Source organism: Ceratotherium simum, chromosome 2 (genome assembly GCF_057802395.1).
Source record: "Ceratotherium simum simum isolate JZ-2026a chromosome 2, ASM5780239v1, whole genome shotgun sequence".
Lineage (NCBI taxonomy): Eukaryota > Metazoa > Chordata > Mammalia > Perissodactyla > Rhinocerotidae > Ceratotherium > Ceratotherium simum.
Window position 1 is genome coordinate 64,289,059 of NC_141901.1, and position 72,089 is coordinate 64,361,147.

General features: G+C 41.0%; 1 protein-coding gene across 2 annotated transcripts; it reads right to left on the reverse strand.

The window, feature by feature from the left end:
* Window positions 1–41,330: 41,330 nt before the first annotated feature.
* Window positions 41,331–46,875, reverse strand: S1PR1 (sphingosine-1-phosphate receptor 1). Of its 2 annotated transcripts, none has more exons than XM_014780104.2 (2): window positions 46,772–46,875; window positions 41,331–44,010 (listed from the first exon to the last, which is right to left on the reverse strand). In XM_014780104.2, the coding sequence occupies exon 2, from the start codon at window positions 43,843–43,845 to the stop codon at window positions 42,697–42,699; it is 1,149 nt and encodes a 382-aa protein (XP_014635590.1). In that variant the 5' UTR covers window positions 43,846–44,010; window positions 46,772–46,875; the 3' UTR covers window positions 41,331–42,696. The 2 variants fall into 2 exon arrangements, with proteins under 2 accessions (XP_014635590.1, XP_004420825.1); XM_004420768.3 differs by lacking the exon at window positions 46,772–46,875 and adding an exon at window positions 45,606–46,423.
* Between the last annotated feature and the right edge of the window lie 25,214 nt (window positions 46,876–72,089).

The window sequence follows — 72,089 nt, forward strand, 5'->3', positions numbered from 1 at the left end:
GAGGAATTATATAGGCACCTACTTCTAGTTAAATCCTAAAGAGGACTACTCATATATGAAAGCAATTAGAGAGAGCTAAAGCTGAAGGTGGGGAACGTAATCAAGTTCAGGGGAAAAAAGAGGTTACCTTGGTGAGGAAACCAGGAAGAAAAGAGGAAAATGGTAGGGGGGAAGGGAGGGGGCGATGTGGAATCTAGGAGAAAGAGAGACAAGAGAATCTAATTTAGAGGCATGAAAACACCAAGACACATCAGATGCATGTGACAGGGCCATATCTGGCTTCTCCCCGGGACTTAGGACAGTGCCTCATATATGGTATTGAATAAATACCTGTGGATGATTGGTACTAAAAAACAACTAATCAGGTGTGTTTCTTTATAATCCTTGTACTTGTGAATCATACTTGTTCTCCTTGGAAAGCACAGCTTAAACTCTCTCTACTATCTCTGTTTAATTTCCCAGGTCATCTTAACATATACTAGGTCACCATATCATACTATGTCATTTAGGCTCTTCCCCTTGCAAATAGCCTGCATCTTAGGTTACTTGCAGTGTTTGATTTTAATATTGGAAATATGCAAAGGAACTCAAGAAAATATCTCAGCACTGCAGAGCCAGACTCTGTGAGGAACCCAAAAGTAAATCAATAAAGATTCTTTGCTGGCTTGGAATTCAAAAATAATCCCAGTGGGGGCCGGCTCCGTGGCTTAGCGGTTAAGTGCACGCGCTCTGATGCTGGCGGCCCGGGTTCGGATCCCGGGCGTGCCCCGAGGCACCACTTCTCCGTCCAACGCGAGGCCGAGTCCCACGTACAGCAACTAGAAGGATGTGAACCTATGACATACAACTATCTACTGGGGCTTTGGGGGGAAAAAAATGAATAAACAAAATCTTTAAAAAATAATAATAATAATAATCCCAGTGACCTGCTCGTGCATCTCTCCTTCAGAAGCGGGCAGCTCTGGTTCTCCCTCTAGTTGACTCTGCCATTTTCAGGAACAAGGTTCTCTCTCTTCCTCTGCTTCTTTTCCTCTGATGCTCCTGCCCCAACTCTCCCTCCCTTCTATCAAGCATCAGATTTCCACATAGAAGAGAGCATGAATGGGTTAGTAGCTACCCAATGCGGGCTACTCTCACTGGACAGAGTTCTTGCACCTGGGAGTCTCATAGGGGCTAATCCACAGGATCCCAATGGCTGGGTGCCCGTCCCCACTCCATTCTGTCCGTGCGGTATTGTATGTGAGGGAAACTCCCCAAGGCTGCCAAAGGGCTCAGAATTTGGCAAGCACTTAGGATTTCATGGATTTTCACCAAATTTACATGAATATAGGCAGACAAGTATCACAGAATTATCTAGAATTAGCAGAACATTGAAAACATCATATGTACAAATCTGAATTCCTGAAATTCCCACCCACCACCACCCACCCACCCTCTGCAAACCTGCTCTCCCCACAGATTCCCCCATCTCAGTTGAAGACAACTCCATCCTTCCAGTTACTCAATCCATAAAATTGGATTCATGCTTGGTTCTTTCTTTCTCTCACATCCCGCATCTTATCTGACTGGAAATCTAATTGACTCCACTTTCAAAATATATCCAGAAACTTACAGCTTCTCCCAGTCTCCACCATTATCACCATGGTCCAAATCACCATCACCTCCAGCCTGGATTTATTGCACAGGCTTCTAACCGGTCTTCATGCATCCACCTTTGCTTCTGGCCCACACTCACCACCACGTCTATTCTCAACACAGCAGCCAGAATGGTCCTTTTAAATATTAGTCAGATCATATCATTTATCTGTTCAAAACTCTCCTATAGGTTCCCATGTCTCTTGGAAGAAATCCAGAGTCTTCACAATGGCCTACTGGCCTGACATGACTTGGCCTCCCCACCTCCTGTCCACCACCTTCACTCTTGTTCACTCTGTGCCAGCTACACTGGCCTCTTTGGTGTTTCTGGAACATATTAAACATACTCTCATCTCTAGCCTTTGTACTGGCTTTTCCCTCATTCTGGAACACTCTTCCCTCAGAAATACTTGGAGCTAACTTCCTCAGCTCCTCCAAGTCTGTGCTCAGATGTCATCTTCTCACGCTAACAAACCACCCCACTTAAAATCCCCACAGCATTCCCAATCCTCATCCCTGCCCTATGTGGTATTTTATAATATACCATATAATTTACTTATTTGTTATGTTTTGGGGAGAGTGGTTTTGTTTTGTTTTGTTTTTCTTTTCGGTCTCTCGCCTTCTGGTAGAAAAAAAGCTCCATGAGGAAACCTAGATGAATCTATAACTTGTAGAGGCTCAATAAATATTGCTGGTGAATCCTGATTCACAGGACAACCTAAGCAGTACTCTGAGTTTATTAATTTAGAAGAGATCGAGTATTGTGAAAATTCAACTGCAGTTTGGGGTTTGGTGTGATGAGTTGAAAAACACTATGATTTGCACAGTGCACCCTCCCTTTTTCCCTAGTCTGTGCTGATGGCAATTTATACACAGATAGTGGTGTGCTGGTTCCCATAAATAGGTATAAGCCAGTGAGTCAGTCTGTCAACTTATAAACAGATCACTATGGTCCAGATGGGATGAAAAGGTGTGGTTCTAGTCCTCAGGAATTTACATGTAGCATGCAAGAAATGTCTCTAAAGCAAATTAAATCTGTTCCACTCTCTCTGAACCAAGCTTAGGCTGAGATCTTCTGCTATGGGCCTCAAGGCTATCACTCTTAGTGTTTGGCCACTGTGGCTTCCATATGTCCCCATCAGTGACCCATTAACTCCTGGGGTGCTGTGATGGAGTGTGGCACAAGTCCATGATACTCTCAGAATTTTCCACCACCAATCAAAATTTTGGGGAAGCATACCTTCCGTGGGGTCACCTCTTTTTTTAAACAGTGTCAACCTGTAGTGTCTCCCTCTCAATGATCCTGAACCCTAAAGACTGGTTGCTTCAGCATGACAGGTAGGGTGGGTTGAGGAGCTCTGTGGGACACAGGAATCAGATCTTAATTCATCTCTTTGCCTGATGTAATAAATCTGATAAGACAAAATAGCTTCGGAATGATTACAACAAGAAGAATTGTAAAATGAAGCTTTTAAATTGAGCATATAAATTCTCAGACAATATAAAATAAAGAATTGATCCAAATGGGATAGAATTTATCAGAGAAGTGTTCCTGGAAAAAGTGGATTTTGAATCATTCCTGGAACAGGTGGAGAGACATTGACAGTTTCCAATAAAGGAGGGATAATTCTCTTTTTGGTATACAACTGGGGAAGAAGGGAGAAGGTGCCAAGTCAGGAAATAGTGAGTCACGTATTGGGGAGAAAGGTTAGAGGGTCATGATGTAGGATACCACAGTCATCAGGGATTCTTCACCATGGCAGAACAGCAAGTCCATGGTGTGGCAGATGGCTGGAAATATGAGCACACCAAGCATGATTCAAGACCAATTTAGGTTCTGGGAAGAGAAAATAGGGCAATGAAAATGAGCTCATGAAGCATTAGTGAAAGATGACCCATAAAGAAGGAAAAGACCAAATACCACAATGAAAAATCCCAAGTGTGGCGTTGAGTACTCCATTCCAGTGGAAGCATAAAATTTCAACAGCATTGAATTTCCCAGAGCTACTTCAGTCACTAGGCTCATCAAATCCAGTTCCTTCTTTTGGTGGTCAAAAATGTGAAGCCACAGAGACTCATTAAAATAGGGAACCTTGGCGTTATCTGTCCTCATTTTCTGAGATGATGCTAGACTTTGTAACCCTTCTCTCTACCTCAGGAGCATTAAGGCTCTGTGCCTTAAAAAGACACAGAGCGTTAATGTCAGAGGGCACACGTCTAGCAAAAGGAAGGGCTTTTCACAAACAAGAGGAATGTTGTCCCCTTCAAAGTAGTTTCAAAGAAGTTTCATTGCTTCTTCGAAGTAGTGGTGGATACTTAGTTCCAGCTGCTGGTGCTCAGGCATATATCCTTTTATTATTCCTAAAATCTTTATCCTTTGAGGTAGATGACTGTGTGATAGCTAGAAGTCCTTTGGCTTTAGCTCTGGTGACGAGGGTATGTGATCAGACTGAGTGTAATGCCATTATTATTATAGTAAAGTAAATAGATTGATTTTCTCATGTGGTCCTTATGGAAGTTCTCTAGAGAGCTATGGATTCCTTGCTGTGTCAGGCACTGAAGGAGGAATGGATGGTTTCCATGGTTCCTGCCATCAGGAAGCTTACATTTTAAGGCAGTACTTACTCAAGTGACCATGTTTAATGCCAGCAAAAGTGAAATACCATAATATGTGAGAAGAGAGCAAGCCATTATTTTGATTTGAGGAAAATGGGGAAAGGCATCAAACGAAAAGGATCACTTTAGCTGCCACTGGGGGATAAATAGAATCAATAAGCAAAGAAAGGAATGAAAAGAACATTCCAAACTGAGTAAGAATAACAAAGCCACAGAGATGTGAAAGTGCAGGGTGAGTTCAAGAAATAACAAATAGTTCTGTGGTTGGAGCAATGGGCACTTGGGAGATGGCGGTGGAAGATGAAACCAGATGGTGGAGGAACATAAATATCAGACTCCAGATCGCAGTGGATCCAGAAGAGCACTTCCAGTCATAATCTGAACAATGACAGCCTTATTAGAGTAAATGGGTAGCTTCCTGAGATGAGTACTTTGAAGGACAACACTCATTGGAATGCTCAAGTTTCAGGACCGCTAAAATACCCCACTACTTGATGATCACATCTGATGCTATCATGTCTCAGTAGAAGAAAATTAAGCACCAATTAGGTAAGAAATCAGGCTTCAGAACACAAAATGAGTCATAGGCAGATCCACAATAGAGGAAGAGAGTCAGCCCTGCTGGGCAGTCTGTCATATGAGGTCGCAGAGCATAAAGATAAACTCTTCCAGGAAGCCCCCTTGAGAAAATCTGTTTCTGCCTCTAGGGAATTAGAGAGGTCTCTCATAGGGTCAAGAGTCACAGGGGATGAGGTGGACTGAGTTTGGGAAGAGCCCAGCATAGTGGAATGCTGAGGTACAAGGCAGAGAAATGGAGAAAGAAGCCCAGTTTATTTCCTAGCCCTAAGACAGAATGGAAGCGACAGGGGTATCAGAGGAAGACTGAATCTTGCTCAGCCTGTGGGCACCCAAGACACACACCAACAGCTCAAGATGGAGCACCTATAGCAGCACAATTAATTCTGAATGCCACCAGCTGGTGGTCCAAGGCTACCAAGAGAATACCATGTCCCAGTTAGAATTGCCCCAGAACAGTTGCTCTCTAACTTAGGATACACCAGAAAGATCTGGAGGGCTTGTCAAAACACAGACTGCTTGGCCCCACCCCCAGAGTTCCTGATTCAGTGTGTCTGGGGTGGGTTGAAGAATCTGATTTTCTAAGGCCTTCCCAGATAGTACCAATGCTGCTGGTCTAAGAACCACTGACCTAGAACTTGATGGGCCAGAGCGCTCAGATGAAGTCTTCAGCAGCTGAATGAAAGAGCAACTGGAAAGGGTAGGAGTTGATCATTTCCAGCCTGGACTACCTGAAGGGGTTTTATATGCTCAGGAAACTGATAAGTATCACAAAAGACAACAACAATGCAATAGAAAGAGGGGAGGAAGGGAAGGCTAGTTTAAAGGAAGGAGTCTAAGAAGGAATCTGGCCATTTGCCGGGAACAACCACCTGTTGGAGGAGGAAGGAACTGCATCACTGGCCAGTCACTGATAATCTACAGCTCTGCGGTCACCTGGCTGCCTCTAGAATCATCTAGGGAGCTTTCCAAAAATACCAGGCTCTGGGCCCCCACACCTAGGCAAATTAAATCAGAATGCCTGCAGGTGGTGCCCTGAGTGTGGGAGTTTCTGAAAGCTCCTAGGTGATTCTAACATGCAATTAGGGCTGAGAGCTACTAGTCTAAGGAAAATCTGATGCTGTTTAAAGGAAGAAAAAGAATCTAATAGGGGATCTATGGATGGAGGATCCCATCTCCAGTTAACTTAAAACTTAAGAAGATTTCTAAACTGCACAGCCCTCATTCTTTTGCTCTGTCCTTCCCAGTCCTTCAGATTCCCTTTCCTGCTGCTGATATATATCCCCAGTGCCTAGGCAGTGTCTTCACCGTGCTCCCTTCAACACTTTGCTAACTGTGAATCAACTTAATGGTTTACTGCAGCCTAACAGCCTACAGCTGAGCACAGGGAACCAGGCATTTCTCCAGGAGCTTGCTTTCTTCCTGTCTCTCAAAGGGCTACCACCAAGAGCAAGTTCAGATGGTTTTTGTCTCTGTACAGCCACAAGTCTGTGAATCATTCATTTTATACCAAATCAAAATGGTAGGTTTAAAAGAGTCATGAAATCCCTAGTGAAAAAGATTTATAGATAAGCTAGTCAAATATTTTATGTAGATAGTCGCAGTGTAGTGAAATATAAGTGAAATTTTACATGAAATGCCAACATGTAAAATAGATAAAAAAGAGACTACAAAACAGTCTGTATGCTGTGTGGCTATTTGTGTTAATAAAAGAAAGGAGGTAATATGGGGGCAGGGGTATCACTGGAAAGATAGACAAGAGATGTGACACTGGTTTCCTCTAAGCTGGGGAACTGGGGACAGGTTAGTAAGGAAACTTTTCACTACAGACACTTTTTGTACCTCTTGAATTTTGAACCACGTGCATGGATCACCTATTCAAAAATAAATTTTTTTAATTAATTTTTTGTGGTGGAGCTGTTCTGATTGGAGCAGGCTGGACCTCACCTTATCACCTCTCCCCCTCACCCTAAACTCCCACCCCGCAGATGAAGACCCATTAGGATTGCTAATCCATGAAGTTCCTCGAGGATGCCCCCCATGGGATCGGGCTGGAGAACTGCTGTGAACCTTTTCAACTCTACACTGTTTAGCAGCCGGAATTGATGCCTAGAGAGGCCAAGTGATTTGCTCAAAGTCACAAAACTAACAAATAAACCTAAATCTCCTGATTCTTTCTTCAGTGTTTTTTCCCATGACCCTTCAAACACTTACTCCCTTCAACACAGCACCTCAGACACTTGTTGAGCTTCTACAGCTACGCCAAAGACATGCCGTTAATACAAGCACACATCAGTGGCAGAGAAAATTTATTGGCCAGACACCAAATAAGTAAGAACAAGCCTCAGTCTCACGGTATTGATTATATGACAATAACAACCCTCATCATTTGTGAAAATGTACGTTATTAACAACCACACGATATAAATATAAAGGATACGTAAAGGATATATAAAGGATACATATAAAGATATATAAAGGATTGTGTAGCCTATTTGGAGATTTTGTAGCATGAGTCACAAGACAAACACTTGCAAGATGAAAGTGTTTGTGTTATATAGAACACAACCCTGTGAAGTTTTCCTTGGCACTGGCCCAGCCCCAATCACCACTAGGTGGCAGTAGTGTCCTAACAACGATAAACCAACAGGCCTAGAGCTCTTCGCAAGTGAGACTGAATTAATATCACACAACTGACCCACCTGGCTACCCAGCTTTGAGGCCCAGAGAGAAGTATTAGAACGGATTCCAAATCATTCTTCATTCTCTTGATAAGCTATGTCTTCTATTGTAAAAGCCAAGAATGCTTTAGCTTATGTGTAAAAAGCAGGCTCAAACCAGCAGCCCTTGGGCTGACTCTGGTCAACAGTCTTGTGTTTGCTTAGGACAGTGTTTGGTTTTCTTGTGTTGTTTTAATTCAAAACGCCTTAGGTGGGAGCAGGCCCTCTCCAATTTGCCAGAACTCCCACCACTCTTTAGTCTTATTCTAGGCTTCTCCATACATTTGTATGGCCCTTGAAGGCATCTGAGATTGAGATCCCTACTAAAAGTTGCTTCTTAAATACACAATGACTCTGCAATTGCTGTCTAACTGGTTTACTCAACTATCTTGGGCTTTCCTACCTCCATCTATCTTTTCCCAAATCATTCCCCTATCTACAATGTTCTCCTCCATGCATGTCCATTTTTTTGCACTCCTTCTCATCCCTGAAGGCCCAGATTGAGTGTCACCTCCTCCTTCCTCAGTCATACCAGGCTGAAGTGCGTTTCCCTCTCCTCTGACCTCCACCCAGAGCCTACACTACTTAGTTGGTGCTTATTTTCTGCTCCATACCATTAGCTATCTTTCATATGCCTCAGCCATTTGTAAGTTCTCTGAGGGAAGCACTTCTTCGTGTGTGTGTAATGGTATCTGGTACAGTGCCCTGCCTTGCTTTTGATTTCTTCCAACTCAAAAACTATGCCAACACCTCCTTAATGGATACTAATTCGAGGTAGGGTGGTTTAGAAAAAAAGTATTTTTATAGAATATCATTAAAGAAATATAATTCATTGATACAAGTATACGAAAAATTAAAATTCCATTTGGGTTGCTCAATAAGTGACATTTTTGATGTCAAGGAGCTAAAAACTCCACCTCAGATCATGGTAAACCCACCATTTTGTGAACCTGCGTCCTGTGAAGAGCCATGAAGCTTGACTACACTTGTGCAGATCATCAGTCCTCACTTCCCCTTACCTGCAATCATCTACCTCCACACTTCAGACCACTCTGCCCTTCATCCCATAAATTGTGCCCCAAGCCCTGGATCAGGGACACAGATCTGAGAGCTTATGCCTCTGTCTCCTTGCAGATCCATCTCGCAAAATAAACCTACATTTCTTTTCCTAAAAGCTGATGCCATAATAATTGGCATTATGCGCATTAGGCAAGAGAACCCCAATTTTGTGCAATAACATTATCAAAACCAGGAAATTGACACTGGTACAATACTATTAACTAAATCTACAGACCTTGTTTGAATTTCACCAGTTTTCCCACTGATTTCTCTTTTCTGGCCCAGGATCCAATCCAGGATCCCAAACTGCATTTAGGTATCATGTCTTCTTCATCTCCTCTAATCTATGATACATTTGGAAAGCCTAGGCCAGTTATTTACAAAATGTCCCTCATGTTTTCTCATGAGTAAATTGAGGTTATACATTTTTGGCAAGGACACTACAGACATGATGTTGTGCCCTTTTCAGTGCATGATATCTGGGGGTACATGATGTTGATTTGTCTTATTATTGGTGAGGTTAACCTTGATCCCTTGGATAAGGTGGTATATGAGGCGGGGCTTCTCCACTATAAAGTTACTATTTTTCCCTTTGTGATTAATAAATATCTTGTGGGGGGATACTTTGAGACTATACAAATATCCTATTTCTCATCATACTTTTACCCGCTAATTGTAGTATCCATCAGTGGTTCTTATCTGCAACAATTATTACTACCGTGTTTGCCCAGTGGTAATCTTCTATTTCTCTCATTCCCTCTGTATTTGTTAATTGGAATTCTACTGTAAGAAAGAACCATTCCTTCTCCCCCATTTATTTATTTGGAGGAGTTTTATGAGGATGAAATGAAGTAAGACATTTATAACAGCGCATGGTGAGGCTCAGCGACTGTGAGCCATTTCTAATGCTATTATCGATGAGACAATATGAAAGTTTCTGATTAATATGGATATTTTCTGATTAAGAATGAGTACTTTTAAAATGTTTAAGGACGTTCTAAAATAGTCTACTATATTAGTTTGCTAGGACTGCTGTAACAAAATACCACATACTGGGGGGCTTAAACAACAGGAGTTTAGTTTCCCACAGTTCTGGAGGCTTAAAGTCCAAGATCAAGGTGTGGGCAGATTTGATTTCTTCTGAGGCCTCTCTTCTTGGCTTACAGACGGCTGCCTCCTCCATGAGGTCTTCTCTCACATGGTCTTCTCTGTGTGCAAGCCCCTGGTGTCTCTTTCTGTGTCCAAATTTCCTCTTCTTCTAAGGCTAATGGATCAAATTAGGACCCACCCTAGGCCTCATTTTAACTTAGTCACATTTTAAAGGCCCTCTCTCCAAATACAGTCATATTCTGAGGTAGCGGAGTTAGGGTTTCAACATGTAAATTTTGTGGGGAAACATAGTTTAGCCCATAATGTCTACCTACTTACTTCAAAGAACTATTGTGAGGAAATAACTGTACAGGTGAGAGTGCTTTCAGACTTGGAAAGCACCGTACAAGTATAAAGCGAGAGTATAAAAATCATTGCAACTCTTTGTAACCATTCACGCACATCCCATACGAATTGCTGAAGCATTCCCTTACAACATTGTTCGCACTCTTCATTTGACTATCGTTTCATGGCTGCCACAGAACTCTGGAAGGCACGCTTCAACCCAGCTGCTGTCTGCGTTACCACACATTCTCATTGATTGGTTTTTTGTTTGGTTTTTTTTGTCTCCCTGAGGCTCTGGGGGCTTCTAGCAGCTCTCTTCAGGCTGTGCCAGCTACCTCCACAGAGGCCCAAGGCCTCTCCTTCCCTCAGAAAGGAAGCCTGCCTCTGAGCAGAGGCCTGATTTCTCCACCCGACAGCTGCATAGCCTTGGGCTAGGCCCCTCAGTGCCCCGCTTTGTCTCAATTCCAGGGCTGAAAGAAACGGATAACAATCCTCAGGAGCAGGCACTGAGGATGAAGGAGTTAATCTTTATAGAGCGTTTGTAACATAAATGGGCAAACCCCTATTCATGTCTTTCTAGAACCAGCATCAGACTAAACACCTGCTAGGAAGCTAGTCCTTTTATACAATGTTTTCTTGACGGAGGCAATTTGCAGGTTTTAATAAATCTTAGTTTCCCGGAAGTGGGCAAAGGGCACACGCTTCACTATATCTGAGTAAGTAAAAGAGAGGAATGATCTCTTCCCATGGAAGGTTTTGCTTATCAGAGGCTAACAGAGGCCAGGGAGAAGCTGTGACCCTCGTCTGCCTTGTCTGTCCTGGATAAGGGGGAAGAACCAGAGGCTATCCCCCAGGGCTGTTGAATATTTCTTTAGCCTCTGACATCCTTGCTGTCCACAGCCTCCACTCTCGGAGTGTGTGGGAGGAGGGAATGGATAAAGTTAAACTGCTTCCTACACCAGCTTGCCAAGCCCATCACCATTCCCCCAGGCTAACAGTAGCGTTCCTTGCTTAAAAATGGTGCTTTAAAGCCCTTCAGAGGTATGAGTGCTTTGACAACCAAAGGAGAGAAGTCCTTCTTCCAAGCCGTTTGGCCACTTCCTGAGCTCCCCAAGGGAGTTTCTCTGTAGGGGCTGTCTTTGTTCACCATGTTGCATAAGCTCTTTGCAAAAATTAATCACTCTGCCTCTGATTTATCGCCAGTGGGCACCTCCATTGTTTTGTTGGAAACCCTATCTCCACACCATTTCCTTATCTTCCTTGCCCCACTCTTAGGTTCGGAAACAGCCTTCTAGAATCTTTCTCTAATCCATCCTACATACTCCCGGCGTAGTCTTCCCTGCTCCTCTCCACCTATTCCAACCTTAAAATTGAAACAAAATCTTTTCAGTCCCACCTCTATTGCCATCTCCTCTTTGAAGTTCCTTGTAGCTATCGTAGCTACTAGCCAGGCAAAGAGAGAGAATGTGTGCACGTGTGACAAGGTAAAGTGGGGGAGAGGAGGACAACGGGTACTGACAAAGCAACGTATACAAAATTGTGAAGTGAGCACAGGGCCTATTTGGGGAACTACACGTAATTCAGTAAAACTGGAACCTAAGGAGCAAGGGAGTGAAAGAAAGCGAGCTGGAGAGGGTCTGTGGAGTGAGGTCACAAAGAGCCTCTGGTCCCACATGGAGTTTGGACGTTATCAGGAGACCGTGGGAGCCATTGAAGGGTTTGAAGTAGTGGAATCTCACATAAATTTGTGTGTTAGAAAGATTTCTCCAGCAGAGAATATATTGGAAGAAAAGACTAGAAGCAGGAAGCCCATCTGAGAGGCTGTTGCAATAATCCAATGTTGACCGCAGCGAGGGAGAAGGAGATGTGATGTTAACTTAAGCAGTTACTCAAAGTGTTGTCCTTGGACCAGTGCCAATTTCTGGACCGATGTCAGTCTTCCAACTGTTTTTACTGATCCACTATGGGATAAGGAACGTGGGCCAGAAAGTAAACCCAAGGCAGTTCTTCCTTCATCAAGAAAGTCTTGCTTTAGGAAAATAAAAAAGTGTCCGTTGAACTACATAGGGTGCTTAGTGAGGTAGTTGATCTACGTTCTGGCCCAAGTGCGTTACCCTTCTGGACCCGTAACAAGCAGTGCACGGAACTGCTCTATGAGCAACTCTGACTCAGAGTACTTTCTGGACCGATGATGATTTGGATCAAAGTGAAATGTTTATAGTCATGGTGGCTTAGGAAAGGGAGGGAGACTGTATAAGCTCCCAAGGAACACCAGTAACGCAGGTGCAGAAGGGATGATACAAGTGAAAGTGATGCATGAACTAAATCCTTGAGGGCTCGAATTGAAAAGCTGGATCCTAGAACGGAATGACTGTGGGCTTTTGAGTGAAGCAGAACCGAGTTCAAGTCCCAGCTCCATAACATACTGTGTAAACTTACGTTAGTTAGCTAACCTCTCTGAGACTCGTTTCCCTGTCTGTAAGATGGAGGAAGCAATACCTACCTCACAGATACGACGCCATGACATAGCACATGGCAGGTGTCTGTTAAACATTGTCAAGATCTGACACACGATGAGCACTTATTGAAAATGTGTTGACTATCATAAAAAATAAGCAGAAAGATGATGACTGTTAAAAAGAAGTAGTATGAATAAAAACAGAGTTGTGAGTTTGTAGGAATCAGCTACTCTGGAATACCAAACTGTAAAAAGATAGCAAAACCGTGTCCCCAGCAGAGTTGTAAAGTTCACTTTTCTACTCCATATTCCTCTCCCAGACTCTTCTTCCTACGTCCAGCCTCAGCCCCACATTCCGTGGCCCAGCCTTTGAGTCGTCCTGGCTAAGGGTCCATCCCCCACCTTGGATCTTGGTTGATAACGGGGCTCTGCCTTGGGGCCTGTTTTGGTCCTGTTCATGTTGTAGGTAGCTACCCAATACCCCAGGTCCCTCTACTAGACCACCTGGGCTGCTCTTGCCAATCCCCTCCCACAGAGATTCCCAAACTCTCAGCCCCATGACTGTTGCCCTGATACCTACTTGCAGATAGATGCCCTTGAGAACACACCAGAAGCCCATTGCCACTTCGTTTGGACCTCTTTCCAATTTGCATGCAGGACTCTGATGTGGTATTGCCATCCTCCTTGGGCCCCAAACTTTGCAGTAAAATGGAAACTTATTCCAGTACCTGACGAGTCTGGAGTTTCCCCATGCCTCAGTTCCTGCCTTAACCCTGATGTGAAAATTCAGTTCTAGATCCAAGCCCTTTGCTACATGTACCTGGGGTAAAAAAAACAAATAGTACTTTATGTTTATATGTCAGTTTACAACTTACAAAGTTCTTTCACATTATCTCATTTGATCCTCACATCAAGCTCATGATATAAAAAAGAATCAATTTCCCAATTTTACAGACAAGTGCAAGTGACTTAGCCAGGATGATCACCTGTCCCAGTTTGCCCAGGATTAAGGGGTTTACTGGCATGCAGGACTTTCAGTGCTAACACCAGGACAGTCCTGGGCAAAATGAGATGGTTAGTCACCCTAGGTCACATAGCCAGTAAGTGATTGAGCTAGGATTTGAACCCAGGGCACCTGGCCCAGTACTGTAGTAGTTGCACTCAATAAATGTTTGTTAAGTGTCTGTCTTCTTTCCACTATATCATGTGCAGCTCATAAACAGCATCCCTTTCAGACTAATACACGAAGGTCTTGTTTGCCTTCTTTCTTCCTGAAATGGCAATCAGAGAAAAGCGTGGGGGAAACACTGCTTTGCATGAGAAAAGCATCCTTGCATTAACTCCCATGTAGCAATAAACACCAATAGTAACAATTTCAACAAAGGGATTAATTAAGCAGAGTCTGTGATTATCTTAATAAGAACTTGAAATCAGAAGTGATTGTGAATGGGCCACTAACTCATCAATATAAATCCTCTTCCCCACGATAATCAAAGCTGATTGCATACATGAATATTCAGTACATGTAAATGTTAAATCCTAGAATCACATAATAATAAAGGGTTAATGAAGTGGTCAGTATATCTCTTTAAAGTCAAACCTAGCCTCACTGAAACCATCTTGAGAAAGATGACAATCTGTGCTCCTTTTAAAGACCTCGAACTGGGAGCCGAAGAGTTTCTTCAGGTGAAGCTTTTAACATTTAACCATCAAGGAAGGATGAGAGAGAAGGGAATGTGTGGTGGGTGGCTATCTAGCTCAACATGGAAAATCTTTCCCTTTCTCTTCACCCACCAAGTGTGATCCCGTCCCTCAATAACAAAAAGAGAGAGAGATAAGCATTGCTATCCCAGCGGAATCTGTGGTCCCATACTGTTTCTAGTGGTGACAATTATGTGGAAGAGGGAAAAGGTTTCATTACAACATCAACATAAAAAGTATCAAAACGTGGCCCCTCCGGGGTCAACACCAGATGGGAATTTGTGCGAATCACAAAATCTCAGCTGCCCCAGGTCAGCCCCAATAACTTACCCTCTCATGCAGGGCACAGCCTCCAGTCACCCTCCCCCCAAGCCCCTGCCGGCTCAGGCTCCCCTCTGTCACCCAGGATGCAACTATCCTCTAAGACTATGTCCAGCCTTTCTTTTGACATATTTCCTTTATTAGCTTATATCAGCTTTTGGGATAATTAATTCCCAAGACCTCATTGTAGGACTGCGTTTGTATGCACCCAACATTTACCCTTTTCCTCTGTTTACAATCTCTATATGCATTAGGAAGCTTCTGAATATCCATCAGTCATTCAATAAGCATTTATGAGGTACCTATAATGTGTCAGGCACTGTGCTGGGTACCTAAGTTAGTGGTGGGACAGTTACAAGGGGCAGGAGTCCTCGAGGCCATTAAGAGAACAGGGAGAAGAAATTCCTGGAAGAGAGAGCAGCATCCCACAAAATGCTCAGATGACTACAAGTCAGTTCAGAAGGGCTGGAGGCAGGAAGCTTTTTAGGAGTTGGCAGACATGAGCTGGGATAATTGGGTACTTTTCCAGGAAGTCTTCTCCAGCTGATCCCTAGAGAAGCAATAGCTTCTGCCCTCTCACCTTGAATAAACATAAAGCAATCAAGGCTTCCTACCTTCCTCTCTTATTTTCCAATTTTCAATGCTTTTCCGCTGATGAAAATATTTTAACCCCTATTTGCATCTTCGTTTCATCTGACTTCTGTATATACCCTACATATTGATCCACATCAGTGTTTGCTGCCAGCAACCGCTGGGAAGGGTGGAGTAGTCAGGGTTTCCTGTGACCCACGAAGAAGAGAAAACAAGAGGTTATCAGTTCTGTGCTATGATTCAGCCACTATGTGTTTCCTTAGAAGGCTGGGTAACCTATCTTAACGCGACATCGAATACCTGTCTCTACTAAGCATACTCTGTTGATTGAGGGACAGAATCCCTTACACTCTCAAAGATGCTGTCCAGTGGCAGAAAGGGAGCTAAGCAAGGGGCTGGCTTAATTCAGCCAGTATCAAGAGCAATGCAAAGAGAGGGAAGGGACTGAGAGAAAGGCTGAGAAGAGCAAGAGAGAAAGGGAAAGAGGCTCTGTGTGAAGTGTTCCCAGCTTTGAGCACTGCCATGGATGTGACAGTCACGCCCCACCCACAGGCTCAGCTAGTTCTTCCCCCAGCCCTAACTGCCAAGTTGAGCTGGTTGGAGCAGGGATAGGGTCTGATCCATGGCTGTCAACCCACAGGCTGGACAGTGACCTGTGATGTAGCCTCAGAATGACGACAATGGGGTTGGTAATGATAAGAGCTGTGGTGCTTTGAAGGTTTACAATGTGCCTCGTAGATAGGTTATCTCGTTCAATCCGCACAACAACTCTATGAGGTGGACACTATTATTATTTCCCTTTTACAGATGACAAAGCATGTTTCAAGAGGTTTCACAAGTCTCCCGAGAGGATTAAGTCAAACCCTGGTCTATCTGATTCTAGAACCAAGCTCTTGATCACCTTTCAATATTGCCTTTCATTCATTTATGTATTTGTTCAACAAATGCTTCTGAGTACCCACTGTTAGCCAAGCACTGTGCTAAGCATGGAGGTACAATGGAGGCCAAGACTAAAAATGTCCCTGGCCCCATGGGGTTTGTATTCCACAGAGGATAGAGATAAACAGTAAGCAAATAATCAGTGAAAATAAGTAGAGGTTGCATTGAACGCTTTAAAGAAGACAAATGGAATGTTAGGATAGAGAAGCGTAGGGGAGACCTACTTAGATAGGTGCTCAGGGAAGGCCCCTCAAGGGAGGGACATTACACTGAGATCTGAAGGATGTGACCGAGCGAGCCATGAGGTGACCTGAGGAAGAGGCGAGGAAACAAGACTCTGAACAGGCCTATCAAAGAAGAGACAGGCAGCAGTGTGGCTGGGTGTCTATAGAGGGTTTGGCAAGGCCCAGATCATGAAGGCCCTTAACGCCTATCATTTTTTTTTTTTTGGTTATAGGAGAGATTTATTTAAAGAAATATTGCAACATATAAAAACTACATGAATTCTTAATTTCAACTCATAGAGTGGTAGATTTGATATAACACGTAGTAAAAAACTTTTGAAATTCAGGACTGCATAGTTTGATCACGAAGTCATTGGTTGATGAGCACACCTCACGGAACAGCTCCACATCAGCCAAGGCTGCAAACTCCACGTACAACACATTTCAACTGACAGATTTTGGTTTTACAATTGTCTTCTAAGTGCAAGGCAAGCCATTGGAGGTTGTTAAGCAGTAGAGTGATGGCTGATTTACTTTTTATTAAAAAGAGAGAGAGCATAATATAATAGAAGCATAGACTCTGGAGCCAGAATGCCTTGGGTTCAAATCTCTGACCTGCTGCTTGCTAGCTATATGACTGTGGGCAGTGTCTCTGTGCCTCAGTTTCCTTATCTTTAAAATATGGAAACTAACAGTACCTGCCTCAGAGGGTTATAAGGATTAAATTAGTTATTATATGAAAGCGCTTAAAATAGTGCTTGGTACACAGTAATATACACGCTTGTTAAATGAATAAACAAACAGATAAATTAATAGATGCCTTTACACATATATCCATACAAATATGTCTTTACATAAAGACAGAAATGTAATATCACAAGCATGCTTTTCTTTTACCGAAGTTTTTTGCTTTACTCTTAACTCGTTCTTCCTCTTTCTCCTCCTCCACTCACGTTAGTAACTGCTCCTCCCTAAGGTAACTCACGTCAGTTATTCAGTATGTCTCCTATCATATAATCCTAAATAGGCACATATTAGATTTATGGACATATACATAAATGTGGCATGCTTTTGTCTTTGTTTTGCAAAAATTAAATTATATTATACACACGTTTTTCTCACTCAACACTAACCTGTGGAAATCCCTTCAAGGCAACTGGTAAAACTCTAATTCATCATTTTAATGGCTGCATCATGGTCTATGAGGCAGATGTACCATAATTTCCTCAGCTGTTCCCTAATTGATGGACGTTCATTTGTTCACAGTCCTTTGCTATTAGTAACACTGCCTCAGTAAGCATTCTGATTCCAATGTCCTTACATTCTGGCACTTTCATCTCTGTGGTGTAGATTCCAGGAGTGGGATTGCTAGACTAGAGGACATAGTGTTCTTTTTTAATAGATATAGGTGACAGATTGCTTTTTGAAAAGATTGATCCTGTTTCCATTTCCTTTAGGAAGGTATGTGAGTGCTTGTTTGCCTACATCCTTGCCAAAAACAGGTCATTTTTGTCAGTTTGGATGGGTGCAAAAAAATTTATATTTAGTAAAAATATACTATATTAAAATACACATGTCATAATTGTACACTTTGATGAGTTTTGATAAACGTTTATACCAGGTCATCAATACCATAATCAAGATATAGAAAATTTCCATCACCCCAGAAAAATCTCCCTTCCAGCCAAACCCCACCCTCCATAAGCAACCAATGTTTTGATTTCTGTCACCATAGGTTAGTTTTGCATATGATTAAACTCCATATAAATAAATTCATACAAAATATCCTTTCTGGCTTCTCTTGCTGAACTTAATGTTCTTGAGATTCTTCCACCTTGTTACATGTATCGGTAAATAATACTTTTTTTAGTTATAATTTAAGTACAATAAAATGTACAGGTCTTACATGGTCAGTTTGATGTGTTTTGACAATGGTATATGCTCATATAATCGCCATGTAAATATTTCATAATCCAGAGGGTTCCCTCCTGGTCTTTTATAGTCAGTTCCCACCTCACTCCCTCCAGAGGCAACCATTTATCCAATTTCTACTACTATTTACTACTTTAGCCTGTTTTAGAGCTTCATACAAATGGAATCATAGAGTATTTACTCTTCGTATGTGGTTTCTGTCACTCAACGTAATGGTTTTTAAATTCATTTATGTTTTTCAGGTAAGAGTGGTTTTTTCCTTTTTATTACTGATTAGCATTTCCTACATCATGATTTGTTTGGTACATCACAATTTGTTTACCCATTTCCCTATTGCTGGATATTTGTGTTGATTCTCCTTTTTTAGATATTATATATAAGACTGCTATAAACATTGTACAATCTTTTTGTGGATACGAGTTTTTGTTTCTTTTGGATAAATACCCAGGATTGTAGTTGCTAGGTCATAGGGTAGATGTATGTTTAACTTTGTAAGAAACTGGCAAACAGTGTTCCAAAATGATCGTAATGTTTTGCACTCCTACCACAAATGTCTGAGAGTTCCAGTTGCTCCACACCCTTGTCAACATTTGGCATTGTCATTTTTTTTAGCCATTCTATTGCATGTAAAATGATATCTTTTTGTGGTTTTAATTTACATCTACCTGATCACCAGTGATGCTGAGTTCCTTAAACATATTTTTCATGTGCTTATCAGCCATACTTATAACATCCTTTGTGAAATTTGTATTCAAGTCTTTTGCTCTTTATTTTTAAATTGGGTTATTTGTCTTTTTTGTTATTGAATTGTGGAGTTCTTTATATATTCCAGAAATAAATCGTTTTTTCAGATGTATGTATTGTGAATATTCTCTCCTGGTTAGGGCTTACTTTTTAATTTTCTTAATCAAGTCTTTTAATGAACAGAAGTTTTTCCTTTTATGTTTAGTGCATTTTGCTCAAATATTTGCCTGCCCCAAAGTCAGAAAGACATGCTTATTTCTATGCTTACTATGTACCTCTGGAAGTATTATACTTTTAGTTTTACATTTAGGTCTTTGATTCACCCTGAATTAATGTTTGTGTATGGTGTGAGGTAGGGATCAAGGGTCATTCCACTTGTTTAGTTTTTCCCTCATGATTGTTGAAAAGACTTTTCTTTCCACCATTAAAATTGCCTTGGTGCCTTTTTTTGAAATTCAATTAAACAAATTCATATGGGAATATTTTTGGACTTTCTATTCTATTCCATTGTTCTGTTTGTCTACACTTATGCTGATACCACAGCGTGTTTAGTACCGTAAATGTGTAATAAGTGGAAATCGGGTAATATATTTGTTCTTTTTTTGTCAAGATTGTTTTGGTTATTCAATATGCATGTCCATATAAATTTTTAAAATCAATATGCCAATTTCTACAAAAAATCAATCTAGATTTTGACTGGAATTGCACTGTATCTATTAATCAATCTATATTTTGAAGAAGTTTGTGTTAGATTTGTGTTATTTCTACTTTAAATATTTGAGGGAGCTCATCATTGAGCTTTATTATTTGTGTTATTTCTACTTTAAATATTTGAGGGAGCTCCCTCCCTGGGTCACTTCTCCTTCCATACAATGTGGATGACTTGGTGTATTCCTAACAGCTCTTCCTATTGCAAAGACTTTTGCTCTCCACTATCTTTCAATTGTAGCTATAATGCAACTTCTGTTTTGTTTGTTTATTTATTGTGAGGAAGATCATCCCTGAGCTAACATCTGCCAATTCTTCTCTTTTTGCCGAGGAAGATTGGCCCTGGGCTAACATCTGTACCCATCTTCCTCTACTTTACATGGGATGCCACCACAGCATAGCTTGACAAGCGGTGCATCAGTGCACACCCAGGATCCGAACCTGTGAACCCCTGGCCGCCGAAGCAGAGTGCGTGCACTTAACCGCTACGCCACTGGGCCAGCCCCAACTTCTGTTTATTTTTAACTTGCACACACGTACCAAAACCAATTGTTGACAAATCAAGTTCAGGCTTTTTCATCCTCCCTCAGCTGATTGTAGGAGACCCGTCATGTGGTCGTAGGTGTGAGCTGGGGGAAGGGCACTAGTACAACTTTGGAGAGTGACATACAACATACTTATGCCCTCTGGTCATACTCCAGCTTGATCTCAAATGAACTATTTTGATGGACTGCTGCTGTAGCTGCCCTAATTTATGATTTGGTGAGTCCCACCATTGATACTTCCAACACAATTAGGTGTCAGCCATTTGGTGCAAATGACAGGGCTGCTTGCACCACAGCCTTGATCTACAGCAGAGCTCTTTCCTGCTCTGGGCCCACCTGAAGATAGTGGTATTCCTAGGTGTGTAATGTGCTGCCTCCAGAACCCAAAGATGCCTACCAGGCATTGTGCTTCTTTCTTTGTGGTAGAGAATGCAAGATGTCTCTTTTGCTTTGGAGGGGACAGCCCAGCACACTCCTGACCTCTGCATCCATAAAACATCACTAGAATGGCAAGTTCCTGAATGTTTGTAGTATTTATCTTGCATATGTCTTACCAAGTCTTCTAGAGTATCATCCAACCAGCGTTACACCACTGATGGAATGAATCAATATCATTTTCAATGAGATTTTAAGATGATCCAAATATCTCCAGACTATGTTATGAGAGAAGGAAGGGAGTCAACATAGTCCTTGATCAAAGCTGCAATTGAATATTATTTGTGTCACAGGAGTGAAAATTGTTTCTGATCCTCTTTCCAATTGGAATTTTTAAAGAGTACATTTCCCAAATCAATGACCACATTCCATATACATGAAGCCTTATTAATCTATTTTTCCTCATTTATCTAGCAATAAAACCACATCTAGAACAGTAGCTATAATCAAGAGTATCACTTGTTTGAGCTTGTGGTTTTCTGTAGTCATTCTCCAGAACCATCCAGTTTCTGCAGGATCCAGACTGGTGACTTTAATAAAGCTATGATAGTGAGTAGTGACTATTACTCCTGTATCCTATAGGTAATTAATAGACATCCCCCTCCTCCCAGGCTGCAATTTTTCTTTATTTTCTATCTTGGCCAGGGACGGGGAGTGGTGGCAGTTTCAGAGGTTCCATTTGGCCATTTCTCTACTATAATATCTCTTTCCCTACAGGCCAAGAATCCAATAGGAGAGTTCCTCTAACTGCCAGTATGTCAATCGTCACTATGCACTTGGGGGCCTAAGAAATGACCACCATGTGGGTCTGGGGACCTAGTGGACCCACTATAGTTGGAATTTAGCCAGGAATTAATTTGTTTCCTGGCCCCTATAAATCTCCACTCTAACAGGGCGGACCATGATGACATTGGGTCTCTGAGATCAACCCAGACTCTATGTTCCTTGAAATGTTGAAGTATTCCCTTTCCTCAGAGGGGCTTCTGAATTAAGATGACCCTTCAGTGCCATCTTAAGTTGGGCTGAGAGCCTTTTTTCCCCTATGTTGATTAGTCACTGGATGTGAGCTGCTCTGACATATTTGAGGGAACTTATATGAGTATGCTTGTAGCTGCACAGCCAGCAGTCATAGTAATTAGTCCTCCATTCCAGAAGGGACATTTGGGTGGTGTATCCCAGTGTCTACCACAGGAATGCTCTTGGAAACAATATCTGTAAGAGAGTAGGGTAAGTGTGATTGGGCAGAGAGAGAAATTAAACTGTGATGTAGTTGTAACAGAGACTTCTGCCAATTCTACTGGGAGCTCTGGAACCGGCATGGCCCTTCAGAGTCATCCTCAACTGAACGCCTTTGTTCCTTTGCTTCAACTAGCACTGGATGCAAGCCCTTCTTGGGGAAAGGGGTGTAATCTTTGTCTAAGGACAATGCTCAAGGAAGCAATCAACTGTGAGCTGCCAACAGTCAACAGCTCAGCTGGGGGATCGAGTGCCTTAGTCCTGAAGGGACTATCTGGGTGGTGAGCCACGGTCTCCAGAATAGGAGTCATCAGCACATAGATGATAATTTAGGCTATGGATATGGATGGGATCACTGAGGAGAAAACATGAAGAGTAAAGAGAAAAGGACACAAGACCCATCCTAAATCAAACTATTAAAAGCCAGTTAGAGGAGAAGAGCTGGTAAAGGAGATGGAAAAAAGCAGTCAGTATGGTAGAAGAAAACCCAGGGAGCAACATGTCGCTGAAATCAGGGAAGGATGGAATTGTTCACCATGTGGATGATGCTGAGAGACTGACAAATAGAAGATACAAACATGTCCATCGTTTTGTCAACAAGAAGGTCATTGGTAATTTTGACTAAAAGTATTTTAGCAAATAGTGGAGACAGAGGCTAGATTAGAGTGTGTTGAAGGGTAAAATGGACTTCAGGCAGTGGAGACAGCACATTAAGAAAACTTTTTTGAGTTTTACCGTAAAAGGGAATGTTACCGAACCAGGCCGTTTTGCCTGCCGCACAGTATGACAATCGCCAAGACAACAAGTTTGCAGCAGAGAAAGGGTTTATTCACAAGGCAGCCAAGTGAGGAGATGGAAGAACAAGTCTTAAATCCGCCTCCCCAAAAATGGAGATTAGGGATATTTATGGGATAAAGGGGAAGGTAGTCTGAAGTGTGGGGATAGGTGATTGGAGGTAAGGAATCGATGATCCATGCAAGCATAGTCAGTCTTCACAGCTGTTCATAAGACACACGTTCACAAAATGTTGGTGTTATCATGATCTGAGGGTGGAGTTTTCGGCCCCCTGACATCAAAGGCTCACCTATCGGGCATTTGCACAGGCCCAGTTGATGCGTTGGTGGTCTTGACTGGCCTGAACTAGACAAGGAGTAGACTCTTTGTTCCTGAAAAACAACTTAAATACCCGTCACCATGGTGACCTGAGAGTCCAAGATGTTATTTATAAGGAACCTAGTAGGAGTCTGATAATATATTGCTTATCTACCTGTGTTTTAAGAATAATCATTAATGGCTATCTGGCCACAGGTTTCAGGAACATAAAAATTGAAGGAGATAGTAGCTAGGGGGGATAATGGCTCAACAGAGGATTTCACATCTTTTTTTGTGTGCTTGCTTTTTAATTTGATAGCTACTGGAGTGTGTTTGTATGTTGGGGCAGAGATGGATGATCCCGGAGAAAGGGTAGGAGAAGAAGGATAAGGGTCAGTGTCTAGTGGGCAGAGGCAATGGATCCCAAGGCAGAAATGGAGAGAATTGTCTTTGGTAAGCAGAGGACTCTGAGAAAAGAAGATGGAGAAAGACAAGGGCAGAATTACTGATTTGGCGGTGAGAGAATAAAGAAGTTCCCACTGATGCCTTTTATTTTCTCAATGAAATATAATTGCCTTGAGTAGGTAAATACCTGTTTGTACATTGAAGCTTTGTTCCCACCCTGAACTATATTGGCCCAAGGCTCTGCTTCTCATCATCACACAGGAAGAGAAAAACAAGGTGTGGCTTTGCTGAGCTGACAGCCACGGGCATATGTCGCTTTGCTTTTTTGCCTTCTTTCCTTTTTCTTCCATTTACAGTCATGTGTGCCAGCTTTCAGACTGGTAAACATAGGGTGTGGCTAAAGGGCAAAAGGTGATGAGATCTCAATCTGAACTCACAGGCGTGATCAGCTGTGCTTCCTCATTATAATCAGGAAATCCTGGAATGACCCAGCCAGCAAGAGCCCATCTGGGGAGACAGAGGGGAGGGAGGGAAGAGAAGAGGAAGGCGTCATGTAGCAAGGAAGGGAGGGGCTCATCTCTCTTCTCTGGGCAAAATGGATCTTCATTTCTTTAGTCCATAGATTTGCATATATTCATATAAATGTGTGCACATTCAGTCTCTGCCATATTTTTTTTCCCTTTGAGGCTCTATTGTTTTTATAATCTCTTTCCTGACTAGAGGGGATTTCATTGCATTTATAGATAAAGATACAGCCAAGATGGTCAACATTCTATCTTGTTATGTTGTAAAGCATACAGATAGTAGTGGTAAAACAAAGAAAATAAAATAAAACAACAAAATATATTTATTGACATGGAAAAATATTCCTAATATATTGTTTAGCAATAAATGTAGCTTTTTAAAAATGTAGGTCATAGATATGTATGGAAAGATATATATATATATAAAAGTGTACACTTTTATATGGCTAACATTTATTAAGTGATTATTATGTGCTAGCTATAATGTTAGCTCTGGGTATTGAAAATAAAGGTGATATTTTTATTTTTAAATTTTATCAGTAGTTCTTAATTTTTCTATGTGCATTACTTTTGCAAATAAAAGTTAATTTTAGAGCCAGTATCAGGTCCCTGGTTAGTCCTGTCATTTACATACAGATTTCATGGTTCCTCCTTTCTGTTTGCAACCTATAATCGTGTCAGACATGAGGTTTGGGAGTTCTTTCCTTTTTTCTTCTCTAGTCTGACGTTTTCCTGCTCTTTGTAACATTTGCCATCGCTTTGGGTCTGAGTTTGGAATGTCCTATAGAAGCTGAGTGTCTCCTGGGCTCCGTAAATCGCTAACAACCAATTTTGTGTGTTAAGCAACATTAGCTTAATCTAATTTGTATTCTCTTCTCAAAGAAGCTCTCCGACTTTTGAAAAGCCTATGCATGGCCCCGCATTACTTCAGTGTCTATGGGTTTGACCTCGAAATCTCTTAACTACTGTACTTGAGTGCTAGAAGCAGTTTCCTTGTGTGACTGCCTGCTTGCAGTTTATCAGAAAGAGGGCAATAAGTGTCTGCTCCACACTCTTAATTGTCTCATTCTCCACCCTACCTCCACTGCATCTCTTTTTGCACAATGAGAAAGAAAACTTTGCCCTTTCTCTCTTATAAAGTTTGGGCACAAGAAGATACATAGTAAAAGTGTGCTCAAAGGAACCGACTGTTTCTGCATCACATGTCTGTCTCATTCCAATCAGGAAAAGTTACCTTGGCAACCAAATAATGGAGTTTGTGTGTTTTTTTAACCTTGCTCTCTGTCTGCTGTAAATTTAGTTTCCTCTTATCGAGTTATCCTGCCTCTTAAATTCTGAAAGACATGTGGTTTGGTTAAGCCTACTGGCCGTGACAGGCATGTTGTTAAAATGACTGGAAATCTTTGTTCTTATTTCTCGATCCTGAAGTTGAAAATTATCTGAATGTTGGCATCCCATAGTTCCTATTAAATCTCCCTGTTTCCTGTGGAGATCACAGCTAAAAGGGGCTGGCAACGCATTCCTGAAGGTGACATTTTAAAGAGAGTGGGAGGGTGCATAATCCCTGCCCGAAAAGAGAGGGCCAGAGAACCACTGGGATCCCATTTCCTGATTCTTCCAGGAGGCTTTCTGACCACCCTATTGGTTGATCTTCCTGATATTGTGCGATTCCATCATAGTTTCCAGGGAGTATTTTCCTGAGCTGGTTATGCTTATTTGACTGAACAGGAAAAGAATACTCTTTTTATAATTCTAAACTTTTCTTTTTGGACGCTACTCCTCGCCACTTAAACTCTTTGAATAATATCCTAATTTGAATAAAAAGAAAACAATAAGTAAAAGTATAAGAAAACACACTCAGAGGCTAAATCGTTGTCTTTTGTTTCCTAGCTCGTACGTGCTCTGCACCACTGCTTGTTTCTGATTGCTGGTTTCCCCTGCAGTTATCTGGATCTGACTACCCCTACCAGTCGATTCGTGTGCCTCAACTTCACTCCAAATGCCCCTTGTTAGTTAAGGGCGGGGCTGGGCCTTGGGAAAGGAGACTGAATGGTAAATCTCGGCCTTGGTCACAATTAGAAACATAACTCGGAACGCATGCTCCATTCCAAGTGGATTGGTGACTGCTTCTTTGCGAAGATCAGAATATTCACTGCATTTTTTTCCCTGTCAACTCTGGCTAGAGGACATGGCATTGCTCTCAATGAAAGTAAAGCAGAGAGGAAGATACCAGAAGCAGATCCCCAGGACATTCCACGTCTCTGCTCAATTCTTGATAGGATTTTAAGAGTAAATAATCTCAGCACCACCGTCTGTCATCTCAGGATGGACATCATGGATGGCTCTAAATGCTTAACAATCACCTGTACACGTTGTTCTTCGTGGGATCTGTGGATTAAATGATATGTACACAAATGAAACAAACACGTAGATACAGATGTTATGTGATTCAATGACATCCCCATTTATACAAATCATATCTTAAAATTTAACAACTAATAAATATTACACATTGAAGTTTGTCTTTACTAACACCTTATGCCCATCAATAACTGGGGTACTGCAGCAGGCTTCATTTCTTCCAAGTGCCTCTGATATCACTAATAGTGAAGTTTCCTAAAAAGTCACAGCAGCTTGAGGACAAAAAAGTCTCGTATCTCAAAACAACAGAGAAACTTGAGGAACTAACCTTGGTCACTTCCAAGCCATAAAGGATCTGGCCTCTCCACCCCTTCTTCCTCTGAAGCAGGAACCTGTGAAGCTATTTCTTCGTTCTGAAAAGAGGAACCCTATAGGAATCCTCCCCATTCTCCCTGAAGAACAAGCCAATCAAGGAAGTCAGAGGGAAGACGGGGATGCCAGCAGGAGAGGAAAGAGATGAAATATGCTATAGTTTATAGTTTATATAGTTTAGTTTATACAGTCTTTTTGAAAACTCTCCTTTTATTCCTCTGTCTCCCCTAATGTTTAAAATATCAATCACTTAACCACTCTAAATTTCATTTTGATTTGATGCTAACATCCACCTTGATTCAAGAAGATGCTGAGAAGTAACTCATAGCAAATAACTATATATTCTTTAGGTAGAATTCATCCTTTTCTCATTCTCAAAGATACACACACTCACTCACTTACTTTTTTTTCTAGAGTGAATGCTCAATCAGGTTTTCTCATTACGCCACCCATTATCTTTCAGCAAAACCTCACAGAATAAAAAATATGCCGACAGGGCTTCACACACTACCTCCAAATGCCACAATGGCACAATTGTGATTGGTGAGTGAGCTGGCTATCCGTGAACAGAAGTTGAAAGGAAACTTCAAAGGGCCCTACTTATGATGGCCAAGATTGTAGAAATTAGGATTCCAGTATATTTTATTTTCAGTAATTTATGGGGCAGAGCACTGTGAGCAAGGATGCAAGAAACGAAGCAAGAGGAAGAGGGGAAAAATGTGAACAAGAAGAGGAAGAAATAAGGACAAATGACAAAAGATGCTAAAAAAGGGAAATTAAATACAATTTTAAAAATTAATAATGCCCTAAACAGAAAAGGGACAAGTAATTTGGCCTGCAAGAACAAAACAGAACGGTGGAAGAGGAAGTGGTTAAATCCGTCCAGGAAAAAAGCTGGAACCAAAATCACACGGAGACCTCTTCTGTTAGCAGTTTTGAGTGGCTGAAATCTGTGAGCTTGTTTCCAATTGCTGACTTATACTGCTCTCTTTACCAACACCAAGATCAAAATAACAGTCATCAGACTATTAGTCAGCACTTCTAATAGAATTGCATCAAAGATTAATCATCTCTGAAAAGGAGTTCCCCATTCTTCTCTTCAAAGTAATGGTTTGTAGACGAGTCATCATAAGATACTTTTCGAGTTCCATGTTCAGAGTTACTGTAGGATAATTTGATTTATATAAAATCTTCACTCGAAAGTCTAAATTTTTGTTTTGAACAGCATGCTTTATTGGAATGGGCTTAGAGGACAATGAAACCTGGATTCAGTCCTAGCTCTGCCATTACTAGTTCTGTGGTCTTAAACAAATTTTTTTTACTTCTCTGAGCCTCAGTTTTTTCCTATATACAATGGAGATTCTAAGGATTAAATGAGAGAGCCAATAATCTTTCTCATCTGTACTATGTAATAAGAGCTCGATAAATTATGGCAATGATTATAATCACATTAAGGAACCAATGCTCACATATATAGAAGGACAAAAGAGAAAGATCTGGAAAAAGAGCTAGAGTGATAGGGGATGTAAATGTGTATATATGGAGAAAGACAAAGGGGTGACATATGTGTTTCTGGGTATGCACATGCCTGTGGGTGTGCCCAGTGTGGGAGCAAAGTGCAAGTGTGGGAACAAGGAGAAAAAGAAACCCAATCTCAAGAAGAGGATAATGAAGAGGAAGAGGAAGGGAGACCCCATTGGGTGGAGGAGGAGAAATTTGACTTAAAAGCATATAATCTGCCACTGTCTCCAAGTCGACGGACAGGAAGCCAACTGCCCAGGGCCACTAACATCTGGGTGCAGGCCAGTCACCTAGACAGTCAGGGTACCATAAAGCTAATAAACAATGAGCTCCTTGAAGACAATACCCATACCTCTGTAACAGAGGCAACTTTTTAAAGTGTTTTTCTCCTTTTGTCTTCCTGAGTAGAAATCTTCACACTAGTCAGCTTTAGGTAAGGATTTGCCCCAAAGGAAAGTTTGAATTCATTATAGAAGGAAAATAAGAAAAAGAGTAATGCTCTGCTTCTGTCATTCAGAAAACATAGAGTTATGCAAGCCTCTTGAAAAGAGATTTGCTGAGCTCCTTTGTGAGGCCTTAGTATTTTAACAACTAAGCATGGAGGCTTCGGATCTTAGAGGTCTACCACAACAAGGTGACAAAAAAGTAACTTGTTTGTCACTAAGATTTAGCCAGGTGAATGAAGTCAGGAGGAAGATATGATGAAAAGAAAGATCTGCTCTTTGTTAGTGTGGGGAATTGTGGGAAGTGGGGAGAGAGGGAGGGAGGCAGAGAGAGACGCAGAGAGAGGAGGGAAATGGGGACGGTTGTCCTAATCGCCCCTTCCCTAGCGCTTCTGCGTTTGGCCCAGGGAGGGAAATGTGCACTAAGAAAGCGAAGTTACCGCCAAAGGCAGAGCAGGGGAGTCATTCTTGAACTGACTCCCTGTGGACTCTAAACAAGGTGGCCCTGGGGGTGGCATGCCCCCACACAGACCTAGGGACCCGCCCACTCCGAGGCAGAGTAGTAGGGTCAGGCAGAGGTATGGAGAGAGGACCTAGAAACCTCAAGCATCTCTGCTTGTCAGAGGCAGGTGAGGCACGGGCTGGAGGAAAGGCCAGCCAGACTTCAAAGAGCTCTCTAGCACCAGGGGAAGCTGAAATGAGGGCAGATCAGCCTGAGCACACTGCAGACTCTGATCAGGCTGGAAGACCAACCGCAGGTCACACCCACTCAAGTCTCAGCCACAAACACCCACAAGGCAAGCAGCACCGAGTGGAAAAGGGACAACAGCCTGGACAATCAGGGCCATTGGAGAGCTGTGCCTGGGGACACCAACTCCTCCCCGCCACCGCAAGTCTGCATAAGCCTCAGCACGCCCCGCCTGCTCCAGACAAGCCAGGGAGGAAGAGGTTATCTGAGAGCCTGAGCATTTTTAGCCCAGGGAAGCAGAACAGCGTCCAAATGGAGTCAATTACAGGATGGGACTACATTTTAAACCAAGTATTTAGTTAATGTTATTCCTCCCTTGAACCAGAAAGTAAGGGCTTGGGAAGGAAGCCAAATAGTATAGACAAAATAAAGTTCATTTTTCTACACATCCAAGTTGTAATGTAGGTTAAAATTTTGCAATTCCATCACACATATTCTTTCTCTGATTTCATGCAAAAAGGCCATTCAAGCAGAAAACGTAATTGATGACTGGTAGAACTTTCAAAGCAATGAATTCTTTGAAAGAACAGGCATATTCATCTGTGTAGTCTGGTTTTAGTGGGGAGGATCAAGTGACTGAGGAGGGAAAAGAGGAAAATGAACTGGCTGTGGGCAAGGATTTTGTCTATTTTGTTCACTGATGCGTTGGCAAGGCCTAGAGCACAATAGATGCTCCATAAACGCTTGTTAAATGAATGAACAAATAGACATTTGAGTATCTATCTTGTGCCAGACACTTAAAACATGATCCTATTCAATTCTCACAATAGCTTTGAAGTTGTATTATTAGCACCATTTGATACATAAAGAAATGAGTTTAGATGAGATGAAAAACTTCTCCAGGGTTACATACCTAAGAAGTGTGTGATGGGGACAGAATTCAAACACAGGCCAAACTGACCACTGTGACTTCTCAATGTGCTTCCTCCAAGGAGGGAAATATCTTTGTATAGATGCAATTCCAATAATATTTCCATCTACCTTCCATTTTATATTACAAGCAAGATCCTGATGTTCACTGCCAAGACCAGACTCTCACTGCAAAATGATTCTTCCGCTGCCACGATCACACTACGAAGATAACACCGTATTGGGGCAGTTGTTGCATCTAAGTTGAAATGCCAATAGTTATCTGGACAGAAAGAAATCACAGGAAAGAGGAAAGAGCTGTTTGGGAAACCAAAATGCAATCCCAGAAAAAGGAAAGGAAAGAAAAAAGGGAAATCATGACCATAATCAGTATTTTAACTGAAATAAGCGTTTTTAAACGTCAAAAGAACACTTGAGCTTTATGTAATAGAAAAAAACAACAGAATAGGCCAAATTGCATAAAATAAGACTTTTCTTGGGTTTCTAGTGACGTTACAAACCACAAAAGGCTCTGCCATCTATTTAAATTACAGCATGAGTTTCTACCCTCTGGTGGGTTGTTTGGTTAAACACCAACCTCTACAGTAACGTTTGCCACGCCCTGCTGCTTTGATCTGAGGCTTCCTCTAAATTCAACAGACATTCACACTGCTGCAGAAGCAAAATCACTGTAATTTCAAAGACTTGCCTTCCATTTCTCCCAGTTATAAAAATTAGCAAGGGCCAATAGCCTAAGGGTCTAAAGAAAATCTGGCTGCATCTAAAAGAAACGAAGCTGGAGGCATAAAAATGGAAATCTAACCAGCATCAGAAATATTTCACTTTCAATCATTGCTCTTGCTAATACAACTATGATTTCCAAATAGTACAAGGAAAAGAGAAATGATTAGGAGTTGGGAGCAAGTCACATCTCTAAAATGAGACAGTTGGACATGTTAATTCCTGAGGTCCCTCCCAACTCAGTGGATCTGTGATTATGAGTCTGGGAAGCCTGAAGAAGTTTTCCTGGCTTCTCTGTGTAATGGAAAAGCAAAGCCCAAATTCACTGGTCACCCCCTATGTGGCTTGGGGGAAGTTATTTAACCCCATCAGCTTAAGATTCTTCATACTCAGTGGACAGATAGTGATCCACAGTTCACAGGATTGTTGTGTATAGCTAGTGGAAAAATGGTAAAGTCCGACGTGCTCATACACTCTTTAAAGCTTTTAATTTTTAGATGAAGGTGGGAACTAGTATTTGGAAAGTGCCTAGAACGCAGTATATGATGCACTTGGCTGATTTTTCTCATGATCTTACTAGATTGTACAACCTGGCACCCTTTAGAAAAGTTGAGAGGCTCTTGTTTTTGTATCCAGCATCACAACACAGTGGAAATCCAGGTGCTGGAGACATCGCATTCAGATATGTGGCAGCCTCTGATGATCAGACAAGCCAACCAAAAAGCCTCCCTAACTCGGAGTCTCAGAACACTAGATGGCCTATTCTCCCATTTCACCCAGGGCTGTCACACCCCAAACCACCAGAAGGAGTCTGCTCCATGTGGGACTGACTGAGCACCCAGGGTGGACTTCAGGTGAGCAACTCAGCTCTGAGAGCTCAGTTATTCCAATTTAAGTCAGGTGGCAAAATAGGAGCCCTGAGGTCATGTGTGGCTACTATCATGTTACATTTTGCCTGTATAAGATTTTGAAATTGAATGAGTTACCAGCATTTAAAAATCAGGCAGTTACACATCAAAATTCATATTTTCAGCTCCCTTTAGAATACCTAAGTACACGGGACTCACATTTTCAGCTGTCAGCAAAGGGCTGGAGGAGGTAAAGTCTTCTCCATTGAGATGGACATTTACTCTCAAGTTCCTCACAGTCCCTACCTGGCCCACTCCGGTGCCTGGTTCCTGAAGGCATTTGAGTCCAATCACAGAGTAAGAATGTCTAAGTGGGGCCGGCCCCGTGGCTTAGTGGTTAAGTGCATGCGCTCCGCTGCTGGCAGCTCGGGTTCGGATCCCGGGCGCACACCGACGCACTGCTTCTCTGGCCACGCTGAGGCCATGTCCCACATAGAGCAACTAGAAGGATGTGCAGCCATGACATACAACTATCTGCTGGGGCTTTGGGGGAAAATAAATAAATAAAATTATAAAAAACAAAACAGAATGTCTAAGTGGACTAGAAAAACTCCTCACCTGCCAGAATGCAACTGCTTCAGGATCTGAGTGGCTCCTTGGGCATCTAGTCATGAAGCTGATCTAACAAGAGAACTGTTGTAGGGACCCCTGAAAACCAAATGATGAAAGACACTGGCAAACAGTGTCCTGTGAAAGGTCCTGTGGCAAACAGGCTGGAGGTCCTTACAGCACTCCGACGAGGAATCAGGACCAGGACAGAAGCACTGTTTTAATATTGCAATTGCTTTTCAACTGCTCTGCCATGCATGGTATATAAAATGTCCTTTTATAAGATATCATGTTAATTAGCCAACAAATATATGGAGACATTTCCACAATATAAAGGAATATTTCAGCGTACTTAAAGCTGAATTCACGCAGGGCTTCACAAAGTAAGTGCTTTCTAGATCCTACAATTCTCTTCAACAAAAATAAACCCAGTTCCATGGAAAATACTATAAGTCACAGAGGTCCTGATCTTAGCAAAGCTTGACAGATACATCCTTATTTTCTTGAAGCCCATACTTGGCTCATTTCAGTGGAATTACTTCTGTTTCTCTGTAGTGCTGTTTCCCAGTATATGATAGTTGTCAGCTGGAATGCCAGTCCCCGAATCAGGTCCTACTTGTGGGAAAGGGCTCCATGCACTTAGACTTTTATGTTAGTTCATCCCATTAAAGAGCTTATGCTTTGTTATCCTTTTCTGAACTTTGGCAGGGCCTCTTCATTCTCTTACAAGTTAAGTGAAAAGCAAAACTCTGCACTGGGCTGTTAACGATTCCTAGCGAGAGCGATGAAATGTGAATGGTGTTCACCCATTATTCACGTAGAGAGCCTCAAATCCCAGGGATACCCTACCAGTTCAAAAATACGGGAAACAAGGTTGCACTCTCAATTTATGCCCCTCCTTAAATGTCCCAGAGAAAGAATTTGGGAAGGGGAAATGATGCTGCCAACTTTACTTGCATTAGGCAGGATGTTGCAGCCTCTGAAATAAGAGTTAATGCTATGGATTTCCTCCAAACTACAGAAAAGTTCATGGAGGGACATATAAAGAATGTGGATAGTTTCTAACACAGAGAAACTATAGTAGTCCCTGATGTCTAAGATTTCTTTTGTATGGAACACAAATTGCTCTTTTTCCTTCAGATAGATTTAAATGAAAGTAGGGAAGAAGTAAAAGTGCTTTCAACAATAAGAAAATGTTCCTATTGCTTTGTTCCAAATGGAAGTTTCCTGTCAGTTACCAGCGTATTCTTAATTGATAATGAAATGCCAAGTCTAAAGTGAGCTTACTGTAGCAACACAGACACACAATTCCATATGAGTCAAAATTCTGCAAACCACCTAATAACATCACACAGTGCCAGACTCGACCCTGACGTGATGAAAGGCAGTTGTGGTGGCCTGAAAACTGTCCTCACCAAGGAAGAAATTATAACATTTGATCACTGCATGGTTTTTCAGCGAAATTCATCTCTTGTGGGCTTTTCTCTTCCATGTTTATTTAATTCCTCCAAATTCCCCATAGGCTTATTCTATCGATTGTGCAAAAATTTCATATAAATAATTGTTTCTTATATGAGACGCTGATAAAATCATATATTGCTTTTCAAAAGCCACCTATCCATAAATCAAGAAAGTCTATTTTAAAACACAAAGAAAAATAAATGTCTATTCCTCAAATTAAAAGTATTTTAGGTTTTCAATGTTGAGCATTGCATTGAGTTAATACATTTATTCTAAATTTTTACTTTAGGGAGGAACTATTTAATTCATTCCTATTTTGAGAAGACAAACAAAATATTGAGCAATTTTTTTTTCCCTAGTGGAAATCTGATGAGTATTTAGGCATCTAAGATCCCACACTACCAATCCTCCAGTAGTTGGCTGCTATGAACATTTAGGTATTAACACACACACTTTGAATAGTGTTTAACCTAGACTTGTTGAGAATATCTAACACTGGCCTTTTTACAAATCTGGTAGAAAACCCGAATCAGTATAGAAAGAAACTAAATAAACAACCCTAGAAGTCAAAAATTTCTCTATCTGCAGGCCACATAGACCTCAGCACAGCTCCTGTCCGTACAGTACCCCTTGAAGGAAAGGATAGTACAATCCAGAAATCTCCTTTACCTTTACCCTGGTAACAGGTTGAGTAACCAAACTGCTTGTATTGAATTCCTCAGAAAATGAACAGAGTAGAAATCTATTTGACACGAATCACCTGCAGATGTTTAAATTCCTTCAACCCATTTCAATTTTTGCTACTCAGGGCCACAATTCAAAAATAACTGATTATGGAAAATAAAAACCATAAGACACTGAATGAGTGTCGTTTTTAAAAGAAAAACTAATAAAAGGAATATATGAGATAATGTATAGAAAACTGCTTTTCAAACTATAAGTTATTATGTGGGTGTTTTTGCCCCTTTAAATTAAGGGATCCTTGTGGGTACGTTTTGTAATTCCTTATGATTCTGCAACTCTTACCACAGTGCTTATTTAGTATAATAATTCTGCAGGGGAAATATCTGTTGACACAAAATATTCAGATAATTGAGGCAAAGGATTTTATAGATTGAATAATCTAGGTAATTCTTTGATATCCTAATTCACTTTGCACGTGTGAATGGGAATATGAAAATCTGTGTTTTTCTAAATGCTGCACTGATGAGCATGTAGACAAGGAAGAGAAACCAAGAACTATTTCTGCAGGTGGCCTCATGAAGCTAGCTGAAGCAGAACAGCATGTGAGAACTAACCACTATTTCTGGTGCCAGAAGAGATCTGCAGAAGCTTGGTAACTGAAGAACCTCTAGGTATATGATAGTCAATATCTTCACAAGTTATTTAGTACAAGTCTTCTCTTATTTTAGAACATAACTTTACTGGTGACTTAAAGTTGTTTTTCCCTGAAGTGTCTAGACAGGCACAAGAGAAACCCTGAAATTAGAAATAAATATACTTTCCTTTGTACAAAAAAAATGAAACCACCAGTCCACCCACCAGTAGATCTTTGAGGGGTAAATCGGGTAATGGTTAGTGGCATCTGAGCTATTGGCATTCTCAAGGGTCCTCCTCATAAAAATGGCCCTCCAATGTGAGAGGGCCAGGTTGGGTTCAGTGGGATTGGTGCCGGGTCTTTGGCTGCTCCAGAGTTAGCCCCAGCTCCCTGGCATAAGTAGTCACTGAAGCATACAGTACACAAAGGCCAATCTACCTTCTCTCTCTAGTCCTCTAGATGATTTGCGATTGCTCACCATTAGATGAATTTGATCACAACGATATTAACAATTAAGGACGTGCCAAGTTTTCTCTTGAGTTGTGCATTTTTGTCTCCTTTCTCTTTCATCTGAGTTAAATAAAGACACCATCTAAGATTTATTCAAATGTAGACTTCATTTGCCCATTTTAACCCAAGAGGCCCCACCCAGCAGAGTTCACAGCAGTGCTTTAGAAAGAAAAGCACAAACTAAGGTGAGACAGAAACTAAAAACAATCTTGGATGCTTTGATTTCAAATGGGGCCCAGAACAACCTGAAAAATTGTATACAAATACTGATATTTGCAACAGAATCCAATTACATAAAGGACTTCTCTCCATTCCAAATCTAAAAGTTAATTTCACATTATTTAACTTTAAGTTATTTAGTGATATTGGTTATATAAAAGCCAAAGATTTAAGAGCTGCCAACATTGATCATATTTGCTAAATGAAATTATTTTACACTGCTTAAAACTCAATATATTAGGGGAAGTGTACAACAATGGGCAAACTCATGAAAAGAAGAACTGTTTCTCGCCAAATCAGGTTCCCTGGACCCCAAAGGGAAGGAGCCACTGAAGCAGCAGAGCTGGAGGAAGGACTCCTGTAAGCTCTGTGAAGCCAGGGACCTTGCTCATGGTTTGCCCAGCACCATTGCATACAGCATTGTGCTGGCATTCTTGTAATGGACGGGTAAATGGATGAGTGCACCATCAAGAAGGGTGGGACCAGGAAGCATGAGCCACATCAGGGCTTCCTCTAGGGTTGTTCTTTCTGCCCTGGTATCAACAAAGCAGCAGCAAACTGGAGCAATAATAGGATCAAAGCTCTAGGGAAATAGATAAGCAGCTAACTACCTTCCCCCCTAGCATCAGCCCTGGTAGCTCTGCCTCTTCTCTCCTGTTTCCATTCCTCCTTGTATCTAATTAGCCTGTCCCCAAAGGAAGCACGGCAGCACCTGAGGCACTTCTTCTCTGCCCTGGCTGAAGGAAGAAATCCTTAGACAGAGCTGAGCACAGGTAAACGATGTATCTAGCCAAAACAAGCTTATAATGTCCTCAAAAGCATTAGCCTGTCTTCCATTTCTTTTGTGTCTCTGCCCATTACTTCTAACAGTGCAGCCCTTGCATCCAGGACAAGTGTTATTATTTGACTGAATGTCTTTTATAGTTTAGTCAGGTGGTAAGAAATGGTTTGGCACACTCCAGATTGTATGTCACCGATATGAATAGGTTTCAGTATCCTTGCCACTATGTAAAAGTTCATTCTTCGTAAGGTTATTTAGAATACACCATATATTCCTAAAACTGAAATCTGAATGTCAATCAACTTTTATTGTGACAGTTCCATTGCAACCCTAGACTTTTCCAAGACCCAGAAATTCTCCAGGGATTACAAATAGCAATACTAAGCCAAATTCTCATCCTATAGAAGCAAAGAGAGTATCATCGGGTCACAATTATTTAGCATTTTAATGTTTTGGTTCTAGGACCTAGGAGAGTGCTAAAAGAGCAGGAGTTCCTTCTATGGAACTCTTTGGATGCTACATTCTATTGAACTCTTTGAAAACTTGTTCCATAATTTCACAGGGAAAGTCCCATATAGCCCTCATACTCTGAAGTACAAGTCTACCATATTGATTTCTTTTTAATTTCACACGTCTTAAGAATATTTTTGAATAAGTTTAGACAAATATATACACCTGAGTAAACAATACCCTAAAAATTAAGATATATAACATTGTTAACAATCTAGAAAGTTCCCTCATGTTCCTTTCCAGTTTATCCTTTCCCCCAGGCAACCACTGCTCTGAATTCTACCTCCATAGATTAATTTGTCTGTTCTTGAATTTCACATAAATGGAATCATGCAGTATGTACTCTTTCCTGGCTGGCTTCTTTTGCTCAACATCTTATGGTCTTGAGATTTATGCAAATTGTTGCAAGCATCGGTAGCAGTTCCTTTTTAAATTGTTGCATAGTATTCTATTCTACGAATTTACCACAATGTGTTTATCCATTATTAACACAGAAGCTGGTTGGGCACATCATGGTACTCCAATAAAACAAAATGTAGCAATTCCTGTTCATTCAACTCTGCAATCCACACTTGAATTTTGCTAATGACTATACCCAGAGATAAATCTGATTTTTAATCCTTAAATCCTCAAAGGGATGAAAAAGAAAGTATTGGAAAATAGGAATCACTGGAGTGTCTGAATCCAAGAAGAAAGAGCAAAGAGTAAGAGATAGGATGTGTTGGGGGAGATATCCTCAACATGAACCAAATTTGTTCTTCGTCCTGGCTCTTGTCAAGGATTGTGAAAAGACTGAATTAAATGAAGGTCTAAACCTCCCTCAGTATTATCTTCCTCCTCTGTCTCTTAGCTCTTTGACCACTGGTTAAAAATTCTTTTTCTTGGTAGACAAGCTAAAGTCTATTAGCTATTCAAGTAAACCTTGATTGCTTGGGTATTCTGAAAGATGACTCTAGTTCCAATTAGAAGCTGAAGGTGAAGGTGTCTATAAAAAACTATTTTGAGTCCCTTTCCTTGGACCATGTGAAGCACACATCAAAAAAGCAGGAAGGAAGTTTGGAGGAAATGATACAATTTATTATGATTCTCATGAAGAACTTACTACATCCATGGGGAAAGAATACTCTAATAGGTCCTATAAAGGTTTCTTTTGGTTATTTGTGATTCCTTCTCAAGATGTTTAAAACATAGACAAATCTAGTTTGATTTAATTAGCTAGGTGTCCACAGGAAACAACATCATTCCAGCTGACTATGGAGCAGGGAATATTTAAAAAAAAAAGAATAACTGAACATTATACAGAGATTAAAGAAACTTATTATTGCAAATACCATGGGTAAACAATGGTTCCTAGTTAGAGATTAATTTTTGAGCCAACTATTTACAAGATCAAATCTTTAACAGTTTTTTGTAGTTAGAATATATTTTTAATGTATCACTCAAGTATTATCCCTCGCTTCTCAATTGAAAATGGGGTTGCTAATATTTGGAATTACTTGAACTTCAAGTCCTCACTTTGTAGGATTTCCCCAATAGAGCCCATCATCTTTCTGAAGTTGCTTTTTCAAAGTAATAGCTCCCAAACAGAACTAAATTTGTAGTTGTCTAGAAAACATGACAGGTCTCAGACATGTACTGATTGGAGGCATGAAGAGTCAAAATCACACAAAAAGTACAGTCTAGGTTAGAAGTGCTACAAGACAACTAGAAGGATGTGCAGCTATGACATACAACTATCTACTGGGGCTTTGGGGGAAAAAATAAAATAAATAAAAAATTAAAAAAAAAAAAAAAAAGAAGTGCTACAAGAGTATTGCATTGGGCATATCCTTAACAAAAACCATGTCTAGAGCAGAAATTAATCTGATTTGAAAAGAAGTAAGGTTAAAATCTTTATAGTAAGACTTTTTACGTTGGGGAAAATTAGAGATGCCGTAAATCACAACCACAGTGCTGACATTACTTAATTGGAATCCAGTATCTAACTAAGATGAAGGCAAAATTCTTACTATGATAAAGTTTTGAATTTCTAATATCACTGGATCAACTTTGATTAAACAACTAAATTTTTCTACTTATAATTATGAGACTACAAGCAAGAACAAGCATTTGCTTATGTAAGATTTTTATTTGAATGTTCTGTAAAATTGTAATCACATTTAATGTTCTTGGAGTAAAATATTATTTTAAGTCATTTTGTAACTTTCCTTAGTATTTATGAGCCAATGGTACTTTTTACAAGAATATGTCAAGTATTGCTCAGATTGTTGGTTTTACTCCTCTTAAAAAATTCTACTTACGGTTTGGTTTTTCTGTGTGTTTTTTTTGGTAAGAAGATTAGCCCTGACCTAGTATCTGTTGCCAATCCTCTTTTTGCTGAGGAAAAAAGAGCCCTGGGCTAGCATCTGTGCCCATCCTTCTCTAGTTTATATGTGGGACGTCTGCCACAGCATGGCTTGATAAGTGGTGCATATGTCCACGCCCCGGGATCTGAACCCGCGAACCCCGGGCCACTGAAGTGTGGTACGCTAACTTAACCACTATGCCAGCAGGCCAGCCCCTCTACTTATGTTTCTTTAATCAAAACTTTATGGATGTTTATTTAGTATAAACATACAGTTACTAAAATTTTTTTTCATCCTCAGTTGTCAGGATATACTGAACTAAAACTAGATATTCATGTTGGGATACAACCAACCATCTTAGCCATTGCTTCTTCACCAGAACTAGGGCTCTACCCCACATCTGCCCAAAAAAACCACAGTCCATGACTGTCCAGTTTTCTTGGAATGAAATGCACTGTCTGAAGTTTCCAGGAAAAAAGCACATTTAGTCATTGGCTAATGTGCTCACAGGTGGGCAAGTGAGGCTATGCTCCCTGTCACTAATGAGCTCCCCAGTCCCACCAAGGTCAGCTGCCCTACCTCATCTTCCCCATGTCCTGTGAGTCACCACTGTGTTTATAAAGATTAGTCCAAGAGTATCTTGCATAGAAACACAAAATGGACACACTTTTCCATTATGCTTGACTCTGTAATGAAAGCTTTAGGAAGTGAGTGTAACATGAACTCATTCCTTCCGCCTCAGCAGACAGATGGATAGAGACATTCCAGTTTGTTTCCAGTCTTTTGTCTTCGGAGCATTTTTGGCATTTCCTTCAGGAAACTGGAGGTTGTGACCCAAGGTTTCCCCAGTGAACACACTTCTGTTTCCCACAGTTAACCTTACCCAGAAATGACATCTACTCTGTTAGGTGAGGTTTATCTTCATGTCCCAACTGTGTCCTGTGCATGTTCAATGACACTTGAAAGCACAAATTCTGAAAGTAACAATAGCACTGGAGGGCCAAACACACCAAAATGCTTCCATTTAATTCCCAAAGAAGATGACAATAATATCACAATAAGAATTAACTACTACGATAATTCTGTGATACTTGCAAAGTACCCTTGCTCTCATTTTATAGCTGGAGAAATTAATGACTAAGGAGGTTAAAGCTTTCAGACACTATGAATCAAAAGTTTTCAGATAAAAGGTGTATGCTCCTCAGCCTACATTCTGCAACTTGCTACTTCATTGATACATATAGTCCCATATTTTTCAGAGGGTAGACCGGGAGAAGCTAAGACAGTGTTCCGAAAAAAAAAAAGTGATTTAATACTATCTCCCGCATCCATATCCCCACTTCCCCAGCATGTTGGTGGAAAGCCAAGAATGCAAGCTTTTGTTGATGAGTTTGAACTGACGACTGAGTCTCATAATTTAAATTAGATTTACAACCACATTGTTGCATATTGTTTCCTAAAAAGCTCATGTTTTAGGACAGAATTATTGTACTTAATTTAGTTTGGCATGAATGCAATTTAAAACTCAAACAATTACATTTACTTGTCAATGTGGTATTTAGAGGTGGGTGATTTTCATCTCTTTACAACTCTTCAATGTTAACTTATTGAAGTTTCTCTTCCTGAAAAAAGAGTGAGCGGTTTCTTGACAAACCACATTTTTTTTCACACCCTAGTTTATCAAGGTGAAATCCTTTAAAGAATAACAGAAATTTCCCCTTAACTTTGATTCTAAAGAGCTACATAGTCAAATAGAATGTCTTAATAATTATTTTCCAAAAATGCTCTTCACAATGGAATCTTTAAAAAAATCAGTTTATTAATGTTTAAAAGTTGATAAAGCTATGTGCAAAATGATCCACAAAAGTCAGAAACCTATTAAATACTATTTTTTAAAAAAAAGACATTTCTTGGTTTAATTGCACTGAAAACCATACTAAAAAGACAGCAATATATTTTTATTCTTTGTAACATTTATACACATCTTCAATTAAGTATCTGATAAACAGCTGTACTGAAATCTTCTGACGTTCCCTATCAGTTAAAGTAATGCTTTAAGGGCACAAGAGGGTGGCATTTTCTTAAGAAATACACATTCAATGGTGTTAACACAGGTTAGAAAAATCCAATAAAATGCTGAAACAAATACATTCAAAAATCAGGAAAAGTACTTTTAACACAACAAAATATAACCATCCTGTTGGTTGAAATGATTCACACAATACTCTGACATAAACATCAACAAAAGTGCCAAAAAAAGATGCTGTATTTGTTAGACAAATTCGTTTAGAAATATCTCTGTGTTTACAAATTCACCCCCCAGTCAGTTTTCACCTTCTTTTGCTTGTTTGTTTCTCCTATGACACCGAGGATCCTGGCTGACACCATTTAGACAAATCCTTATGCATATTTCAGCCACAATGGATATGATACTGTAACATTTCATTGTAAAGATAAAAAAACAAAAATCAAAGTGACTACAACCAAATTCCAAGACACTGATCCGGCTGATGTGGAAACTTTGGCCTCAGCAAATGAAATTGCTTTACATCTCCAAACCATCTCCATCTCCTCACAGTCTACTCCCTGGACCCAGCCTAGCTGCTACAGATGATCAAGAAATGGACCATGCCACACCCCCAGCTCTGATGAATGCCAGGTAGTTAAAATATAAAGTAAAAGAATTTTGAGGAGGGGAGTGAAGGGGAAGGGAGGGTGGGATATGTAGAGCATACCTAGAGAAGCAGAAGTGCACACACTCAGTTGGGTTGGAAACTAAAGTCAAAGAAAACATCTTCTCCTCAAAGCTCCTGAGAGAGAGGCTTTCACACGGGGGATACTAGTCTTTGAGGAGGGGCCAAATGAACCCTTCAGGAGCTTGACAATGCTAGACCTTTGGCTCAGTGCAAAATCAAAGCTCCAGGGGGGAGGAAATAGATTCCAGGCGAGGACCTGATCTCCACCCTTCCCAGTGCATTGTTCACAGGAACTAACTCTACCCACCAACACCCGGCCGGACCAGGCCGTTCTTACTCTCCCCCTCCCTCCCTCTGGCTCGCAGCAGCTCCTCCCTGGTAGCAGTCGAGGCGCAGAGATTTTTTTCCAAACACTGGGGTGGTGGGTGACCATGCAAGAATGCTGCCCATGGGTTGGCAGCTTTCAGTTTTAGGAAGAAGAGTTGACATTTCCAGAGGACATAATGGTTTCTGGGTTGTCTCCATCATCCTTCTGGGGGTGGGAGGAGTTGTCCGACTTACTGCGGCTGAATTCCACGCCTGCGATGATAGGACGCTTGAATTTGCCAGTGGAGTCTCCGCTGGGACACTTGCAGCAAGACATGATTCGGATGAAGGCCCGGCGCATCTCCTTGTTGGTCAGAGTGTAAATGATGGGGTTGGTGCCAGAGTTGAGCACCGCCAACACCAGAAAGTATTCTGCTCTGAAGAGGATGTCGCAGGTCTTCACCTTGCAGCCCACGTCCAGCAGGAGCAGGATGAAGAGAGGCGCCCAGCAGGCGATGAAGACGCTCAGGACGATAATCACGGTCTTGAGCAGCGCCAGCGACTTCTCTGAGCTGCGGCTGGCCTTAGAAATGTTCTTGCGGAAAGTCAGACGGCGGCTGCGAGTCCTGACCAAGGAGTAGATCCTGCAGTATAGAATGACGATGGAGAGCAGGAGCAGAGTGAAGACAGTGGTGCAGAAGAGGATATAGTGCTTGTGGTAGAGCGGCAGCACCGTGGAGCAGCTGGACAGAGTGCTGATGCAGTTCCAGCCCATGATGGGCAGGCCACCCAGGATGAGCGAGATGACCCAACAGGCGCTGATCAGCAGGAAGGAGCGGAAGCTGTTGCTCCCGTTATGGAGTTTCATCTTCAGCATGGTAATATAGCGCTCAATGGCGATGGCTAGGAGGCTGAACACGGAGGCAGACAGAGCCACAAACATACTCCCTTCCCGCAGAAACCACTGCGCGGGGGTGAGCTTGTAGGTGGTGGCCCCAGACAAGAGCAGGTTGGCTGTGTAGGCCACTCCTGCCAACAGGTCTGAGAGGGCCAAGTTGCCAATAAAATAGTACATGGGTCGGTGGAACTTCTTGGTTTTCCAAATGGTCAGCAAGACAAAGATGTTCTCTAGGATGATAAAGCAGCAGATGAGAATGAACACCACTGAGGTCAGTTTAATGCCGTTCTCCTTGTCCGCGCTGGTATTCAGCTTTCCTGTGTAGTTGTAATGCCGGACGATGATGTCATAGTTGACGTAGTCGGAGACAGAGCTGCGTAGGGCCTTGACCAGCGGGATGCTGGTGGAGCCCATGGTGCGCTCTGCGTCCCCAGGAACCCGAGGATGGCGCTTCTCCAGACGAACGCTAGAGGGCGAGGCCGAGCGAGCCTTCACTTGCTGCGGGGGTGGTTCAGTCAGAGAGATCCAAGCTTTTTGTGTCGCTTTTCCTTGGCTGGAGAGGGCCTCGGAAACCGCAGCCTTAAACAAGTCACAAAGAGAAGCGAGTCAGGGAAAAAGCCACAGCACACTGGTATAATTCATCCTAACTAAGGCATTGCTCTAGTGTTGTTGTTTTTGTTGATTTAAGAAAACTTGGGGACATTCGATTTAAAAATTTCAAATTCTCATTTCTTGCAAAAAAGAGGAAGAAAGGGAAGAAAGAGAGGGAGAAAAAACAAAATTTTATCCAAACTGAACACTCCAACTCGGCAAGACGAAAACTTTCCCTATGGTCACATCCACTCAAATGGAAATGGGAAAACTGGAGAAGCGAGCCCCATTTAACTCCATTCACTCACCCTCCCCCGTCCCCACCTCTCCCAGGTTTCCAGACACGGTGGACTCACTCACCACCAGCTCTTGTTCTCTCCTCTGAAGAGACCCCACAGCCAGTATGAGGGCGGAGATGCACACCTCTGCCCCCCACCACTACCCAGCTAAAAGAGACAAGAACCACCTCCTAAATGCCATGCAAGAAATTAGACTTGCACGAAAATCATTTGACAGCGTAAGTCATTCCTTAGGCTTTATTAATAACTCTCTAGGAGCAGGTGTGCTTTGGGTCCGAGGGTGCAGCGTGGTGTGGGCAGCCAAGCCCGCCCTGGCCTTTCGGTAAACAGGAAAGCTTAGCGCCTCCGTGAAGCAACTGCCTTTTCTTTCTTCTTCTTCTTTTTTTTTCTTGCAAGCCAGTGCAAGAAAAAATATAAAGGTACTCAGTAAGAATCATTCATAAGAGATTGCAATAAATCCCAGAAGTTTCGTACATTCATTGATCGCATAAGTATTTTTAGTTACCGTGCGTATAGCCAAAACACACACAAAGAGAAGTTACACTACTAATGATAACAGTACACAATACACGCCACTACGTTCCTAATCCCGAGTGCGAAACTACGCTCCAGAAATTCACATAAGCGGACGTCTGGTGCATTGCTAAGCTAGCGCCGGCAGTTTTATTTACTGCTCTCCCCCAACACGTTGCCTCCTCTCGTAGAACTAGAAAGTGTGGAGGGAATGAGACAGGCACTGGTTAGCAGAAGAAGTCTAGCTGTCAGTTGATTAAATGTTTCAAGATAACGCAGCAATGTGATAAAATTGGAGTAATAGAGGCGAAAGCAATCCCAACGATTCCCGGGCCAGTAGAAGCTGCTGGCGCCCAGAAGCTCCGCATTCCCTCCACCTAATTCCACACCCTGCTCTCGGGAGGGCAAGTTTAAGCCCGTAGCCCCACCACCCATATTCTTTGTCTATAGGATTTCCAAAAATAATCGCCTTCCCTCCCTTTCCTCCGACCAACCGCAGCTTCCCCTATCCCCCACCCCCAGTCGGTTCTGCAACTGAGACTTAACCCTTTTCCAAACTTCATAAATCACAAGTGCCCCAAGAACAATCCCATCGGGTTGGGCTCCTTAGTAGCCCAGAGATGCATGTTTCCAGCGCCCAGAGATGGATGTTTTAAAAGTTTTTGTTTTGCTTCATTCCTGTTTAAAAATTCGTGCCTGACACAGAAGCCCTCCCGCAGCGGGACTCCCCGGCGCCCCCAGCACCCGCTGGCGCGGCGCGCGGTCCCCTACCTCGCTCAGGCAGGACGAAGCTGCTTTCGCAGAGCTCCAGGTCTGCACGGCGCGCTCGGCATCTTGCTGCTGCCCCGGACTGACTACGTTGCGCTCTAAACTTACTCGAGTCGGGGTCCCCTCCCTCTCCGCACAGCTCCGGCCTGCGAGCTGAAGTAGCCGAGCGCCCCGCTGAGGCTGGTGGTTTCTTTAGAAAGAGATGGGGAGGGGTTTTCGCCTCAACCCCCCACGCCCTCCGCCAGTGGCTGGGGGCCCCCGGATCTCAGCTGCTGAGACTCTCTGTCCAGGAAAGAGTTTTTTGGGGGGAGAGGGTAGGAGGGGGCAGAAGCGAAAAAGAAAAAGAACCCCTCCTCCTCCACAGGCAACTGGGAAAAAAAAAAAAAAACTCAGAAGGGGAGGAGCCTGGTGCCCCCTAGACTCTAATGTATAAATCACAGCCCTCGCCCTGCTATCCGCTGCTCCCGGGCGGTGGAGACCGTTCTCCCGAGCCTTAGAAAAGAGAGGAGGTGGAAAGCCTTTGGAAACTTTTCTCTCGAAAAGTCTTAGGGGGAGAAGACGGCCCGGAGACTCGTAGCACACCTCTCTCGTCGGCTACCCCGCAGCCCTCGGGGGATCGGAGTCCCGAGACTGTGGCCGGGTGCCCCCGGGCCGCGTCAGCGCAGGCAGGCGAAACCGGAGCCGCGACCCAGCGAGTCCCGGCCGCGCTCCCGGGAGCAGAGGCTGGGAAGGGCCGCGCGAGGTATGGAGCAGGCAGCAGCCACCAAGGGCGAGTGGCCTGGGAGTTCCTCCTCTTCTCCCTACCCCGCCCCCATCCAGCTGCTGCCTTGAAACTTGTGGTCTGAAGGGCAGAAAGTGGCTTTCCCGGCGCGCACAGTGAAATGGGCCAGCGCCGCGCGAGGCGCTGGACAGGGGTTCCCCTCACTCGACTGGGCGCAAAGTCAGGCGGTGTGTCCCAGATCTGGCCAGTGGTGAGGCCTTTGAGGAGGTGGGCAGCTGCCCGGACCTGAGGGATTTAAAAAGCTGGGGCAGCTCAGAAATTTCCAAGGGGGAAGAGCCGCCGAGGCCAGCCCAGCCGAGGGCCTGCAGCTCCCCAGCCGGCGCCTTTCTCTCCCTTTCTACTTGGGAGGCAAGTCAGAGGCCCCCAAACATCAGTGCTCGCAACTCACCCACTCTTTCCTTTTGCTTAGATGTTACTTCAGAACGTGAGACTGAGAGGCGGCTTTGGTCAGCTCCACCTAAGTGACAAGCTCAGAGCACTTCTGCCCTGCGCTACTCTACAGACGGTTTCCACCCAGTCCCTGGTCGCACTGGCTTCCCATCCCTGCAGATGTGAACGCAAAACTTCTCTGTTGTGTGGTTTCAATTGACAGACACACCCTGTACCTGAATGACTCAGAAGGAGGCTGAATGAATAAACAGACCCCTGGCTTCTGGGATCTTATGAGTTTGCAAAGGAAAAAATCAAGTGACAGTTAATTCACAGCTGCCTGAAAGCCCTCGTCAACAGCGTTGCACCCAGCACATACCCACAAATTCAACAACAGTATGTGCATACAATGTAGAAACTAAGATAACGGTCCTCTAGACTCTAGAGTAGACTCTGATTGGGTTTGAGGACTTACTTCATTTAAAAGGGGAAATATGCTGAGTCTGCCCAATGGCCATCTGGCAAACTCCACCCCATCCACTAATTTATGAGTTCTTTAAAGAGAAAGGAATTAAAGTGAATTGCACACCCAGACTATATCAGGCATGTGATAGATTATCTAATTTAACACTACTACTCTGTGAAGCAAGCATTGTTGGTCATTTTATTGATGAGAGAAATGTCACTCAGACAGCTTAAGTCGCTAGATGTCCCAGCTCGTGAGTGCCCGCTCTGGGTTCCAAAACTTAAATGCTGCAGATGCCGTGTCTCCCAGGTCAAACACTCTCAGTCAATAAACAGTTCAGGAATTGAAATGCATGTTCCTGAAGGGAAGCAAACCTCTAGTTTTAAAGTTTTAAAATTGTATGTATTTTTTGACTATGCATGTCTACAAAATGTATTCAAAGATATGCTAATGAATGTCCTTTTAAAACCACTTATTTACTGAGTATGCAAGTCTGTAAAACATGTATACAAAAGTATAGATGTCCTTTTTTTCACCATCATGCATTTTCTTTTTGCCAAAATATTTTATTAAATTTTATTTTTATTTTTACCACCTTTTTATTATTAAGATTTTTTTTTTGAGCAGTTTTAGGTTCACAGCAAAATTGAGTGGGAGATACAGAGATTTCCCATATACCCCCTGCCCCCACACAGGCATTACCTCTCCATTATCAACATCCCCACCAGAGTGGTACCTTTGTTACAATCGATGAACCTACATTGTTACATCATTGTCACCCAGAGTCCATAGTTTACTTTAGGGTTCACTCTCTGTGTTGTACTTTCTATGGGTTTGGACAAACATATAATGATGCGTATCCATCCATCCTTATGGTACCATGTAGAATATTTTCACTGCCCTAAGAATCCTCTATGCTATTTCTCCAACCCCTCCCCTCATGAGTCTTTTTTAAAACCACTGACTTCCTGACTCTACATGTGTAAAAAATGTATATAAAGATATAATGAAGAACATTTTTAAAAACCTCTCATTATCTACCTATACCATCTAATGTAAGGTTAGAGTTTTAGTATTTGTGTACCAGATTCTAAGTGTTACACACATTAACTCATTTAATCCTTACCATGAGTTAGGTACTGTTATTATCTAATTTTACAAACAAGGAAACTGAGTCCCAGACATAGTAAGCAACGTGGTTAACGTGGGCTATGACTGTCGATGAGCTGCAGATTCTTAACCACTACTCCAAACCACCATGATAAACCTCAAGCATGTCGAAGAATTGTGCAGGGGAAGTCAGTCCTTTTCTTGTGAGTTGGTGAGGACGCCAACTGTTGGTGCGGACAACGGTCAGTATTGATCCAATGTTTTAAAGAGCTCAAACACTTTGCAGATGGTTATTCAGTAATATTCATCCTTAGTACACACCTATGAGACATAAGATGTAGATGACCACTCAGGCAGAATTAGAAAGTAGGCAAAGCTATTTGCAGCGACGGCTTCCTTACCAGTTCCAAGTTGCTGGTTCTCACGCATCTTTCTTCCCATTACTCTCAGGAGAGACCCTAAGAATCACATCTTCAAGCTATCTCCTGGCAGTTAGCCCCACTCCCTTTCTGCTGCTGCCTGGAAGCCAAGCCCAATGTTCCTACCTTCTTGTCCCACTGAAGTTATCATCTGTTGTCCAATTCACATTGAGTTTGCACCATTCCAAATTTTTTATTTCAAAGCAGCTTTGCTGTTCTTTATGCATGTTTTAGTGTCTCTCTTTAAGGGTTACCAGATGAAATACCATGCAATATTTGGGACATATACTAAAAAAATTGTTTGTTGTTAATCTGCAATTCAAATTTAGCTGGGTGAGCTCTATTTTTTATTTGCTAAATCTGGTGACCCCAATCTTTCCTGAATGCTCCAGTCAAATTCCAACTCTATCTCCTCCCCCCAATCCCCTGTAAAGATCCAACCCTCCTCTTACTCAATTATTCGTAGGAGAATAATTAGCTTTCTACTTCATGGAGAAAATGGTATCACCACTTCAATTTCCCTCCTCTCTAAATTCCAGCTTACTAACAAGTTCACCCACTCTCACCTCCTTCCCATAGCTTTACTCCTTCCTGAGGCAAACTCTTGCTCTCATCCCTGTGCTACTCCCCCCAAACTTTCTAAGACTCGGCTCAATTATTCCTTCTCTCTCTTGTACTTTCAATCCTTGGCCTCTGATGACTCTTTACCTTCAATTTACGTTAACATTTATGTGTTTCCTCTACCAAAAACTCACCGTCTTCCCCTCATACGGTGAGTTTCCAGTCTCTCTCTCTTCTCTTGTTTGCCAACATTTAAAACTATGTAGTGGAACATGATTGAGCTTTGGAACAAGACAGACGTGGGTTCAGCCTTAATACTGCCAGTTCCTCCTGTGTGACTTGGGGCAAGTTCCTTTAACTTTCTTGAGCCTCAGGTTTCTCACCTCTAAAATGGTATAACGATATTCTCTCTTTCAGCCATTGGGAAGATTAAAGAGCTTCATATGCGTAAAGGCCTCCTATAGAATAGAGTAAGCGCTTGCCCCTCCCCCTACCTCTACCTCTAACTCTGTTATATTCACTGTTTTCATTATCTCACTTTCCATCCACTTTCTTTTTGATTTTCAAATAAAATTATTTTTTAATCAAATTAATGCATGCACATGGTTAAAAAAAATCAAATAGTACAAAACTTGTAAGGAAGAGCATCAGTTCTCAGAGGTTCCATGACCCTCTAATCCTCCCAACCACTTTGAAGTCTTACTGATGTTTCTCATCTGGTAGCTACTTGAAAATCTCTAAATACAACATTTTATTTCTTGATTATCAATTTTAGACAATATCCATAGATTTTTCTGCCATGTTGAAGGAGTATTAATTCACTTACCCCTAAAACACATGCTTGTGTTATAAAGTTTCTAAATCCTTGCATGTCTGATGCTTTTAAAATTCTATTTTTACACTTGGCTAATGTTTTGGCTGGATATAGAGTTATAGGTTGTAAGTAATTTTCCCTGAGAACTTTGAAGGCATTACTCCCTTGTCTTTTAATTTCTAGTGCTACTGATAAAAAGTCTAAAGCTATTCTGATCAAAATTTCACATATGACTACTTTTTTCCTTCTGTGGATGTTCTTAGAATCTTCTCTTTCTCCACAGTGTTCCAGAATTATACAATGCTATACCTTAATTTTCCAGACTTTCTGCTGGACACATAATGGGCTCTTTATAGTCTGGGAAATTATCTGAAACTGTTTCTTCGATAAGTCCATCGTCTCTGTTTTCTCTATTCTCTCTTTCCGGAACCCCCACTATTCAGATTATGGACCATCTGGACTGATTTTTAAAATTTCCTCATATTTATTTTCCATTTTCCACATCTTCATCTTTTTTCTTATTTCTGGGAGATTTCTCAAGTTTATCTTTCAGCTCTCCAGTAAATATTCCCTTTCTGTTATCATACTTTTAATTCTAAATGCTTTCTTTTTTTATCCCTGAATATTTCGTTTTTACAGAACTCTGTTCTTGTTTCAGGGATGCCATATTTTCACTTGCCTCTGAGGATGTTAGAATGTTGTTGCTATTGCTGATATTTTCTCCTATTTTATTTATTGTCTCATTTTCCTGTTCGTTTTGGTCTCAGTCCGGTCCTTTGTGTCAAAGGCTTCATCTGATGATCTCTGGCTGTCCGCTCACATTTCTTGCAGAAGCACTGAAAGCTAATTAAAACTCTTTGTGAGGGGCTTGTCAATGAAGTGGTGCTAGGTGGTCAGGGTCCCAAATGTCAATATCTAGAGATCTCTATTCCTGGGTTGGTCAATTTCACCAGAGAGGAATTCTAAAATTTCTTGTCTGCCTTCTAGCATTTTCCTAAGTGAATCAAGGAAGAGCAATGGAGAGAAGGGGGGAGAATCTTATAGTCCACTGTTTAAATTTGAACTGAATCACAATGGTGGGGATCCCCACATACACACTCTCAGCTCTGCCAGGTGTCCCTGTGTCCAAAGACCCTCTGATTTAGCCCATTTGGAGAATAAACGTCCAGTCTCCTGCTGGAATGGGGGTATTGGTGCTTGTCTTGCTGTACAGGTTGGAGATGGAGGGCTGGAGATTTAGCTGTTAATTTTAATTTGGTAAAAAATAATTTTATTTAAAAATGAAAAGGGAAAATGAATGGAAAGTAAGATGTTGAAAGCAGTGAGTAGCAGGGTTAGAGAGAGATGGGGGAGGGTATGTGAAGCATTTTCTCTCTACTCTAGTAGATGTTTCACACTCAGTCCTCTTATTTCAGATCAGCATTTACCACCACTTTTAGAAGTACCTGGAGCTTCCATTTCCTGATCTTGTTTGAGGATCTGTAGTAGCAATTCAGCTTGCTTCTGGGATCCCCCTGCTCTGGCTCAGATTTCAACTTTCTCTGGTCTGAAAAGCCATTTACACACATTAATTTGTTTTCCAAAATTTTATTGCTATTGTCAAAGGCCAATTAACCCTGAAGCTAATGTAGCTTAAACTTTAGAGTCTTGCTTCCAAGGTCCTGGAAGGAGTCCTAGAAATATGTCCAAATAGTTATAAATATTAAAACTAAGGTATTTTAACCATAATCGGCTAGGCTTGCTGTCTCTTTCCATTAGGAAGACCCCTCTATTTTATTTCCCTACTTGTGGGGGTGGTTTTGGAATTGCCGTAGGCATTTTTGGGATCTGGCTAAGGGGAAATTGAATTTGGGATACATTTAGATTGAGTTCAGGAGGATATGTGAGTGAGGTTTACAGTTACTTCCATATTATTACTAGCCGTCCTAGTGTAGAAATGATTTTCAAGACTACTTCTACTGCCTTTCGTGGTTACTCCTGCTGTCATGATACAAACCTGCAGGGCTAGTGTCACATGACTCTGAGCCAGAAGCTAGTCTGGGGAAAATTCTTCCAAAGATGTCATGCGTAAATTGTATTTGGAGAGTTTGATTCTCTTTGACACCCAGTTAAAACAGATGTTCTCTTCTCTCCAGAATATATTTTATAACTCAGTATATATAATTATTAAACACATCATACTCTTTTCATTTTTTATGGAATTCACGCAAAAATGATTGATCAGAATGTGTGTATATGTCCAGTATTTGTAGAGTATAACTATTGCAATTTGGAGATAAATTTAGGATTATTTCAATAAAATATTTGAGGGGCTGGCCCAGTGGTGTAGTAGTTAAGTTCGCCCCTTCCGCTTTGGCAGCCTGGGGATCGCAGGTTCAGATCCTGGGCATGGACCTATGCACCACTTATCAAAGCCATGCTGTGGCAGCATCCCATATAAAGTAGAGAAAGATGAGCACGATGTTAGCCCAGGGCCAATCTTACTCAGCAAAAAAGAGGAGGACTGGCAACAGATGTTAGCTCAGGGCTAATCTTCCTCACAAAAAAACAAAACAAAACAAAAACAAAAAACAAACTTTGATCAAAATGCTAGAGGGAAGACTAAATTATCTTTCTATTCTCTCTAAAGAAAATTATATTTTAAAATTTTATCCCGTGAAGAGGAGATCAAAGGGTATGTAGCCAAAGATGTAAGAAAAAAAGTATGCAAGAAAATGTCTAAGGTAGCAACAAAAATATTGTTATTTTTATGATTTCATGCCTGTTTGTTAGCTTTTTAAAATTAGAAATTTGGGGTGATGTCTTTTCTTATTCTAAATTCATTTTATACCTAACTTTGTATTATTTTTCTAAATGAGGGCCCTCTATCTCCAATCGTATAAGCCTCTACCCCGCTCGTTTCTTCACCCATTCTTTTTGTCCTTATAAGTTTATTTATTACATCTAGTGGGATTGGGAGGGGGAGAAAAATGTGTGCAAACCTCCATGTTTTGACAGAAATTTCTGTTCATGATTTTTAAAAATCATATTTTTATTTTAATCAAATATGTACACATAATTTTTAAATGAAATATTTCTATAAAAGTTATTAATTTAAAAAATAATTCCTCCCTCCATTCTTGCTCCCCAATGGTAACCACTTTTACCTCTTTCACTTTTCCTTTGAGTATTTGCCTCCATGTTTTCTAATAATGTGCTTATGTTGACTTTTGGATTTTTTCAATTTTAAATATTGTGCATTGACTTTGTCCTTTGAATATTAGGATTTAGCTCTCTTAAACACACTGCCCTCTCCCACCCCACACAGTCTCCAGTCCTCCAAATATAGATTAAATGTTAATTTTTATATTATTATGATATGCAAATTTTACTCGCAGCTTAGCCATGTATGTGCTGTGATATATTTACTTTCATGTATACCTAGACTTAAATATTGTCTTTCTCTTGGTTTGCTCAGTTTTCTATGTACTTATTACTAATTCATCCCCATACTCTCAGGGCATTCAAACATATGAGCAAATATATTGAATTTATGGGGACATTCCTGAGTCCTCTCTCCTCCTCTCTAGTCCTGACTGCTGCATGGTTGCCATACTCAGGGGTTCCCCTCACCTCTCTCCTGTTTGCAGCCTTACTTTCTGGATCTCCTTCATTCTTTGTTCATGCCTTCACATTGATGGAGCACAACTTTCAGGAATTTCCTGGTTAAGGGTATATGGAAGATAAATTCCTTAAGAAGTTGAATATATACAAATGTCTTTACCCCATCTTAACTCTTTAGTCATAGTTTCACTGAGTATAAAATTCTAGGTTGAGAGTTGTTTTCCTCGAGAATTTGTAAGGCATTGTTCCATTGTCTTCTGGCATGCAGTGTGGCTGTTAAGAATTGTGATGCCATTCTTATTCCCTATCCTTTGTGTGTAAGCTGTTTTCGTTGCTTTTTTCTGCCCCACTCTACATGGCCTTCTTATAATACAACATTTATATTCCCTTGTCAAGGGTGGAGTCTATGTTGCCTCCAGTTGAATCTGGTGGATCTTTATAACCAGAATGAGGTACAAGTGATGCTGAGTGACTTCCAAGGCTAGGACATAAAAAGTGATACGGCTTCCTCCTGGCACTTGCTCTTTTTTGCCTTTAGTGCTCACACCATGATGTAATATATGGAAAGAGGAGAGAGAGAGAGAGAGAAACACTCAAGGTGCCATTGATCCTTTGTTAAGAATTTAGACACATGCCCAAAAAGACCATAGGGGCGCTATGTGCTTGAACAGGGCTTGATAACTGCTAACAAGCAGGGCTTGTTAACCGCTACAGTCATCACTGTAAGATGATCTAGTTGAGCCATTTCATTGGGGGACCCCTGACTGTCAGTATCTTTAGGTTTTTTCTTCTGGGGTACTCATTTATCCGGAGAAAAAGTCTTTCACTCTCCTTCCCAGAAGACATGAATTTCGTAAACTTGGTTATGGCATCCTGGGAGAAGAGTGAGAGAATGGAGCTGGCGTATCTCACCATTCAGCATATAGACTTCTACGTAACCCTCTTGTTTTCACTGTGGTGTTCCATGGTCAAAGTCATTCTGTTCACCCTCTCTACCCCAAGTCTTCCATCCCCATGGGGGAGAGGCAGTCACCCTGGCTGTACAGGGCTGGGGTAGGCCATGGTGGGGCAGGATGAGCAGACTTTCTGTTTTCTTCTTAACTTTCAACCCCACTCCCAGAGATACCTAAAATCCTCAATTTCTGGGTCTGTCTGGGGTTCTGTGGAGCAACTCAGCTTGCTTCTGGGCTTAGTTTTCAGTTTTCTCAGTTGTGCTAAGTACATTAACACTGATCTGTCTGCTTTTCAGTTTCCAAAATTTGGTTGCTGTCATCTCTTGTCTTTTCTTTCTCTTTGTTTGTTTATGCAAAAAAAAAAAAAAAATCCCTTTACTATGATGTCAGTGCAGTGTAGGAGTGGAAGGAAGTGAAAGTGTTCAATTCACCATCTTTAAACAGAGGTCATTTCCATTTCTCTTAAACTCATGGAGTCTTGCTATTGCTGCAACCGTTCTTCTGAACTTTGCCCTTTCTAAGCACACAAATGACTCCCTAACCAACAGAGTCAAAGGCGCCTCATGCATCCTCATTTAGGCGAACTTATCGTAACATTTGACACTGTTGACTCCCGCTTGGAGAAACTCTTCACTCTGCTCTTCCGTAGCACTGCTCTCTCTCATTCTCCTCTGACTCAGATTGGTCTTTCCCAGTACTCTTAACTGGCTTTTCTTTTTCTACATTATCTTAAATATCCTTACCCCAACAATAGGAAATAGTTATATAACCTGTATTATGTGCCAGGCACTGTACTAAGTAAGCTGTTTGTATATATTAAATTTAGCCCCTCAGCAATTCTTCAAGCAAAATATTATTAAGTAACCCTTTTTACAGATGAATAAATTGAGGCACAGAAAGCTTAAGTAACTTGTCTAGAGTCTCATTTTCCCACTGAGAATATTCCTTCTTCAAATGCTACATCCTTGGTCTTCCCTCTTATCTGTTTAGGCTTTCTAGGCTTTTCTCATCTACTTCTAGGGCTTTATCTATCCCATATATGCAGACAACTCTGAACTGTACATCTCTAGTCCCACCTTTCTCCAAAGCTCCAAAATCAATTCCCAAATATTTATTGGAAACCTCCATTTGCATCTCTCACCAGCACTTCAAGTTCAAAATATCCAAGACCCCACCATGTCATTTTCATCTCAGAACAATTCAACCTTCTCTCTGCTATGTATATCAGTGAATGGCATCAGCATCCACTTCATCAGATAAGCTAGAGCATTCAGACTCCGTTCTGACTGCTCTCTCTCTCTCACCCCCTACAAGAAATTTGCTGCCAAAACTGTTGTCCTCTGAAGGGGCTTCTGAATTCCTTCCCTCATCCTCCTCCCACTGTCCTTGTTAGGTCCTTACCCCCTATTCATAACAGCTTCCCCCTAACTGGTCTCAGCTCTGATCACGCACACCACCATCAGAGCTGCTTTTCTAAATGCCTAAGATCTGTTCATTCTACTTATTTAGGGCTGACAGGTAATCTCTGTGGGAGGGAAGGGGTTCCTTATGTTACAAAAGAATAACAGGATCCCTTAAAGAAACATCTCGTGTATATGTTCACAGAGCAAGAAACTCATACCAGGAAAAACTAAAAGCTGTAATGTTCCAGACCTTTGGTTATTAAGTACCAATGAGATACTAAGATAAAGCAATTCTGAAATTATGGTGATAAAAATTCATGTCATTAATCTTTTTCAACAATTATTTATTGAGCACTGACTATGAACCAGCAGGCATTCTTCTAGGAACTGGAGTGAAAGCCTTGAAAAAGACAAATAAGGTCCCTGATATCATGGAGTTTATATTCTTGTAGAGGAGATAAATAGTAAAGAAACAAACAGGTAAATACATAAGAAAATATCAGAAGGCAATGAGTACAATGCTGAGCATTAACACGGGATGATGTGGCCTTCAGTTGTTCCTCTGAGTGGTCAGGGTTGGCCTCTCTGAGTAGGTAGCATTGGATACTAGTGCATCATGGCAGGCTTGTGTCTCCCTGGTACAATATCAGGAAGGCCTGAGAAGAACCCTGCCTTGAGAGGCAATAAGCCTAGTGAGGGGAGCTTTGAACAGGCACCCTGGGACCTATCCAGGGTACTCACTCAATGGCCTAAGGCAAGTCTCCCTCCCTTTCTGGGCCGCTAAGGTCCTTTCCACCCCTAGCACACCATTACTTGCCTTCCTGGGTCCTGCTTCCCTGAAAAAATCTACCACTGCTGCCTCTTTTCCTTCAATTTAGGACTTCAACTGCAAGGCCTGGGGTAGAGGCTTGGCTGGGCCTCTGTTCTGTCTATCATGGAGCTTTACTTGGCTAGTGGTGAGGAGATCCCCAGGCAGCCAGAGCATAGGGTGGTAGATGCCTGGAAGCATCTATCCACAAACACTTGGCTGGTGGGTCCCTGAAGTCTATCAGTCTTGAGGGTCAATGGAACCCAGAGGAGCTTCTGTAACATTCAATAAGACCACCTCCTTCTGAAGGAAATTTTGTAAGTAATCTCTGGTCAATGGTAGGATTACACATCTGTAAAGTAACATGCTAGCAAAACCTAAGTATTCAAGATGAATTTTTAAAAATAGAGGATGAGGAAAACAGCAAAAATGTATCTCTTTCTCTTTATTTTTATATATCTATATTTATATTTTATATATCATATATATGTCAATTCACAGTGAATAAAAATTTCAGAAGGAATTTTGCTTCATATAAAATAAATCAAAGTTGTTGGCTTTGAAAATCCACTCACAGATAACCCTTCTCTTGAGTCATTTCTCAAGCTATTTTAGAAACAGATTGAAGACAGATTCTCCAACAAGTTTTAGGTTATATAGACTTTCTCTTTTTAAAGTTTCTAGACTAACCTTATAGGTTTGAAATTAAGTGTCTTCTACATTTGTACTCTCTCTTATTATGTCATTTTCACAAGTCTCAGAAAGATCCAATTCTTCATACGAATTGCAGAAGTAATTAGGAGCCCTCTGGGGTGTAGTTTTCTCTCCCGACTGTGCATTACTGAGATGCAGCATCAAGAGAGCATTTTGCCCTTCATCACCCTGTAGACCAGGCCATGAGGAGGATAGAACAGTGATTGCTGTCACATTTGTGTGTTTAAGGAGATTGAACTGAATTATGCATACATAAAAAAAGATTTTAAATTGGTAAGAAATACAAGGGCATTTTAATCTCACAATACTGGTTGGCAAATAGAAGGTATCAATGTGTTTTTAAAGCAAGTTCACAGTTTTTAGTTTATTTGTTCCTCCCAACTAAATAGTAAGCAGGAATTGTCATCCTCATTTTCTAGGCCAGGGAAAACTCTTAAGAAGGAATGTGAGTTGTCCAAGGTCTTATAGCAAGTCTGTAGCAGAGCCAGATGGGAAATTGTAGACCCCTGCCTCCTTACCAGTGCTTGAAAAATAGTTCAAATAAAAAAATGTTGAAGAGATGAAGGAAGGAAGGAAGAAATGAGAATAGGGAAGGGAGGAGGAACAGTCAACAAGTATTTGTTATTCCATAATTCTTACTTATTTGTTTGTTTATTGACTAACCCTCTTACTGGAGTGTAAGTCCCATAAAGATTGACATTTTATCTATCTCTTTTATGGCTGTATATTATATATTTGTACCTAACATAGTGCCTGGCACATAGAGATGCTCAAAAAATATTGATGAATGAGTGAATGCATAAATTAAATATCTCTCACACTCATCTTGAATTATGTCAAATGGAGTGGGCCATTTGAAAGCAGTCAGATCATAAATCAGCGTGTTCTTTTGATTTTTTATTTGAGTTTCAAATTACAGAGGCACTGAGCTATCAAGCCATGAAAAGACATGGAGGAAACGTAAATGCCTACTATAAGTGAAAAAAGCCAATCTGAAAAGGCTACATACTAAATGATTCCAACTATACAGCATTCTGGAAAGGGCACACTATGGAGACAGTCAAAAGATCAGTGATTGCCAGGAGTTAGGGGGGTGGCAGGGCTGGATAGGCAGAGCACAGAATTTTTTTAGGGCAGTGAAGCTATTCTATATGATACTATAAAGATGGATACATATCATTATATATTTGTCCAAACCCATAGAATGTACGCCAAAAGTGAGCCCTAATGTAAACTATGGACTTTGGATGATAATGATGTGACAATGTAGGTTCATCAACTGTAACAAATGTACTACTCTAGTTGGGGGTGTTGATAATGGGGAAGGCTTTGCATGGGAGGTAGAGGATATATGGGAAATCTCAGTACCTTCGACTCAATTTTGCTGTGAATCTAAAACTACCCTAAAATATAAAGTCTATTAACAAATTTAAAAATAAAAAGTTTACAAAGGCACCGTTTGTTTTCTCTGTCTGTGGTTCATTCTGCTGTAGACAGTAGCTTTAGTATCTCTTTGTCCCATTGTTTCAGTTGCATTGAAGGACGCTAACCCACTCTTTCTGGGGTCTCCTGGGACACCTCAAGTTTTTACCTATATATTTTATGTCAGACCATCTTAGTTATACTCTCCTATTTTTTTGTGTGAGGAAGATCAGCCCTGTGCTAACACCTGCCAATCCTCCTCTTTTTTTTTTTGCGGAGGAAGACTGGCCCTGGGCTAACATCCGTGCCCATCTTCCTCTACTTTATATGGGATGCTGCCACAGCACGGCTTGCCAAGCGGTGTGTCAGTGCACTCCCGGTCCGAAACGGAGGACCCCCAGTGGAGCGGCGTGCACTTAACCACTTGCGCCACAGGGCCGGCCCCTATTCTCTCCTATTTTGAGAAAAATCTGCCCAGCAAGTTTTGCATACTGAAGTAACAGAAAACTTCATTTACATAAATTATAAATATTATAGTCCCTGCAAATTTGTTAATGTCAACATTGCAATATCACATTAATCCTTATTACCTGGAAAAGGCCAGATTAGACAGGTGAGACATCTAAATTAGAAAGTGTTTAAAAGTAAATTCAGTCTAATTCCTTTAAAATCTCCTGGATGATGGGAATGGGGAAAGCAAGCATTGTTCAGGAGATGGCCTTTACTCAATGAAAGAAAAGGGTCAAAACCAGCTCTCATATACGTGAAGTAAACAAACGTGAGAAGTGCTTAAGGGATCTGAGTATGTTTACTCAGAGCCCTTAACTATTGTTCGACTCAACCAGCTTAGTACCTTTGTCTTCAGAGGTAGTTTTGCCCCCAGTCCATCATAATTCTAATATATCCCATTGTTTGTATTTCTTTTTAATCTCTTTTTTGTGGCAGGAAAGGATTTGCTAATTGAACAGAGAAGCAAAGGGATAAACAGATAAAGTGACTTGTATATGTTCCCACAATTCAGCAAAGGATTCCCAGCCACTGGAGTATTGTCTCTCTCCATCAATTTGAACTGCTGAAAACAGGAATTTTGGAAGGTTATATGTTAATTACTCTCCTGGCATCTTGCTTATTCAAAATGAACGTGTCTACTTTAAGTAACAGAGAGGAAAATAGTTACAGGTTGTTATTTAAATGCGCTAAAAAATAATTGTTTACTCATCCCTCAACTCTAGGACTTTGCACTTGCTATTCTCTCTGTCTGGAATGTTCTTTTTATCCTCAGATGGCTCATATGCTCACTTCATTCAGGTCTTAGATCAAATGTTATCTCCTCAGAGAGGCCGCCACTGACTCCTATCTGAAAATGCACACATCCTCTCTACACTCTATCTCCTTATACCTACTTAATTTTTCTTTATAGCCTTAAATTATCACTCTACACATGACTTGTTTGTAACTTGTCTTCTCCAATCAGAGTGCAAACTCTAGAAGCAAATTGTTTTATTGGTGGCCCAGAAGAGTCCCTGGGACAGTAGTCATTCAAATATTTGTTGAGTGAATGAATTAAAATCACAGAAAATTAGTGATATTTCTGTCTCCTTAAGCACCAAATGACTTCTTTATTTAGAAAGTGAATGTTCTCTGATTGAAAAAAGAAAATTCTCATGAAAGGCTGAAAAGAAAGCATCAAAACCTTTAAACCTCTAAAGTAAAATCTAGAGCTTTCATAAAAATGTTTATGGACATCCTCAAACTACACCTAATACTGACATTGTATCGCCCTGAGAAGAGGGGATATCTGCTAAATTATCACTGAATTATTAAATTCAGTCAATGCAGTGAAAGACATCAGTCAGACTGGTTGTCGTTGCATAGAGAAAACAAGAGCTACTTGGTTATATTTTTCACCATTGACCAGATGTCAGGTTAGACAGCATTGAATCTCTAACCGAAAAACCCAGTGGCTCAAAGTTGACTTTCTTCCTGGCCTTTCCCATTTCCCCTCACATCTTATCTTTCTGAGCTTCATTATTTTATAACATTAAGGAAGATTTATTTATATGTTAATCCAATACACAAATACACAAATATCCAGTACTGCGTATATGCTAATGTTAAGGATATAAAATCCCTGGCCTTAACATGCTCACAGTCTAGTGGAGACAACTGAGAAATAAACAAATCTGTACCATCCAGTGTAGGAAGTCATGTAATCAACATGTGGTTCTGCGTCCCCAGCTGAGCTTGTGTTCTTGTGCGCCCAGGTTCTGAGAATGTTCCTTCTCGTAGAGACTACTAGAAGAACTTTGTACCTGAGCCTGAGCTGTCTGAAACTTAGCCTTATTGAAACCTCAGTACGGGTGGTTACAGAGCTGGAAAAACTCATTTCAAAACTGCAAGCAGTCTTCTGTAGAATTTGACACGATATATATTTGAGTCAGATTTTTCTTTTGTTCTTAAAAAAACCATCAAAACGAGCCTTTCAGTTATGCAAATGAAAAGTTAAAAATCCAAATCAGGAAAGGTCACTTTTGAGAAACTGTGTAGAGAGTGAAACTTCTATTGCCACAAAGTCAAAATAAACAAACAGAAATAGCCTACTTTTGAACATCTCCAGTTGAATATCTCATACTCAACATAACTATGCAAAAAACCCTGGTGCTCTGAGTCGGCCCCATGGCGTAGCAGTTAAGTGTGTGCGCTCCGCTGCTGGCAGCCTGGTTCGGATCCGGGCACGCATCCACGCACCGTTAGTCAGGCCATGCTGTGGCAGCATCCCACATAACGTGGAGGAAGATCTGCACGGATGTTAGCCCAGGGCCAGTCTTCCTCGGCAAAAAGAGGAGGATTGGCATGGATGTTAGCTCAGGGCTGATCTTCCTCACACACACACAATAAAAACAAAACCCTGTGCTCCACAGCCACTCACCTCTCCTTCCAGTCTTCCAGGTCTCAATAAATAGTGTCACCAGTCACCCAGGGTCATCTTGATTGTCCCTTTCCTTTACCAGCAAATCCATGCCCTCAGCAAGTTCCTTTAATTCTATCACCAAAACACATCTCGAATCTGTCCACTTCTCTTTTTTTCCACTGTCACCCCTTCAGCCAAGCTATTATCACCTCTCACCCACTGAATTACTGCAGTGGCTTCTTCAACTTCCACTCTTGATCATCTTCAGTCCATTCTTCACTCAGGAACCAGAAGGAGATTACCTTTTTCCTCTTTAACTTGGTAATTCCATTTCTTAAAAATTAATAAGCTTCAGTTTTTAGAGCAGTTTCAAGTTCACAGCAAAATGGAGTGGAAGGTACAAGGAGTTCCCATATACCCCCTATACCTGCACATGTGCAACCTCCCCCTCCACCAACATCGCCCACCAGAATGGTACATTTGTTACAATTGATGAATCAACACTGACACATCACAATTATTCAAAGTCCATAGTTTACATTAAGGTTCACTCTTGGTCTGGTACATTCTACGGTTTTGACAAATGTAATTCAACAAATATAATGACATATATCCACCATTATAGTATCACATAGAATAGCTTCACTGCCCTAAAAATCCTCTGTGCTCCGCATTTCATCCCTCCCTAATCCCAACACTAATCTTTTGAGTGTCTCCACAGTTTTGCCTTTTCCAGAATGTCATATAGTTGGAATCGTAGCATATGTAGACTTCTCAGATTGGCTTCTTTCACTTAGTAATATGCATTTTAGGTTCCTGCATGTCTTTTGACGGCTTCACAGCTCATTTATTTTTAGCACTGAATAATATTCCGTTTTCTGGATGTACCACAGTTCATTTATCCACTCACCTACTGAGGGACATCCTGGTTGCTTCCAAGTTTTGGCAGTTATGAAGAAAGCTGCTATAAACATCCACGTGCAGATTTTTGTGTGGACATAATAATTCATTTGGCTAAATACCAATGAGCATAATTGCTGGATCGCATGCCAAGAATATATTTAGTTTTGTAAGAAACTGTCAAACTGTCTTCCAAAGTGTCGTTTTACATTCCCATCAGCAATGAATGAGAGTTCCTATTGCACCACATCCTCACCAGCATTTGTTGTCAGTGTTTTGGATTTTGGTCATTCTAATAAGTCTACAGTGGTATCTCACTGTTGTTTTAATTTATAATTTCCTAATCATATGTAATGTTGAATATCTTTTCATACGTTTACTTGCCATCTGTATGTCTTCTTTAGTGAGGTGTCTGTTCCTGTCTTTGGCCCATTTTTTAATTGAGTTGTTCATGTGCTGATTGTTGAGTTTTAAGAGTTCTTTGTATATTTTGGATAACAGTCATTTATCAGATATGTCTTTTGTGAATATTTTCTCCTAGTCTGTGTCTTTTCTTCTCATTCTTGTAGCAGTGTCAAGAAGTTTTTAATTTTAATGAAGTCTAGCTTATCAATGTTTTCTGTCATAGATCATGCCTTTGATGTTGTATCTAAAAAGCCATCACCATACCCAAGGTCATCCAGATTTTCTTTGTGTTCTTTTCTAGGAGTTTTATTGTTTTGTATTTAATGGTGAAGACTATGACCCATTTTGAGTTAATTCTTGTGAAGGGTGTAAGGTCTGTGTCTAGACTTATTATTTTGCATGTGGATGTCCAATTGTTCTAGCACCATTTGTTGAAAAGGCTATCTTTGCTGCATTGTATTGCCTCCTTTGTCAAATATCTTGACTATGTTTATGTATGCCTATTTCTGGGCTCTCTATTCTGTTCCATTGATCTCCTTGTCAATTCTTCTGCCGATACTACACTGTCTTGATTCCTATGACTTTATAGTAAGTCTTAAAGTTGGGTAGTGTCAATCCTCCAACCGAAAGAGTTTTTTAAAAACATAATTTGTGTTTTAAAACCAAATCCTTTGAAGAATATTCAAAATATTTAACAAGGCCTCCAAGACCCTCTGCCAACCTCTTCATTTCTGTCTTCTCTTCTCCCTCCTCTCTTTTCATTCTCCAGCCATTGGCACTCTAAAAGTGCCACGCTCCTGCACACCTCAAGACCTTCACACGAGCTGTTTTTGTTGCAAGGAATATTCTTGACAACCCTGTCCCCACCCCACCCTACCCCCACCATCCCTGCACCAGGCTAATTCCTTCTTTTTTATCTTTTAGTTGCCAGCTTACACATCTCTGCTCCAGGAAGCCTTCCCTGACCCTCCTGACTGGATGAAGCCCCTATGTTACATGCTTGCATTTCATTTGCATTCTGTTTTTTTTTTTAGCACATATTAAATCCAATTGATTGATTCTTTGTGTAGTTATTTTGCATAATGGGTATCCCCATTAGATTGTAAACTCTATGAATCCAGGGACTTTGTCATTCTGTTTACTGTGGTCTCCCTGGCACAATGCCTGGCACATGGCAAGTTGTCAATAAGTACTAGTTAAGCAAGTGAGTGAATGAAACCTCTAGTCCATATCTACATCATCACATATACATTAAAACAGTATAAGTATGTTCCAAAGGAGATCTGTCAATCTTTTCAATACAGGAATTCATTCACAAGAATATAATTCATATATCAAAAGTCATTTTTATATGTTTGGCTAGTAACATAAAAAGGCATTTTATTCTGGCTTTCTTGCATGTAAAATGACTACAGCTATAACAAAACAAATAATATTCATTTCTTTTTCTCTGATACAGATACTTTTGGCAGAGAAAAAATTCTTCCCAATTACAATGTTATCATTAGACTTCTTAGGCCTCCTAGAAAAACATTCATGACATGCCCACCAGCCAGCCCTTCGTCAATTGTGTAAGAAGCAGGCCTCCTCTGCTACTTAGGTGATATTTTTGCCTGTGAAGACGTGAAAGGAAACCAATCGGTGGAGATTTTCTTTGTTCTGGCTCTACTTTACTCTCTAATGCCTTTTGTATTTTCCTTAGACATATGAATGTATAATCCTCAATAAGTTAACTGATGTATGGAATGTGGGCACCACTGACTCTTATTTTTAATAAGAATTAAACTTAAGTAGGTATCATTAAAATGCAGTTTTAGAGGAAGACTTTCAAGTTTTATTGAATATTATAAATAACTTTTTGAACTACGAGCTTGAGAAGGTAGAGGCTCAGCCGGCACACACTCTTGGAATTGTTCTTGGAATAGGGGGTGGGAGTAGGTTCCAATGGGGGCTCAAATCTTGTGGGAATTCTACAAATAGCTAAGAATATGGTCTTTTAGTACATATTCTTTTTAAAAGCTATCTTTGGCCGAACTCGTAGATACAGAGAGTAGAATGGCAGTTACCAGGGGCTGGTGGATGGGGGAATTGGGGAGATGTTGTTTAGGGTACAAACTTGCAACCTGAAGATGAATAAGTTCTAGAGTTAGCACACAGCGTAGTTATTATAGTCAACACTACTGTGTTATAAACTTCAAAGTTGCTAAGAGACTAGATCTTAAATGTTCTCACCACAAAAAAGAAATGATAATTACGTGACATCATAGTGTTAGCTAACACTGTGGTGGTAATCATATTGCAATATGTAAATGTGTTAAGCCAATACATTGAACACCTTAAATTCACACAATGCTGTATGTCACTTATATCTTAATTTTTTTAAAGAAAGTTATCTTTAATAAGAAAATATACTAAAGCTTCAATTTAGCAGCATTCTAAAAATGTTTCTATAACTGGAGGGGGTAGAGATGGATTGACTTTTATTAAAATATTTCATTCATTCATTCATCCATTCATTAAATATTTATTTAAAACCAAAAATGTACCAGATGCAGTTCAAGGTACTTGGGATGCAACAGTGAATAAAACAGAGAAAGATTGCTGCCCTGTGGAGACTATATTCTAGTAGGGGAAACATCTAATTAACCACCAATATGATAATAAGTAAATTATGTAGTATTAATCCACTCAAAATGTTTACTGAGTGTGTACTAGAAGCCCAGCAGTAAACAAGACAGGCAAAGATCTCTATCCCTGTGCAGTCTACTTTCTAGCAAGAGCAGATAGATAACAAACATAATGAATAAGTGAATTATATAGTATGTTAGAAATAGTTAAAACTCATCTATCTAAATCCAAAAGAGAAGAAATGGTTGAAATATATTTTCTTTCCTTCCAAAAGTTTAAAAACTTTTGAACATACTCTATAAGCAAAAACTGCTCACTTTTTAGAGAAATTTTCTCTAAATGTGTTCAGTCATAAGATCTCTTTTAATAACAGCAGGTATATTCATTCAGTCCATTTATTCCAAAAATATGTATCAAGTGCCTATTTGGTACAGAAGATGGTAGCAAACAATATAGACACAATTCCTGCCCTCATCGGCAAATATTTTATATACATCCAAGAATTTCATGGAGAAGATGCAGATCTGAAGAAGCGTGTCTCTGCATAGCACATTTACCCTTAAGTTAAAAACCACTCTTTAAAGACTTTTGAGTTTGCTTTGTCAACCAAAAGGCTCCTGAAATCCAAATCATTGTTTCTAACCAGAGGGATGGAGAAAGGTTAACAGTTTGTTGCTGCCGATATTATTTCATTTTAATGTGACAAGAGAACCTCTGCTGCTCCTTATCCAAGATGTGTTAACTGAGTCATTGAGGACGGTGTCATGGAGAACTGTTCCTGACTGCACACTCCTCAGGGCAGTTTGAGTGAAGAAACTATAGTTTCTACAAAAATTTTTAAGAACCACCTCTGTGATCTCCTTTCAACCCTACTTTCATGTAATATTCTTAATGTCCCAAAGTCCAAATTGTGGAAATTATTTTAAGGAAGAATATGTACCATATCTAAGACCTTAATAAGTCATAAAATGCTTCAAAGATTTTTGTGGTAGAATCGGGGGTTTTTTTGCTGTCCTAGAGTCTCTTTCCCCTTCTCCCAGTCCTAGCACCCCACTTTTCCTTTGGCAAACCACCCCTCTCCTTTCCACATGCCGGGACTGCCAATCGAGTGACCCAGCTCCCTTGGCCAAGCAGTGTGCCTGGGACCTGAGCCAGGCCAGGCTGATTCTCCCGGGATTTGAATCTTGAGCAGGGTGACTCAAGGTCAGAAAACATTTATAGCCAAGACGTTCTAATGACAGAGCCCTGAAGAAACCATCCATTACTTCCTGCCATCTAGATCCCCAAGCTTAACTTAGCTACCCCATATAGCTTCCCAGTAAAATCCTTTTTTACTTAAATATGTCTGAATTGATTTCTGCTGCTTGTGACCAAAGAATCCTAATATATCCACCCATATAAATAGATTGGAGAATGTAATTTCAATAGTTATTCGACCTTTTAAAATATGTCTTGAAAATAGCAAAAGTGAGGATTCATTTCGTTTTTCCTTAAGAGTCACCCGGAAGTTCACTCCTCAGGACACAAAAAGCACAGTTTATATTTAAATGCAATAAGCATAACTTTTCTTAACGTATTGAGAAAAAATTGTATTCTTATTAAAAAAAACATTTTAAAAACGATTTATAAATAGGCTGAACTTTTTACGTATAACTGCTAATATAATATAATATAGTATAGTGAATATAAAATACCTCCAAAATGAGATACTTATAGCAGAAATACAACGAATCACTGTAATAGCTGTAGGTGGGAGCAACTGTCATAAGTCTCTTCACTAAAAAATGCCATACGGGTATATATGTGTGTATAGATAGACACGCACACACACACATGCATATTTATATCTGTACAAAAACAATATCTACTTATTCTACATTTAGGCACTCCTTCCTTGAGGATAGAGAATTTAATTATCATTGGAAATTCATTCTGATAACTGTTCATCTTTCTGACCATTTCCTAATCTACTAAGAGGAAGCAAACCAGATCCAGGTGCACCTTAAAAATCTTGATCACTGGCTTCTGATTTTTTAATTTCTGGGCTGGTACAATATTTAGATAAATCAGGAAAGTTTTGCAAACTTCAGAATATCGTGAAAATATGGCCAAATAATAATAAATAATACTAATAATAATGCTAATAATACTAATTTGATTGACTATCTATATTTTTATAGACAATGATTTATAATTTTCAATCCTTTTGCATACTGCACCTATCAGGATCCAAGCAAGAAATCGAATTTACTCAGAAGGTTCAGTGGAGAGACTTTAACAAAGGGACTGCTTACAGAGGTTGTAGACAGGTTAAAGAGCAAACCAAGCGTGCCGAGGCAGCCAGAGATGAGCAAGAGCAGGAAGCTATTACTTCCCCCCAAACCTAAGGGCTAAGGGGTAGAAACAGTGTTATCAGAGCCCCAGGAAAAGTTAGTACCAAGGAAGAGGGATCACCCAGCTGCTGACAAAGATGTGGTACAGAAGCAGTGAGAGGAGGCAGAATTATCTTGCTCTTTCTTTCTTCCCATCTTCTGATCTACTGCTAAAGCCAACCACAAGCCAGATGGCAAGGGAGTTCTGGCAATGCAGTTAGTAGAAGGCAGCAAATCCTTAGGACACAGAGAAGAGCAGAGAAGGGGGGCAAATGCATCTGGGGGCAAACCCAGAGAATAACCAGCCACATACATTAACTCAGAATAGAACAAGCTCAGAGAGATTAAGCGCCTGATTAAATTTACACGGCTCGTAATCCCCGATCTGAGACTTAAACACAAGTTTCCAGACCCTCCAAAGCCAGTGCTTTTTCCAGTATGCTTTAGTTAACGGCTTAGTTGCTGATGATTGAGGAGAATTGTGTTGCCTGGGTCAAATATAATATTTTGTTTCAAACTGAGCTACCTCAGTGGGGTCCTCTGTTGCCTGTCTACCATGGCAATTGGCCCACAAGGCAGATTGTCCAATGAACTTGGTGAACACAGTGATGACGACTGTCCTGTCCTGGTGAGGTCAACAGAGAGACAGTGAGTGTCATGGGAGCAACAGAGAGGAACACGGCAGCAAAAGGAGGACGCTGATGGCTGTCAGAGAGAAGCACCATAGTGTGGGTAAGAACCTGGCCGTAGGAGTCAGCCAGCCTAAGTTTGAATCCACTCTCTCTCTCTCACTATCTGGGGTATTGGATAATTAATCTGAGTCTCTGTTTACTCATTATGGGGGGTAAAAATACCTGCCTCATAGAGTTAATATGAGGACTAAAATAATGTTCGTAAAGTGCCTAGTATGATGTTTGACATAGTAGTTCTAATTAACAATATCTACTATTTATTGGGCTCTTAACAATCTATTGCTACCCATAAAACAGACTTAAGGTAGGTCTTAATACCCCTCACTTTACAGATATGGAACTGAGGCTTAGAGAATGTTTGCTAACACTAGCGTTGAGATCTGAATTTAAAAGCACATCCTTCTACTCTGTTATTCAGTTCCAGACAAGATGGATTTCCAGTAGTTTTCCTGGTAGGGACTCAAGCCAGAAACTTTTCAAATGTGCCTAAATGCACGTTTTCTTGAACTTCTCCGGGTGAGTGCAACGTGGGGGACATGAGTTCTCCACTCTTTTCTGGTCACTGCTCTCATTAGTTTGCTGTGGCCCTTATTGACATTTCAGGACGAGCACCAGCAATGTTACTGTTTTTTAAATAAAGCCCAGGGTGCCCTTGAGGAATATGCCTTTCACTAGGGGATAATTGGTTTGGAATCCCGATGCCATTATTTATCATCATGCAGAGCTGATTTGCAAGGAATATTGCTTTGATGCTTGAGGATTGGCTTTGCGCCAGGAAGCCATTGTTGGGCTCCTGGCTGTTTGATGTTAGGTTGCAATCTGCTGAGGCGCTGACTAGGCCTATTAATAGGAGTTCAAACACAGTGTCACAAGCTTAACGGTGACGGCCTGGAAAGAGAGGCCTGAATAACAGTTCTGAGAGAGCCAAGAGGTGTCATTGGACAGGACAGTGTGACCTCGACACCATGATAAGAACGCATGAAGGCATCTGAAACATGCCAGCAGTTCCTCTCCACACCCACTCTACTCAAATTCACTATTTTGGGCACTGGCATGACATGGTACGCCACAATTAGGTGTCTGTCTTTCCCACAGGATAGAGCTCCTTAGAGGCAGGGATTATGTCGTTAATTCAAAACGCATTCATTGAGTGCCTCTTGCCACTGCCAGGCATTGTAAGAGGAGCCAGGAGCCTTATTCATCTTTGTACCCAGCACCTCATACGGAGCCTAGCACATGGCAGGCGTTCAGTAAGTGTTATGGGTAAAATATTACTCACTGAGGGGGCCAAATACAAACACTACCATCACTTGATTGTGTTGTTTTCTCAAAAATCTCTGTAATACCCAAGACTTTTGAATTAGGAAATCAACTTGTGGCAAATATGACAAAACTATTTAGCACATTTCTATTTATCTTGTGGTTAAAGGCAAAAGCATTCCAGTTGATCAAATATTTTGGTTGTTTAAGAGTTAAGTCCACATTTCGTTACATCAATGAAAAAAATAAACTCAGTACCTAAATAAAATATGACCCATTCCTTGATGATTAAAAGACAATGTGTATCTCACAGCTATCATTAAGGAACCATTTATCATTGTACAGGCTCTGGCTATACATAGGGTTAAGAGCTTGAATGAATAAATGCTCTCTCTCTTACTCATATTTATTTTTTATACTCAATTAATGATACATAATTATGATAGACCCCTAGGCTACCGTCAATCATTTAAAAAATCATTAAAAAAGAGAACCCATGAAGGTTGTGAAAGCAACAGAAATTAACTCTGACTAAATTAAACATAAAAGAAATTCATTTGAAAGATAATGAGCAGCTCTTAAAAGGGAAGGTTGGAAGCCCAGGTTCAGAAACAAATGACAGGAACTAAGGGAGGATAGGCAGCAGAAAACACAGCCCAGGACCTGCCGTAGGACTGGACCCTGGCTGCCACTGCCCTACTGTGAAGAATGGTGAATGGTCTCTCTGACACAGAGCTGGAGTCCACATGGGCTGAGCCGAGGTCACAGGATCACAGCCCCAACGCTAGAGCATGGAGGGAGAGAGAATCTGGCCTCTGGAGCTTCTGTAGCAAAAATCTGGGCTCTGCCTCCCATAAGTCTTATTCTTTGAAGAAGTCAAAAAAGGCAATGTCCATTTATACAATGGGTGGTTTTAAAACAAACCCAAACTATACTGTTTATTATAATACTAATATAGGGTACAAAAATATAGTGCAATAGGATAACAATAGGTAAGTCAATAAGGGCATAGTAGGTTGAATAATGCCCTCCTCCAAAGATAGCCACATTCTAATTAACCCTCAAAACCTCTGAATATGATGCTTGCATGGCAACAGGGACTTGGCACATGCAATTAAGGATTTTGAGAGAAGGAGATTAACCTGGATTACCTGAGTGGGTCCAATGCAATCACCAGGGTCTTTATAAGAGAGAGCAGAGGGTTAAAAGTCAGTACAAGGATGTGTGATGGTGGAAGAAAGAGGTTGGAGAGGTGTGAGTAAGGGGTCATCAGCCAAGCAAAGAAGGCCGCCTTTAGAAGCAGGAAAAGGCATGAAATAGATTCCTCCCTAGATCCTACAGAAGGAACCCATCCTGCTGACACCTTGATTTTAGCCCCATAAGACCCAGTTTTGGACTTCTGACCTATCATACTGTAAGAAAATAAACTGTGTTGTTTTAAGCCACTAAATTTGTGGTGACTTGTTACAGCAGCCGTAGGAGACTAATAAAAGGGTCAAGGAGAAATCCTAGCTATTTAAACTTTCTAGTAAAAAATAGAAGTCCAGATAAGTAGGAGATTTCAGAAAACAGAAAATAGAATACAAAGACACTTCATGTTCATTAATTGCAGTTCTTCGGTATTGTCAATGCGACTGTGGCTTACTTTATTCTATCGGTCAAAGTCTTTGATAATGGGATCGACATGGTGGTATTTTGGACACAACTCAAGAGTCCATATGTTCCTATGACCAAGGAGTATGCCTACTAAGCATGTAAGAAAGAAGTTATATCTGTTATAAAATATAAGTTAAGGATAAAACTTAGAGAAAAAATACTATGTACTATGCTTAATTATCACCTGGCTTTAATAAACTTCCTAATATCATTGAACTTCTTTTACAGTGGTTAAGCTTA

Coding starts and splice junctions, on each gene's coding strand:
- S1PR1 (XM_014780104.2), bottom strand. CDS start 43,845: ATGGGCTCCACCAGCATCCCGCTGGTCAAGGCCCTACGCAGCTCTGTC.